General features: G+C 38.0%; 2 pseudogenes; both read right to left on the reverse strand.

Moving 5' to 3' along the window:
* Nucleotides 1-7,611: 7,611 nt before the first annotated feature.
* LOC118927636 (podoplanin-like) lies at nucleotides 7,612-8,036 on the reverse strand (annotated as a pseudogene).
* A 1,973-nt stretch (nucleotides 8,037-10,009) lies between these two features.
* LOC118927637 (epithelial splicing regulatory protein 1-like) lies at nucleotides 10,010-11,890 on the reverse strand (annotated as a pseudogene).
* Nucleotides 11,891-72,089: the final 60,199 nt, after the last annotated feature.

Genomic DNA, 72,089 nt, shown 5'->3' on the forward strand with positions numbered 1-72,089 from the left:
AATGATGCTCTTGATGTCCTGCTTGCTCCCAGGTATTTGTTCCCCCATCCTTGGGCTTCCATCCCCTTGAAGTGACCTCACACTTACAAGATGACCAATAGGATCCTCACCATCCCATTTGCTTTTCAGGAAGTAAGAAAGAGAAAAAGACAAACTGACATATGCCAATTGACTTAAACCTTCTCTTCTTTTGAGTTCCTAATTGTCATGAAAAAAATCTACTGTAAAAGGTCAATGATCAGGACGTAGTTACAGGCACGCCCTCTTTGAATAGAGGACTACTAGAAAATGCAGTTTTCTTTGCCAAGTTCATTCCACTCCCAACAAAATCAGCTTTCTGTTGGTGAGGAATAAGATGAGAATGTGAATCAATATAAGAATAGGCAAATGGCAGATTCCACCACAAGACTATGGATAATAATTAAACAACTTAGAGTAGATAGTAAGGGAAAAAGCTCATGTGATGGAGTATGGCAGATCGGGTAACTTGGCATGGAATGCAAGCCTCTAAATGCCAGGAGATGTGCGGGCAGGCAATGGCAGAGACTGGGCAGGTCTGCCAGTTTGTTGATATGATCCAAGCAAACAGGACATTTTGGCAGAGGGAATACTGGCTCTAAAAAAAATCATGTCTGTAGTGCTAACTGTGAGTTCAATTTGGAATGTTAAGAATCTGGTCACAGAATCTGACTGCCTGTACTGTACAGCTAGTAATTTACCCAAGTCATAAGTGTGTTTCCAACTTGTTTTCCTTTGCTTTTAATTTTCCCTCTAGTGAAAATTACTTAAAACATAAAAACTGAACTTTTAATTCAAGAGTCCTATTAACAAATGATCTATTAAGTTTTCCAGCATTATGAAAGAAAATAAATAACATTTTCCTAAAAAAAACTTTATCATCTACCCATATGGAACCTTGCACAATTTCAGACATCCTAGTAATAGAGCAAGAAATCAAATTCATTTCAGTGTCAGGCCAACTTTCATGTATTTAATCCTATACTAAAAAGTGAACTCTAGCATTTTGCTGAATGCATAAATGGATATAAAATGACTGGATGATAAAAAGGAATCAAACTGCACTATTCATGTCTCAAAGCACATGGAAAATTGTTTAAACCTGAGCAAACATTGTAATGAGTGTCATCAGCAAATTATTAGAAAACTAAGATGAAAAGGGACTTAACCCAGAAATATGAGGACACATTGAATGTAGGAGATTACTTGGAAAAGCGATATAGGAGGACTACCTGTGGAAAAGTGATTAGAATTACTAGGGCTCGTCCCAAAAGACAGAACTAGTTTAAATAAATATATATAAAATATATATTTATATATTTTACCTATATATATATATACATATAGGAAAAATATATAAATTGACTTGACCTATAAAAATCATCAAAGATACTCTTAAGACATCAAAGATACCTATACCTGGGGTTGCATAAACAATCTGAATAATTATCTGTATGAGATATATTTTATTTGTTTGTTTATAGTAAGAATTCATATAAATATTATAGATATTGAGTTAACCCCTCACATTTCCACTAGTTCTGATATCATTCCAATGATCTTTTCTAGTTGGTTGACATCTTCAGGGCTCTGGGGAAAACAAAGTTTGTTAAAAAGAACATCTCTTTCAAAATATGACTATCATTTCACTGTCATCCAACTCATATGGGTGCTTGAAAGACATGATGATTAAGGAACCTTATCCCAAACCTACTAAATAATCTCTGGAGTGGACACCAGCAATCTAAAATTTTTTTTGAGCTACTGAAATGATTCTTAGTACACTAAAGATGGAGAAAGTTTGGTACTGAGTTGCTGACATTCCTCTATTACTTTTGTGTTGTCTTTAGAGGGTGGCACACAGGTGGCATTCAAGTCTCTTTCTCACTCTTCATGCCAACAGACTGCATCACTAATTCACATGGCACCCTTGACTACTAAACCCAGAATAAGCCTTAGAATCCTTCTCACCAGTATAGTTAGCAAGACTTATCAACTGGTGTGAAGCTTACTTGTCAACTCAATGGTAATTTTCAATAAATACTGACAGAATTTGATTTAATAAAATTACTACTGCATACTTACATTCCCTTGGTCAAGAGTACAAATCTGAGCTCCTTAATAGTCTCTAAACTGAAGGAAATGGATAAAGGCCTCAACTTGTTTTTTTTTCTCAGGAATAAAGGAACATTTACCCCTAGCCTGAATGTTGAAACTTAGCTAATTGAAATAGCCATAGTCTGTTATGTACTAAATTGTCTTTACTCTTAATTAAAAACAAACCTCTGAATCTGTGAAAGGTAGACAGTGTTGGACACTGGAGGTCTAGAGTTACAATAAATTAGGACCAAGATAAGGAATTTGATAAGCCAGGATCATGTACAACCCAGAGTTAAGGGCAGTAGATATGAAGAATATTGTAAGCAGAAACAAATCTCAAAAATGTGGAGATACCTAAAATCATAAAAACATGAGTTACAAACCTGGTTATACTTCATATTACACTTTATTTCTTGTATGTGGGTGCCCATAAGGTCATCTGTTTTATTCATTGTTGAAAATATTTTTTTTAGAAGCTAATTCAGGTAGGTTTTCTTCTTGCTATCAAACAAGATATGAAGATGACAAAATTTCACATTTATTGAAGTAAACTGACCCATATAAATGTAAAATGAACTTAAATTTAAAAGGAAGCAATTTTTTTGCCACTGACATGTAAATATAACATATATATTATTATTTTATGCTTTGGGGAGCTATGACTATAAAAGTAAATCATATGATTTTGACATCTAGATGTCAGTTACATTAATTCAGAGCACTTTAAGAGCTTGGAATAGATTAATATAATTCTTCTTAACAGACTTTTAAGCATGAAAGCTTCACTGACTGCTTTAACCAAGTCAAGGTCAGCCACTGATGTGAATTACCTGTTGCTGTCTACACTCAGTAGAAAGAAAAATCATATTGGTCAACTTCTCTTTACACTAACTGCATTTAGATTTTAAAAATTATCATTATTTAGCAAGTAAAATTTAGGAAACTTTTAAGCCTAACAAGTACATAATAAAATACAGGAGAATAATATTCTTTGTGAAGTGTAATTTTGTTTAATAACTCAAAAATACCTTACTTTAAAAACTGATAACACTATTGTCTGCAATTCTTGTGAATACTAATAAGAATTTGCTTTCTTACTTAAATGTTAATTCCATTGAAAAGGAAAAATCCGTGTCTATCTGTAACAGTTATATGGTTATAGTTGATTTTTTTCCCAACAATCCAGCATATTTTGGAACACTATCTTTAGTTAACACACAATGACTACCATTGCTTTAAGTGTAAAGTAGTATTATTCACTCTGTGCAATATTGTAAAGTAGAAGCATGGGGCAAAAGTGCACATCTCAGCTATCCAGATATTTTCCTCATACCTCTTAGCTATGTCAGAACTAGATTACCAAATACACACAATTTCTTAGGAGAATGCCAGTGTTGCCATAATAAAAGAGTACCACATTTGAGCAATTAGAGGAAGAATGTTAGTTTCAAAAGCCCTATATCTTTAACATTCTACTGGACAAACACTTTTAGCCCTGTGATCTCACACACCTTTTAAGTAACATTCTTAAAAATAAATTAATTCATAGTAAAGCTCCCATTTCCTGTTGAGTCTTGCTTACTCTTCACCCTACCTTTTCTGTCTCTGCTAGCCACAATTTACCTCACCTTCTATATCCAGGCCACTATAACTCCTATTTATTCTATATCCAAAGCTTATTCCAAGTTATTTTTCTACAACTTCCAGTGCAAGGCCTCAGTCCAGGCAAGTATTATCTATTACCTGAATTTTGATAAGAAACTCCTGGAAGTCTTCACCCTCCTGTCCCCTCTAATTCAAATTTTACTTCCCTGCTTACAACAATTCGGTGACTTCACATTTTGCTCAAGATGTAAAAATGCAAACACATTTTCACTACCTTTTGGGTTCTGCATGTTTGACCACTCCCCACCCCTCTGTGTTTATCACATTCTACATTTAAAGCACCTAACATGTCTCTCAGTGCTTCAAGGATATCACAGCCTTTGCTGTTTGAGGACTGTCATACATTTTGTTTTGGCATTCTTCCCTTCCTGGAATTTTTTTCTCCCTCTTTTCTTCTCAAGGCCAGCTTTTCCTCACTGTCCAGATCTCAGCATATATGTTACTAGCTCCCAGAGCCATTGCTAACCATCCTTTCTATAGCAGGTCTTGGCTTATCTCTATCTCTATCTTGTTCATATTGTTGTTTCCTTTATGACATTTATTTTAGTTACTAAACACTTATTATATTATGTGATTATTTTAACCTGTCTCCCCAAACAGAATATAAGTTTCTTAAAGGTAAAGATTGTTTCTGTTTTGTTTACTTATTCTTTTGTAGAGGCTATCACGGTACCTAGCACATAGTAGATGCTCACTAGTTTTTGCAGATACGGTTGAAAAATGACTACTGTGTATTCATTCTGGCTTTTTTACTTGCTTATTTTTAAATAGCTTTGTGACCATAAATGTCATAAGATATATCCAACACAAACTTCTGAGTTACATAAGTGTAAATAAATTTAAATTATAGTGTAAAATATTGGTTGTACTATCAGGTTTCAGTAAATTATTTTTAGTTTATTTTCCCATTATATCTCCTAGCCATATTTAATTTTTAAATAATTTTAGAATTACAGAATATTTGCAATAGTAAGGGAATTTTATATACCCTTACCCACACTCTCCTAATATTAATATATTACATAACCACAGTGCAATTAACATTCATACAATAATGCTAAAAAAAAACCTACAGACTTTATTCTAATTTCACCAGCTTTTCCCCTAATGTCCTTTTTCTATTTCTGGATCTACTAAGGATCCAACATGGCATTTAATTGCTGTGTCTCTTGGTTTCTTACAATGTTTGACACTCAGTCTTCGTCTTTCAAAATCCTATAACTTCTGAAAAAATTAAGTCAGATATTTTGTACAATGTCCCTCAATTTGTGTTTGTCTGTTTTCCTCAAACTTAGATTGAAATTTTATATTTTGGGCAAAAATACCATAGAGATGATGTGACCTTATCAGAGAGCACATAATATCAACAATTCATTTTTTTCCTTGTGATAAGAAATTTTAAGATTTATTACCTTGGCAACTTTTAAATATGCACCACTTTGTTACTGACTATGGTCACCAGCCTGTACATTACATTCCCATGACTTATTTTATAACTGGAAGATTGTATCCCTTGATCCCCTACCTCTAAGCCCTCTCCTGTCTGGCAACCACCAGTCTGTTGTCTGTATCTATGAGTTTTGTTTTTAAGATTCCACATATAATGAAGTCATATTGCATTTGTCTTTCTTTGACTTATTTCACTTAGTGTAATTACCTCATAGTCTTTCCATGTCGTAAATGAGAACATTTCATTCTTTTTTGTGGCTGAGTAATATTCCATTATCTTGGCTACCGTGCACAATACTGTAATGAACATGAGCAAGCATTAATCTTTTCAAATAGTGTTCAATTTCTTTGAACAAATACCCAGAAGTGGAATCGCTGAATCACATGGCAGTTCTGTTTTTAATTTTTTGAGGAATCTCCATACCGTTTACCATAGTAGCTGCATCAATTTATATTCCCACCAATAGTGCACAAGGGTTCCCTTTTTTCCACATCCTCAGTAACATTCGTTTTTCCTTTTTTTTTTAATACTAGCCATGGTCACAGGTGTGAGGTCATATCTCACTGTGGTTTGACTTGCATTTCCCTTATGATTAGTGATGTTGAGCATCTTTTCATGTGCCTACTGGCCATCTGTGCTTTCTTTGAAAAAAATATCTATTAAATATCTTCTGCCCTCTTTGTAACAGGACTTTTTTTTTTTTTTTGCTATTGAGTCATATGCGTTTTTAATATATTTTGTATATTAAACCCTTATCAGACATATGATTTCCAAAAGTTTTCCCTTTCAGTAGATTGCATTTTCATTTTGATGATGGTTTCCTTTGCTGTGCAGAAGCTTTTTAGCTTGATGTCATCCCATGTGTTTATTTATTATTTTGCTGTCTTTGCTTTTGAAATAAGATCCAAAAAATCATCAAGATTGATGTCAAGCAGCACACTGCCTATGGCTTATTCTAGTTTTATAGTTTGAGGTCTGACATTTAAGCATTTAATCCATTTTGAATTAATTTTTGTGTATGGTGTAAGATAGTAGTCTACTTTCATTCTTTTGCAAGTGTCCAGTTTTCACAACCATTTACTGAAGAGACTGACCTTTACCACTGTATATTCTTATCTTCTTTGTTATTAATTAATTGACAATATTTGCACAGGTTTATTTCTGGGCTCTCTATTCTTCTCCATTGACCTATGTGCCTGTTTTTACATCAATACCAGTACCACAGCATTTTGATTACTATAGCTTTATAATATAGTTTGAAATCAGGGAACATGATGCCTTCACTTTTGTTTTCTTTTCTCAAGACTGTCTTAGCTATTCAGGGTCTTCTGTGATATTATAAACATTTTAGGATTATTTGTTCTAGTTCTGTGAAAAATATCATTGGAATTTTTAAAGGAATTACACTGAACCTGTAGATTGTTTTGGGTAATATGGACATTTTAGCAATATTAAACCTTCCAATTCATGAGCATGGACTATCTTTACATATATTTTTGTCTTTTTAGATTTCTTTCATCAATGTCTTATATTTTTCAGTGAATAGGTCTTTCACCTACTTAAATTTATTCCTAGATATTTCATTCTTTTTGATTTAATAGTAATGGGACTATTTTCTAAATTTCTCTTTGTGATAGTTTGTTGCTAGTTTATAGAAATACAACAGATTTTTCCATATTGATTTTGTACCCTGCAACTTCACTGAATTTGTTTATTAGTGCTAATAGTTTTTCTGTGGAGTCTTTAAGGGCTTTTTATGTATAAAAGCATGTCATCCACAAATAGAGACAATTTACTTCTTCCTTCCTAATTTGGATGCCTTTTATTTATTTTTCCTTCCCGACTTCTCTGGCTAGGACTTCCAATACTATGTTGTATAAAATTGGTGAGACTGGGTATCCTCTTGCTCCTGATCCTTAAGAAAATGTTTTCACCTTTTTAATCATTGAAAAATGATGGGCTTGTCATACATAACAGCTGTGGGCTTGTCATATATGGATTTTATTATGTTGAGGTACATGCCCTCTATACCCACTTTGTTGAGAGTTTTTATCATAAACAGATGTTGAATTTTGTCAAATGCCTTTACTACATCTATTGAGATAATCATATGATTTTTATCCTTTATTTTGTTAATGTGGTGTATCATATTGGTCGATTTGCAGATATTGAACCATCCTTGCATCCCTGGAATAAATACCTCTTGATCACATATATGATTCTTGTAATGTATTACTGAATTCAGTTTGCTAATATTTTGTTCAGGATTTTTGCATCTATGTTCATCAGGGATATTAGCTTATAATTTTCTTTCTTTTTTTTTTGTGTGTGTGTGTGCAGTGTTCTTGTCTGGTTTTTGTATCAGGGTAATGCTAGTCTCATAAAATGAGGAATTCCTTTCTAAACATGTTGACAGAAAGGCACAATTCTCCAACTTTCCAGAGTGAGTACCTTCCCAACATTTTTCACACAACCACAATGATGATCCCACCAATGAATCCAATGGCTAGTAAGATACTGTGATTCCAACTAAGGTCAATGCCATCAAGCCATCTTTTTCAACTGCTGCCTGTGTCTCTCCACCTAGTTTCTCTATTGAGTGAACAGATGCCATATTGGGGGTTGTGGTGCTCTGGATTTTGTCTTGGGCATAGTCTTTGCTTTCTGTAGCTGGCAGATCCTTTGTGTGAATGTCTGTTATACTCTCTGTACTTGTTGACATGAGAGCTGTCAAGCCAGCAGACTTATAGGGCTCTTCACTGGCACCTGGGGTCACCATGCCATCTTCCAAACCTGTAATCATAATGTCATACTGTGTTGGCTCCTTCTGCCCAGACTGAGCAATGTGCTCTCCAAAATGATGAGCAGAACTAGCTCCTTCCACATCTTAGTTGACCTGTTCTTTTTGAGGTCAAGCAGCTAGTTTCTATGCTATGGAAGATTAAAAAGCTCTATAGCCTCAAGGCCCTTTCCTGGTGGAACACAAGAGTAGAGATGGAATATAGGAAGCAAAATCCCCAGTGCCAGAGGAGTCCCCAAGCTTTCTGTACCTGCAACTCTGGAGAAGCGAACTGTGCAGTCAAGAACTTTCTGAGCACAGTCATAAATTATCTCTCCCAAAGAGGGCAGGGAGCAGTCTGCTGTAAGTTGGTCTTAGTTCAGGGCTTACTAGGCCCACCCTCTAGCTCTTTAGTCGGTGTGAAAATATAACTTCAGGCAAGGTATGGGTTCATACTGGATAGGGCTGCCAGGACATGTGGAGGGCCCTGAGCAGCAGTAAAATTGGCTTTATTCTGTTCCCCAGCAAGTAGGTAAAGGGGGCATATGAAACAAGTGTTTTGTTTTTAATTTATAAATTATATGTATTATCCTGTTTTTTAAGAGTAAGGCATAAAGCTAGATTTTTCTTGTTATGAGAAGTAAACTGCCTCTTGTTAGACAGAAATTTTAGAACCAAGTATGGGATTGTTTATGTAAATATTGGTTGGACCTGATGGTTTAGGAAAAAAAAAGTGGTCATCCTCAGCAGGATGGGTCAAAAGTAGCTCACACTGGTAAACTGTGCCCTTGTTCAGGAAACCAGAGCACACGGGCCCCTGGGGGCTGCCTGAACCTGGTGGGCAGCTTTGTGGACTCAGTGGCTTTGGCTCCTGACTTTGGATATACAACCGAGATGCTGGGGACTACAGATGTACATAAATGGATGTCCACCTGCCATTTTTGGCTTGAAGATGGAGTAGGCCATGGGAAAAGACAAGAGTGGTCTCTGAGAACTGAGAGTGATCCTTAGCTGAGGGCCAGCCAGCCTCAGGCCTACAACCACACAGAACTGAATTCTGCCAAATTCTTGAATAAACCTGGAAATAGATTCTTCTCAGGAATCTCCAGATAAGAACCCAGCCTGGCCAATACTTTGATTTTTACCTCATGAACACAATCAATCCTGCCTGGATTCTGACCTATAGAACTGAGAACTACTAAGTGAATGCTCTTTAAACCACTGAGTAGGTGGTAACTTGTTATGCTGCAACTGAAAACTAATACAGGCATCTTGGCACGACCTCTGTATGAGAGCTCTGTCTTCATCTAAGAAAACCTCAACAGCCTAGGATTTAAAACAGTTAAATCACATGGTAGGAGAAGGAATGAAGGTGAGATGCAAGGGGACAAAAATAGACTCAGCTTCCCATCGTTTGAAATAATATGATATATATATGTATTGGTCTCTACCCTCATTTCTTGAGGCAGAGCTCCAAAGACCACTTGCAAATAAGGATGCAAGGAGAATCTTTTTTTCTGACATTTAATCTTCGATCCCAGTTGCCAACAGAGAGCTCCTAAAACCTGTGTAATGTCCTGAATGATAGGAGCATCTAATGCGGAACTCCTCAATCAATTAGAATACCCTGAAGTGTCTTTTGTTTTAATAAGGTGACTCTTGGTGGGCTCTTAGATGGGGGCTGATCACCAAAAAAACCAACTCATGGTTAGAAGTTTGGGATTTTCAGCCCATCCCACATTCCCCAAAGAGAAGAGAGGAGCTGAGAATGCAGTTATTTAGCAATCATGCCTATATGATGAAGCCTCCATAGAAATCCCAACAGTATGAAATTCAGAGAGCTTCACATCAGTGTGCTGGGAGGGTGGCACACCAACCAAAGGGACAAGAGCTCCTGTGCTCTGGATGCTTCTGGGCCTTGTCCTATGTACCTCTTCATCTGGCTGTTCATATGTACCCTTTATCATATCCTTTATTATATAATAAATTGGTAAATGTTAAAAAAAAGTGCCCCCCATTAACACAAACATCATCTCCTCAGCCAGATACTGAAAGACTTCAATACATCTGCTGTTCGTGGGGTTTTGTTTGTAATGAGACTTCTGTGCAGCTTTTGAAAAGAAGTCTGCAGACTTCATCTGGATGAAGGCATTTCCTGATGGGCATCCCTGGTGATTCGATACCATGTGAGCCTTGTGAGTTGGAATATCTGTGGGAAACTCCCAGAATGCCCAGCATGTCCTCAACTGTGTTCACATAGGGAAGATCTTGAAAGCATATACAGTGTCTAACATTTGCAGGGGCACAAACTGCTGAGGTGGTACTGGAATAATGTAAAGGGCTGGAAATGGAGTGAGAGGGGCCAAGGAAAACTGATTCAGAACCTGATGAACTCTAACTGCTATGCTTCTGATGAGTTAAAAGGTACGTTATACCTAACAAGTTCTTATCCTTCCTCAGCGCACTCTGGTCATATTCTTCCCAAGACAAGGAGACGAAGGCATCCCTTGTTGCCCTACCCCCCTGGGTAGGTAACAAATAGGAGGTCTTACTTCCTCCCAGTAATGGGACAATCCTGTTTAAAGAAGGCCAGCATTTCATCACCTGTGGCCATGAATGGGAGCCTCTGCATACAAACTGGCCTACCTCACTGGATATACCTCCAGCACTATTAAGAAAATCTTCACTTACTGTTTTGTAAACCTCAGCATATGGGGTCTCCGTGTGATGTCTGTGCCTCTGTAGTCCTAGGTCACTGTGCTCCTCAGTTAACCTAACCAGGGCTTCACTATTCCTTCCACCCTGGCCATTCAGACAAAGCGCTGCACCTCCCTCGGCCACACTGAGTCTTTTGAAGAATCTTGCAATGTTTTCCTCTGAACACCGCCATCATAAACCTCCAGCCCTGACTACAGTGTTTATCATCAGTAAGTTCCATCCTGCTGCCAGTGCCACTTTGGTATTTGTAATTTACTCTCTCTGGATCTCTAAACCTGTTATTATAAGACTCTGAAATCATTGCTAAAATTATATTCCCCACATCTTCAACTTGCGAGGCTCCATACTGGGAGACTGGACTATTCTTCTCAAAACTTAAACACGTTGTCATTGCTGCACCATCCAGTCAACATCAGGTGAACCGGGGCAACGCTTCCTGAATGATTTTCAAAGATCAAAAAGGAATAGAAGCATTCAGGCAAAGTACATTTTTCCTGAAAGCCTCAGGATGCAGGTTCTCCCTGACAGGAAGCTACCCATCAGTACAGAGACAGAAGGCGGTCTGTGCCCCAACTTTCAGTTCATTGCTCACTGACTGGTTTACTGTCCCAGGGCTTGGTCCAGCTGCTGTATGGAAGACGGGCTTTTGGAATAGATTTGGCTTCCTTTTTGCAGTTCTCTGTCAGGTCCACCTGATCCAGGTCCTGCAGGACCCAGCAGTGATCCCCAAAAGCACAACTAAGTAACCCAGAAACAGCCTCACGACAAAAGATGAAGAGAAAAGGAGAGTAGGAGAGTGGTGGAGAGGGGAGTAAAGGAGAAGGGAAAACCTATGCTAAAATGCCTTCTAAGATAAAAAGAAGGAGCGCCCACTCTCCACTTCTAGCTGCCCTGGTACAAAAAGGGCTAACAAACCACCCAAGGCCACACCTGACTGCGCTCGTTCCCTGGGCAGGAAGCGCGCAGCTGCTGGCCTCCGAGGGCCCATGAGGGTTCTCAGTTTTCCCTGCAGCCGCTCTGGCCCCACAGGGGCCTCCGTGGGCCTCCCCAGGCACCCCCCGATCTTTCTGCTATATCTCCCCGGGCCGCCTCCGTGACGCCGCACTCTTTGCCCTCAATTGGTTCAGGCTGCTGTTGGTCACCTGCGGCTCTAACGCCATGTCAAGCACCTGGAGGCCGGGGAGGCACGTGGGCAGGTGGATGCCACGCCGGTGGCACACGAGGGCTCCACAATTTCTCCAGCCTCAACGTCCCGCAGTGGCGCCGGCCGGTGGGCGTGAGGCGGCCCTGCGGGGGCTCATTTAGCCGAACTGGCCGTCGCGTCCCTGCACGCATGCGCAGCCACCCGCGGCGGCGCCCCGCAGGCAAGCCCGGAGGGGGGGGGGGTGTTGAGCGGTGGTCAGTGTGAAGGGGACACGCAGCCCCGCGGCAGGAGCAGCCCTCCCGGCGCCAGGGTCCCGCGTGGAGCGGCTCGCGACTCCCCGGCCGACGGAGGTGGCGCCCGGCCTGGAGGGACGCCTGGTGCGGGGGCTGAGCCGGCCTGGGCAGAGAGCTCTCCGGGCCTGCCGAGAGCGCCGGGGGGCTGTCGCCGAGGCCTCTGCACGGTGCTCAGGGCCGGCCGCCTCCCCCCAGTCCGTCCCTCGGGAAGGAGCCACCCAGCCGCCACCGCGAGCGAGGCCGGTGCAGCCTCCCGGTGTCCCACCCGAGGGCGCGGAGCTCGGTCTCCGGGCTCTGCCGGCGCCGTGCCCGGGGTCGCCCTGGGCGTCCAAACAGCGCACGGCCATGCCCGTGGGCCCGGGCCGGTGGGCCCTTAAGCTGCCCCGCGCTGCCCACCGCGCGCAGCACCTGCCCGGCGCACCCACACGCTGCCCTGCGCGGCCCAGCGAACACACGGCCCTGACCTTCGGGAGGGCCCCCGGCGCCCTCGCCGCCACCCCCAGAGCCACCCGGGACTGCTGCCTGCCTAGGGGCTGCCGCCGGGGACCAGGCCTGTGGGGCGCTCAGGCCCCAGCCCGCCACGCGAGGCCCGTCCCGGGGAGCCCTGCCCGGCCCCGCGAGCACTCGGCCTACCTGCCACCGGGACAGCGCTGGCCCGGAGCACGAGGACCTCCGCCCTGGGTGCCGCGAGCGCCGAGACAGCGCCCGCGGGAGGGCCCTCGCGTCCCGGAGGCGCTGCAGGCGGGCGAGCACAGCGGGACCGCGACCTCCAGGGGATCCCGCCCCGCCCCTTCCGTCACGTGGCCACGCGCGAACGGTACGAGGTCGCGCGCCCCACGCCCAGTGTCAGGAGCCCGGCAGCAGCGGCGCCCGCCTCCCCGCAGGCCGAGGCTTCCCCGCGTGCACGGTGAGCTCAGCTGGACCCACCGACGCCCCGCGTCTCGTCCCAGGCCCGCCGCTGTGCTGAGATTCACCTGCGCCAGGAATGAACCAGGAACTCCCCTCAAAAAAAAAGAAGAATGTCCTCCCCAAAATGTCCACAGATGCTGTGAGTAGGTTACCGTACACGACGAGGACTTTGAAGGCAGAATTAAGGTTCAGGACCTTGATGTACGGAGATTATCCTGCAATGTCAGAACGGGCCTCGTCTAATAAAAAGGGAGAAACTCTACATGTACAGTCAGAACTGTGACGCTACAGAAAAGTCAAAAGCTTCGCTGCCTTTGAAGGATTCTCCCTGAGAGCTTCCGGAAGGGAACGCAAGCCTGCCACCACCTTGATTTTAGCTCAGCGAGACCCATGCCACACTTCAGACATAGAGATCTGGAAAATTATAAACTTCAGTTGTTTTAAATCATTAAGTTTGTGGTAGTTGATTACAGTAGCAATGGATATTCTTTAGCCATGGTCCTTAAGGTGTAGAGCACAGGTGAATTTTAAATCTAATGCAGTGGATGTACTTGAAAAACGTTGAATTGTACCTCATCCATTTTAGAAAGTAAAGATGTGACTAACCTTGCACAGAAAAGAGGAAGATGTATCATGGGCGTGTTTTTTTTTTTTTTTTACTATGACCATATGAATATTTCAGATGAATCCACAAAAACTTCGATATGGCCCTAGAAGATGGATTTTATAGGGGAATTAAGAAGCAGCAAAGATTTTGACCATCTTAGGGTGCTGCCATCACAGAATGGAAACGAGTGATGCATCTCTCTGAAACAAAATCACTTTGAAATAATTATAAAACATGAAATGAGGATGACAATATGCCGCTTCTCAGAATCAGCATTTTGGAATTAATAGGAACATAGGACGCTACAGGGAAGCAGTGTGGGGTGAGTGCTCCTTAATGTCAAGATCCTGTGACATGGACACAGATTTCTAGTAGGTAGAATCATTCTTAGCCAATTCTTGCATTTATGGTGTTTCTTTCCTTTAATGTGTTCCCCATTCCATTTCTATAACTGGTTATCTAGATAATATATTCCGTGGGCCCTCTGATAGCTGTCTGATAATGTTTTAGCAGAAATTATTTTATATTGTTTGGTATTAAGAATACTAACTGGCACCTTTCCCCCCACACCCTAACAGTACCCCAAAATTGTTCAAGATTGTCCTGCCCCCAAATTCAGGAGTGAACTTTAACTAGCACACTGGCTCACTGGCTCTCTACCAGTTTCTAAGTCCAGGATGTCCTATGGTGGTGGTCAGCTTATGTGTGTATGGTCTACTCTGAACCAGAGAGAAGTGTGGCAGTGTTTTCTGGAGGCATCTGTTTGCTTTAGTTATGATGTCTTTGCTACCTAGTTCCATAATACTATGAAATGCTGAAAATTAGGAAAAATATAAAATATCCATCATTCAAGACAAAAAATAGAATGTCTAGAACTTTATTTTGAAGTCAGAAAAAGCATGGATTCTATACCGATCAGTATTCTGGGTATTATAAGAAACTGAACAAAAAATTGTGTGTGAGTATGTTTTGTTCTAAGGACAGATGCAATGGAAAAATTAAGCTGGAAATGGGTATAGAGAGCTAAGCAGGTATCTACCATTAAATGAGACGGAGGCAGGATGCATTCTGTCTTGGCAAGTCAATAATCTCACTGTGGTAACTAGAAAAGGAAAGAATAAATTGCAAAGGAAATGTATTTTTAAAGACATCAGAGACCCATGGAAACAACAAGGACCAGATGCACTGTAATTCCAGGGAGAGCAAAGCCCTTTGAAATAAGCTAAGGATTGCCAGCAATTTTATTCCCTCTGGGTATTTTCCAGATCTCAGCACAGTTGTGTTTCTGTTGGTCCTCCAAAATTTAGGCTTAAATTTAGACTTAAAACAAGAACCATTCAGCTTTCTCTTATAGTTTCTGTGGGACAAGAATTTAGGAAGATATCAGGTGGTTGATTCTAGCCTAGAGTCTCTCAAGTGATTGCAGTCAAATGTGACTGAAGCTGAAATAACCGAGGGATGCAACTGTCCAGGACTAGATGCATGGGCCTCTCTCTCTCCTCTCTCTCTCTCTCTGTGCTCCCAGGGCTTATCCATGTAATCGTCATGACATAGATAGGTTTCCTCACAGCTTGCTGACCTCAGGGCAGTTGAATGTTTACATGGCAGTTGAAAGCTTTAAGAGTGAAAGAATTCCAGCAAAAGGTAGTCTCCCCCTGACCCAGAGAAAAGGTAATTTCAGTATGAGGCATTTTGACGTTGAGAATGGCCAGGGACCCGGCCAGAGAGGTGGAGTGGATTCCCCCATAGTTTCACAGTGCTGAAAACAATGTCCAGCTAGAAGGAAAGGGCCTGCAACAGAGCCCAGGCTGGTCTCCCGTCAAGTCATTGAACAGATTGTTAAATGGCTTGGAGTGAAGCTGAAAATTAAGTTCAGAACTTCTGGAAGACAGAACTCTCAAGGCTGAGGAAAGAGAATCTCTAGGCTTAATTAAAAGTCTCCTGGAAGGAGCCTGTCTTAATCTATTCTGGTTGCTGTAACAAATTACCACAGCCTGGATGGCTTGTAAACATCAAAAATGTATTCCTCACGGTTCTGGAGGCTGAAAGTCCAGGATCCGAGTGCCACATGGTCAGGTTTTGGGGAGGGCCCTCTTCCAGACTGTAGACTGCTGTCCTCTTGTGTCTTTACATAGTGGAAGGAGCAACCCACTCTCTCAGGTCTCTTCCAAGGTCACTAATCTCATTCACGATAGGTCAGCTCTCAGGACCTAATCACCGTCTGAAGGCCTCACCTTCTAATACGTATCATCACCTTGGCATTAGGTTTTTAACATCGGAATGTGAGGGGGCCCATGAACGTTCAGACCATAGCAGAACACATCTGTTGAATTCGGGAGAAGCAGAAGTGCCTCGAATCTAACCACAACTATAAGTCCACCCCTAACTCATCTCAATTCTGTATTTTATTGAGGCTCCTTACTCTATCTGCCCAATGAACGAGAGTATGTGCTCTTATTCATGGAACATATAATCTGAAGTCTCTACATTGCTTTTTTTCCTTCTGCATCTGAATATATAGTCAGAATCCGTGCATTAAATGCTTCTACTCTCTCTTCCTTTAAGTATCAGCAGGGATTTCCTAATGAGAAAAAGCCACATGTGGAGAAGTACTAGGTACTTCAGGGTCTAACCACTATAATAATCCTTTGAACAATGAATCTGTGTGGCTGATGATTTTGACAATTGGAACCTCTGGCAATGGGAAGCAGCCTCCTCCTTGAGGATTTGGACTCATTTATCTCCCTGGCATAGCTACCAGACACATTTATTTTCAAAAGGAGCTCTTAGCTTTTTATTGGAGATCTTATGACTGCTGAACTAGATATTCCTATTTTGGGAATAGATCAACTCAGATTCAATGATTAACAGAGGACAAAGGGTCCAGAAACCTAGCTAATCAAACCTAGCTAGAAAAATTATACTCAAAAGCAGAGTTGACTTGGCCACAGTGGTCTTGTCAATTTTCTATGAACAAGTGTAAACTATCTCAGAAGTGAAAACTTCATCCCCCATTGCATTGACTGAAGCCAGGCTTCTGGCTCAACTGTGCCCTTGCTTCACAGCTTCTTGATTCAGAGCTTGGTTTAGAGCTTCCCCTAAATACCTGGCCTGGTTCGCTGATGGTTTGGCCGAGGTGAAAGCTGCTGGCATAGTAGGCTGCCGCAGCTACTCAGCCTCAGCATCAGCTGCGCAGGCTGGAAACATCATGGTCTCTGTTCAGTGGGCTGAAGCCAAAGCTGTTCTCCTTCATCTGGCCATAATCCCCTTAATTAACCTTGTTATATTTTCACTGACTTGAGCTATTATTTGGTCTCCTCCTTCCTTGGAAAACTGGACTTGTAAATTAATGACACCACTCCTGGGGGATGCACGTGGTAGAAACATATCACGGCTGCTAATAAGACTCTCTGGATCATTCACATAGATGTCCACAGGAAGGGCCCTTTATCTGAAAAGAACAAATAGAGTCAAGCTTCTCATCAAGAAACTTCAATACACAGATTGTGAGCCACAGTGTTTATATTCCTAATTGGACCAGACATGGCAGCAGAACCATCTCTCAGAGGGGGCACACAGTAAGCAAATCTACGTTTCTGAGAGAGGCCAGCGTTGCATGCCACATTTCTAACTCTTGACAAAAGCTAGTCCATTTGTCTCATGACAATATAGTGTAGATTTTGGTCCCTGCTTTTACCTGGAAAACTGACTATACCAGAACTTTGACTACTCAGAAATATTTGGTGGGGCTACACCAAAGCTGACAGTTTTTCACACTGTGGCACTACTTTTCCAATGTGATCTGCTGACTGTAGACCCTCCTCTTAGTCACTTTCTAGATAATAATCGGAATGAAAGGCATAGGGTTTTATATATACCTCATTTGAAAATTTGAAATGTTATCCTCATCATTCTTGGGTATGGTGCTTCTTTCTCGCCTCCAGCTGCCGTCTAAGGCTGGACTAGTTGGTACATTGTCCAGGTGGAAGCTCAGCTAAAAGAGGACAAATAATACTGGTTACGTTACCTGGATTCTCTTAATGCCTTGGTATGAAAATAGAGCATGAGAAAAATGAACACTTGATTACATACAGTGAATGCCAAGACTCCCTCTTCCAAGTGACTTAAAAAGTAAGGGATGAAACAGATGTCTCTACATTTTATAAAAATTCAATTTTTTACTTTTGTACTCATGCTTTCAAATGAAAGAGCTGATTTTCAGTAAGTCTGATTGAAAATAGGTGAAACTGGCTATGAGAATGGCACCTATGGATTTGGGGGCAATAAAAGAACACCAATTCTAGTGCCTGGGAGAGAGAACACTTCCTGTTGTGACAGGAGAGTGCGGGGGCATTTATGATCTTTGTCTTTTACCATCATCCCTGGAATCTTACCCATGAAAGAAAACACCCTTGTATGTCTCTCCCAAACAATTGTTAAGATCCTTAAGTGGACCTGACTTCCATATCTGCCATCTTCAAGCAGACAACTGATGAGAATCATCACTATTTCCCCTAATCTAATAGAGTTGGGCATTGGAGACAGCAAGATATGGTCCCAGATCCGACACATTCATGTGAAATACTTGTCAAACGTCCAGTTGAATTTGTCCCCCTCACTCCCGTAGCCATCTCTCGGACATTCCGAAAGGAGGAAGAATGCCGTATTACAGGGGATGTGGTCACATACGACAGGTTGAAATCAAAGTTCTCCCACCCCTAGGCACTCAGTTCAAAAACGAGCACTAGACTTGGTCATTTTAGCTGAAATGGGAGCTGTGAGGTTTACCATCTGAGTGGGGCACTGTCAGCTACCCCTGATTGACACAGGACCCTCTTGGGGGTCCCAAAAAATTGTTAGTATTTTCCTCTGAGTAGAACCATGTGTACTCTTGGAAATGTATTTTCTGTGTGGAATTAGGTATCTGCTTCCTTTCCCAACATATGATGACCTACAACTTAGGGGTTGCAAGAGACTTGCATGTATTTAAAGAAACACCAACAATAGGTCATGGATTCCTCACGAATCATGGTGTTGTCTCTGAAATTAAATTAAATTAAATTAAATTAAATTAAATTAAATTAAACTACCCTTTGTCCCTCGGGAGAACCCTGGAAGAATGTGTGTGTTTATGTGGGGAGTGGGGTGTGTGTGTGTGTAAACCTCAGTCTCTTCCTCCCATCCTCTAAAACAGAATTTTTAAAAACAAATTACTAGGAGCTTAAACCACATTTCCCATAGAAACAATGTTAGTAAAAATAACAAAATGCAAGACATGTGTCTGTTACTTTACTGGGTCAATAAACTAATTGCTGGCAACTTGGTTTTTTGGGTCAAAGAGTCCTGTGGTCCAATGTAGAGGAAGAGATGCAAAAGAACATCAGCAGCACTCTGAGTCCAACTGGCCACTGAATACCATTCAAAAAATATAAAACTGATTTTTGTCACTCAAAACCAATACTGAGGTGGAGTGAGTATGGCACTCACCTTGGGCACGTGATTTTGAGAAGGCACCAAAAACCCAGCAACCAAATACATCAATCAGTGCAATATTTTTACTTTAAAAATCTCAGATTGACAAACTAATATCAGTAGTCTGGACATTGGTTTTCATAAATAAAGTTTATTGGGGAACCCTTCAAACAATATGCATGCATTTTTTTTCTCATTTCCTGGCCACCAAATTCTCTGAATTTCAGCTTCTCACATTGCACTAATATTCTTTCTGGGCACAATTGTTTGGAGGAGGGATGGCTGAATAAGGAACTTTTTAAAGATGTGTGCGCACACTTCGGTATCTTGTGCTTTGGGTTTGGTAGTATATCATGGCACCGCACACATTGTAATGCATTGCCAAAGGGAGACTGATGACCTCTGGGTCCATGCAGTTGGGTGGGAGTATTTGGATTTAAGCACACAGGAAAGTCATCCTACCTTTGAATCTGTATCTGGCTCACTACTTCAAATTTCAGGATCTTAATACTTCCTAGCTGCTATTTCAGAACTCACATATTTTCTAAAAACTGGAGTTCATGAATGAGTTGTTTATTTTCACAGCATTTATGACAAAGGCAGCAACAATAGCTGTGACATGAGGAGTGTGGGAGAGAGAATGATGTGAATCATGGCTGGGGAAGACTGTGTAATTTAGGAGTATATTTCGGTAAGCCCGAATACAGCACCTATTTTTACTGTGGTCCCCCAGAGCTGAAGGAGTGTGAATTATTGGATGGAAATCCACATTGGTCTTATGTACGCAGACACTCTGGTGATTGTAGGTTTTCTGTATAGCATTTCCATTATAAAACTAATGTTTCCTCTACAGATAATGGCACAGGCAGGGAATCTCACAAAATGTGATTTGATAAACAAAAATGAGAGATCTAATATTTTCCTACCACTAAAGATTTGTTACCTTCAATACTAAAAGAATTGCTACATTAATATTAGTGAAATAATATTCTTATGAGTCCTTATTTCTGAAATTGCAAGGGCCCCACACATTCTTATTTGGATTGTTACATTTACATTGGATTGTAAAATAACCACCTTGAGATAAGTGGTAAAACAGTTTTTAAGGTACAGAGACTATACTGCATGTCAAATGATTACTTTCAGAGAGAAAAAATACAGTTGTATCTACTGTGCAGCAATATGGTGTTTATTTATTTATTTGTTTTATTTTAGTATCATTAATCTACAATTACGCGAGGAACATTATGTATACTAGACTCCCCCCATCACCAAGTCCCCCCCACATACCCATTAAAGTCTCTGTCTATCAGCGTAGTAAGATGCTGTAAAATCACTACTTGTCTTCTCTGTGTTGTACAGCCCTCCCCGTGTTCCACCCTCATTATACATACTAATCATAATGCCCCCTTTCTTCTCCCCCAGCCCTTATCCCTCCCTTTTCACCCATCCTCCCCAGTCCCTTTCTCTTTGGTAACTGTTAGTCCATTCTTGGGTTCTGTGAGTCTGCTGCTGTTTTGCTCCTTCAGTTTTTTCTTTGTTCTTATACTTCCCAGATGAGTGAAATCATTTGATACTTGTCTTTCTCCATCTGGCTTATTTCACGGAGCGTAATACCCTCTAGCTCCATCCATGTTGTTGCAAATGGTAGGATTTGTTTTCTTCTTATGGCTGAGTAATATTCCATTGTGTATATGTACCACATCTTTATCCATTCATATACTGATGGACACTTAGGTTGCTTCCAATTCTTGGCTATTGTAAATAGTGCTGCGATAAACGTAGAGGTGCATATGTCTTTTTCAAACCAGACTGCTGCCTTCTTAGCGTAAATTCCTAAGAGTGGGATTCCTGGGTCAAATGGTATTTCTATTTTGAGCTTTTTGAGGAACCTCCATACTGTTTTCCACAATGGTTGACTTAATTTACATTCCCACCAACAGTGTAGGAGGGTTCCCCTTTCTCCACAGCCTCACCAACATTTGTTGTTCTTAGTCTTTTTGATGCTGGCCATCCTTACTGGTGTGAGGTGATACCTCATTGTGGTTTTAATTTGCATTTCTCTGGTGACTAGCGATGTGGAGCATCTTTTCATGTGTCTCTTGGCCATCAGAATTTCTTCTTTGGAGAACTGTCTGTTCAGCTCCTCTGACTATTTTTTAATTGGATTATTTGCTTTTTGTTTGTTGAGGTGCATGAGCTCTTTATGTATTTTGGATGTCAACCCTTTATCAGATCTGTCATTTATGAATATATTCTCCCATACTGTAGGATGCCTTTTTGTTCTATTGGTGGTGTCCTTTGCTGTACAGAAGCTTTTCAGCTTGATATAGTCCCACTTGTTCATTTTTGCTTTTGTTTCCTTTGCCCTGGGAGATATGTTTATGAACAGTATGGTGTTTTATGATAATAGAAGAGACTTGCAAACAAGTCTTAATATTGTTTTTAAAATTAGTTCCCTTCTTCCAAACATCACATTTATAAATGATCCATCACTGGTTGCTGCCAACATCCTCTCTCCCCACTTACCTCATTTCCCCATCTCATTTTCTTTTAATTCTGGCAGTTTATGATGTTTATAAGAAGTAGAGATGCTGCAACTCTTAGAAGCTGACACATTTAGAGCACCAACTACACAACTGTCTAACCTCAAATCATGTTATTTTGCCCACTCTTCTCTTATGACCAGAAGAATAATTTTCCATCCATCAAATTCCTTCACAATTCTTTTAAATTAGAGCATATGTTGCAGATATATGTGAGTTCTGTGAACTGAGAGAAGGGAAGTAAGATAGATACTGTGGAAGCCAGTTGTTACTCTTAAGACCTCTTCAGTATTTAACAAAGTACAAAATTCATGAAATTTTCTTATGTGCGTGAACATGCTGTCATGAAAACTAATGATAAACAAAACTTTGGATCTTGATGACACACACACAAAATCTTGAGACAACCTGCTATGGATGCTAGAGTACACATGAGCAGGTTGCAGAACATCAGAAGGGGAAAGGTTCCATCTGCCCACATAGTAGGTGTTATCGGCATAGCACCTCTCAGCAAGAAATCACCAATGTGGTCAGATTAGGTCAGCTCTCCTTAAGTCATCCTGCCTAGATTCTTCCTGTCCCCACCGTACTATGCTCTTTGTTCAGTAATTCCTCAAATTAAAGCATTGAGAACAAAGCTTTTTCTCTCTCTTAGGATAGATATTTAAGAAGTTTTAATCATAATTTCTACTTCAATTTGTGAAAATATTATTCCTAAAGATTAAGTTTTCCCTGTGTTTTAGCCTGCTTTTCCTTATACAAATGTAGAACTTTTAAAGTACTTTTTGTTAACTAAATAGCACAGATGAGAATTTCATCTGATGGAGATAAAGACTTTTTTTTAAACAAGGCAAAGTTATGTTCAAAATTATTTATCAAAGTTATTACCTCACTTCATAAAATGTTTTAGTTTTCTTTCTTTTATTTATTGTCCCTGTTGTGAGGCTTGAATGTGGCTTTATGTTAAATGCAACTTCTCTGATTCTGTTCTCAGAAATCTGATTCTTAAAGATTAGGATTTGATCTATCAACAAGACCCCCAAGTAATTCTGGTATAGGTGGTTTAAGTAACACTCTTTAAGGTGTACTGAAATCCTAATTATTCACTGTAAGTTATGTGTAAGTATTTTGTAGTGCCATTTCTACCAGTTATATAATAGCAATCTTTCTTTTTTTTCTCCAAACCACTGAAATTAATAATCTTTGTGAAGACCCTATAAAATGATTATCATTAATCCTGCATTTTCCTACAAAATCTTGAAAATTAAAAACTGCATGTAAGCAACTCTGCAATGCTTTTATTTGTTTGTACAGATTTCTAGAAAACAGTAACAAAAACAAATTCATTTTGCTAACAAAGCTATAAATTTTTGTTCTTGACATTTCTCCATATGAAAATTTAAAATCAGGAAACTTCAATAGATCTGGGTCTATATTTACTTATTAAATTGAAAGCAAATGTTATGATTGACTCTGTTAAGTAGTGTATGGAAAATAAATGTGCCTTTAGTGAGGGAAATCTTTGACTTGGAAAGGTAGAAATAAATCTCAAATTTAATCCTAGTCTTTTCGTAGATATCATGTAGTTAAGTTAGATCTACTTTAAACACGTTTAATTCTTTAAACACATTGAATTCTTCACATAAAAGCATAGTAAATTACATAGAGGACAAAAACATGATTTTGGTAGTTCTGGAATTAACCATTGTTTACTTATTTATATTTATTATCTTTGTCAGTAGTTCTCATAAGTGATCTTAAAAGATTTCTTCCCCTATTATTGTTTATGAGTACTAGAAAGATTCCGTCAGCCCAGACAATAAGTCCTATTTTTCTCTCTTGGAGAAATGTCAAAGCTTAGGTTTTATAATCTCAAGGTTGGAAAGTACATTAGAGGGCATTTGATCTAAAGTTACTTTTGATGTTTAAATCCTCTCAATATCTGCAGAGATACTCCTCAGAGTCTTACGGATTCAAACCATAAGAGTTTTCCATTGGTAGTAACTTAAAACTTGCTGAAACTATTTTAACATCACTAAATTTTAAATTTTTCATTTTTTTAAGTTTATTTTCATTCACATTGTGCCAAGATCTGTTTAGGTTTTTTCTTTGGGCTCTGGCATTTTCCTTTGACAAATATAGAAGATGCCTTAATTATTTTCCTTGAAATGAGATCAAAGATTTGAAGAGAGAAATAATACTCTGTGTATTCTCTCTAGTTTCTCATTTCAATACTATTTCCCTTTAGTTCTTGTAAATTTTATTATATAAGATGGTTGCAACTTCTCTGAATAATAAATTTCAAATCATCTGAATCCTTTCTTGAGATGTTATTTATTTAATTCCAGCATTGTTGCTTGTTAAAACATATAAGAAATAGTATTATCTGTCAGTGATATTTTAATGTAAATTAGTTGATCATCTTTTCAAATGTGACAATTATGTGAAGTGGATTTTAATACAGAAAATATTTCTAGAGAATTCATCATTGAACTGTGAATAGGATGTAGATTTCCCTTAAATGCTTGCAACTGATATACTATATAGATAATCTAATTTTCAGAAGTATGTATGCATGACAGTGTGTGTATATGTGTGTGTGTGTGTGTATATATAAATTAGGTTTTTTTAATCCTTAAAATCATTTGTTTTACAGTATTTGAAATTCTGGTTGTGTTACAGGGCCACCACATCACATAACTCCAGGGAACAATAACTTAATTGATTGATTGACAAGAGTGAGTGAGATATTAAAAAATCAGATTTCAGAAGAGATAAGGGATAGATTCAGGCTCATTGGTGTCAATGGAATGAATAGAGGCAATAAAAGAGAGACATACTTATTCTCAGAGAGAGAGGGAACAGCCAGGATAGACTTTGGAGTTAAGAGGAAGACTGTGTAGGAATTTTAGGACAAATGACTTGAGATTTCAAAATAAAATAAGAACTATACTCTACATTCTACTGTCAGGCTGCAATGGTGCAGTTAGAGATTTGAAGAAAGGAAGTGGATCTTAAGTAATAGTTGTGGTAAATGGAACAAAAAGTCTGTATCAGGTGACTACAAATGATTTAAGCAACAGTGAGACTCCAGAGAGGACACATTTGTATGGACATCTTTGGTGCTTTGATAAGTTATCCTCCAGCAAGTTACAGTGTCTTCAATGAAGGAGAGAAAGGAGGAAATTGAGATTTCCTAGAGATGGTATATAATTTTACAGGAATTGTGTGAAATTGTGAAATATTTTTCTTATGATCATGAGTTTCCTGCAATACATTTTAGGACTTCTGGTCTGCACAAGATGTTGTAGACTTGTTTCTCCATTCTCTTCCCCGTGAATTACAACAGTAAACTCTGGAAATATCAAAAAGGCAGCAATGAAAGAACTCTGAAAAGCTGCATATTAGTCTAGTTTTTCTGAAGAAACAGAACCAACAGAATATGTTTATATCCTATATATATATATATATATAAAACCTATCTATAAAAATGTATGTGTGTGTGTGTATGTATATATCTTTATATACATTTATATACATCTTCCATCAAGAGGATTTTTGGTAGAGAGTTAGCTCACACACTATTATGGAGACTGAGAAGTTCCAGGACCTGCTTGGGGACTCAGGAAAGCCAGTGGTGTCATTAAGTCTTGAGTTTGAAAGCCTGAGAACCAGGGAAGCTATTAATATAGATCCCAGTCCTGGTCCAAAGGCCTGAGAACAGGAGCACTGAAGGTAGGGAAAAAACTGATGCCCCAGCCAAACAGACAGAATTCTTTCTTCCTCCACCTTTTGTTGTATTCATGCCACCAATGGATTGGATGATGCCCAACCACAACAGGAAGGGCAAACTGCTTTACTGAGTGCACCAGTTCAAATGTTAATTTCATTCTCGCAGGCACACCCAGAAGTAATGTGTAACCAGATATCTGGGCACCCCATGATCCAGTCAAGTTGACACATAAAATTAACCAGCGTGGGTTGTAAAAGGCATTCTGGTTTAGGAACCCAGAACTGGAGGAACAACATAGCCCCAGGGTATCTTTCATCCCTCAATGGAAGAAAGTGACTCAAGCCCATTGTTTCCCAACTCCAAAATAAGCATCAGAAAGAACATGAGTTAGCCTCCTTCCTTCTTTAGGTCAAAAGAGAGTCCCTCCAGAAGACTAGCTGATCCTGGCAGCCGAGGTCGATCAAGAGCTCAGAAAAAGCAGACATGGGAGTTGCTCCATCAGGGGATGGGCTAGTGTCTCCCCTCCCTGACCAAGAAATACCAAAGCATCCAGGTACCACTGGAATGGGGAATCCTACCACAGTTAGCAGCCCAGGATAGGAAGCTTCTCTTAACCTTAGACTCAGCTGCAGCTAGAAACAGAGGTGGTTGTCAGATCAATAAGGACTTCTACTACTACAAATACTCAGCGGGGAAAACCTCTTTCCCCCTCCCGACCTGAAACTCCTCTCCCCAACCCAGAGACACAAAGTGGCCTGGGCTAAGGAAAGCCCTCTACCTCTGCAGGTGGCAGTAGCAGGGACCAGTCAGAGGCAGCCAGTGGCTACAAATAAACCAAACTGATCAAAATAACACTTTTAAAATTTTGAAATTTTAAAGGTTTCAGAAATTAAACTGTCATTGGAACCATTGCCCACAGAAGTATGCCAGGGCCTCTGTATAAACCTGAAAATAGTGACTACCTGCTAGAATATGAGAGTCAAATAAGACTCTCAGTCTGCTGACAGAATAAAACATCCAGGATACAAAACAACAACAACAACAACAATAACAACAAAATCACCCTTCATACTAAGAACTAGGAAAATCATACCTTCAACAGCAAATGACAATAAATCAACACCAAGTAGTGTCATCTGGTGGAATTATAAGACAAGGATATTAAAGCAGCTATCAAAATACTTCAACAATCAACTACAATTATTTTGAAAATATTGAACACTTAGAAAATCTTAGTAAAGAAATAGAAATTATAAAAAACGAACCAAATAGAAATTTCAAAACTGAAAAGTACAGTAACATAAAAAAAAGATAAAACTCATTAAGTAGACTTAATAATAAACTGGAGATGACAGAGGATAGAATCAACCAATTTGAGGAGAGATCTGTAGGATTTGTCCAATATGAATGGAAAGAACATAGGTTGGGAAAAAAATTGAACCTCAGGAATTTGTGGGGCAATAACTGAAGATCCAACATTTATATAATCAAAGTCCTATAAGTAGAGGAAAGAGTGGACTTAAAAATAGTCAGAGAAATAGTGGCTAATAACTTTTTAAATTTGAGGAAAAACATAACCCTATAGATTCAAGAAGCTCACTGAAACCTAAATGAGACAAAATAAAGGAAATCTACACTGAGACACATCATAATTGAACTTTTGGAAGTTAGAAGTTAAAAACTGTCAACTACATATGTTTAGTATATAACTATAGGCTGCTTACAAATAAGTTGAATGACATGAGTAAATTGAAAGACTGAAGAGAGATATATTATGCAAAAATTAATCAGAAAGGAAACAGGAGTGGCTACATTAATATTTGGGAAAGTAGACCAGAAAAAATAATATTAGAGAAAAAAGAGATTATATAATTAATAAAGGATTAATCCCTGTGTTAAAGAGTCAATCTCAAAGGAAGTTTTTAAAAATCACAAAAAATAGAATAAAAATGAAAATATAATATATCAAAATATGTGTGATGCAGCTAAAATAGTTCTGAGAGGGAAATGTATAGTACTAAATGCTTACATTAGACATGAGGAAAGGTTTCGAATAAATAGCTCACCTCAGGAAACTAGAAGCAAGGTAAAGTAAACCCAAAGCAAGAAAGGAAATAAAAGAGCCGAAATCATTGAAATTGAAAATGGGAAAACATTAAAGTGAATAAAACAAAAGCTGGTTCTTTAAAAAATCAACAAAATTGATAAACCTGTAGAAAGACTTAAAACAATTTTTACACCCCTAAAAGCAATGGGCTTCCAAAATCCTTTGCATTACATTAACCAAATTCAGATATAGAAATACATTTGACAAGGAACGTGAGCAGCTGTACCTTCTCTGGGCCTTTGGAGAGGCACTGGATTAGTCTTCTAAAACATCTTTATAGGACAGGCACCCAGAAGGTGTTATATGACTTAAATTTTGTGCTATCCACATTAGAAATTGAAAACATATGGTAAAATCTGTAGAAACTTACACTTGTCTCTGAAAGACCTGAATACAGTCTATGATCCAAAATGTTGAACTATAAAAAAATCAGAGGCATATGTGCTGAAATGATTGAAAATTTCTTTTATAAATGTTTCTTTGGTTAGCTCATCTCATTTATCTATAATGGATATACTTCAGTCTTTTAGGAAGGGATTTCTTACAAAATGCATGTTCCATTTGAATTCTAAAATATTCAATTACATTTATAATGACAGTTACCATTATTATACACAAATCATTTTGAAACCTTAAATTGTTTTCCCTAACCCTTCCTTTAGGATTTAATTCAAAGGACAGATAAAACTTATTTTATAATGTTAATTTACCTAATACAAATAAATACCATATATATCATCTCTCTAATAGAGCTTGTGTATCTATGAAATGTTCAAAAGTACATCTATAGTTGTACCTAATCTCAAGTAAGCTATGTAAAATAAAAAAATAATAAGAAGAAAAAAGTAGGTACAAAACTTCAAATTTTGAAACATTTAGTGTTGAGAAAAAGTGGGCTTTTTGTTCTTCTGAATAAATAAAACTTACAGGCTACTACAAACCAAATGCAACATAATCATGCAAGGCGAAGAAGACTGCAATCTGAAATCTGAACAAGTTGCCCTCTGGTCACAAAGCTTCAACCTTCTTTGAGCTTCACCGGCTTTTCAACTTCTACGATTGAGGAGACTCCACAAGAAATGCTACATGGCCACATATCCTGAAGCTCTATTTCTCTCCTTCAGTTAACAAACTGTGAGGAAATAGCTGACAGATTTTTGAAGCAGAACTTGTAGCGTGATATTTGTGCTTTCTCTCGTCCATGAATTGTATCATTTTCTGTTTCGTATTTTTTCTGTATGTGTTCTGCTGACTGATTTATAATTTATAAAAGTTACACATATCTACACTAATGTTCAGTGCCATGCAACACCTTTGTTTTCTATAAGGAATAATGCTCTAGGATGTTTCTGATACTCCTGTAATATTTTTAAAACGTGGAGTTAAAGATGTATATTCTTCAATCCACATTCAATAATTGTACTTTCTATTGAAAAATAGCTGTTTCTGAAGGGTTTTTTTAAAATTTGAACTTAGAATATGACCTTTTATTTCTCTGTGTAAAAGAAAATTAAAATCTATTAGCTTTAATTGAAAATGAAAATCCAGAATCATTCTTGATATGATCAATGATTTCTGTCTGCATCACAGTTCAAAAATGAAGCGAAAGTCATGAATATAATTTTGCTATGAACTTCAAGTAGGCAATTATTTATCTGTTTACATATCTATTTACTTTTCTGACTATTAAGATTTGGAATATTCATTCATTAAACCTAAGATTCTAATAATAATAAGATATGTGTACTACTAGGTTCAGGGCAAGGATCATAATTTTTTTTTTCTTTTTCTTTTTTTAATTGAAGTTTGGTTGATATACAATCTTGTACTAGTTTCGAGTATACAACACAGTGGTTCAACATTACCCATATTATTAAATCTTCACCCCCACTAGTGCAGCTGCTATCTGTCAACGTAGAAAGATGTTATACATTTAACTTTTTAAGAAACTTCCAACTGTTCTCTAGAGTGGCTGTGCCATTTTACTTTCCCACTAGCAATGTATAAGAGGTCCAGTTTCTTTGAATCCTCACCAACATCTGGTTCAATCCATACTATTATTATTACTGGGCATCTAATAGGTGTGTAGTGGTATTTCATCATGATTTTTTTTTTACAGTGGTAATTTTTTTTTTTAGTTTTATTATTTTTTGCATTATTTTTTCCCCATGCTATATATTTTTTTATTTTGATATCGTTAATGTACAATTACTTGAACAACATTATGGTTACTAGACTCCCCCTATTATCAAGTCTCCCCGCATATCCATTACAGTCACTGGCTATCAGCGTAGTAAGATGCTATAGAATCATTACTTGTCGTCTCTGTATATACTGACTTTCCCATGTCCCCTTCCCCCACATTATGTGTGCTAACTGTTCTGCCCCGTTTTCCCCCATCCCCTCCCACCCATCTTCCCCAGTCCCTTTCCCTTTGGTACCTGTTAGTCCATTCTTGGGTTCCGTGATTCTGCTGCTGTCTTGTTCCTTCAGTTTTTTCTTTGTTCTTATACTCCACAGATGAGTGAAATCATTTGGTACTTGTCTTTCTTCGCCTTGTTTATTTCAGTGAACATAATATTTTTTATAGTCCAAATACCCCTTCTCATTTTTTTCTAAATTTAGTAAGCAAAAGAGTGATATGAAAAAAAAATTAGCAGCTTTCTGTTAAATGTTTTTGAACATTAGATTATCTAAGACAAGCTTTAGAAAGATTTCAGTATAGGAAAGGGGAACTAGGCATGGGATATTACATATCAAAATACTACATTTGTTATCAATTAATTAATGTTTTCAATGCAATGCTGATTAAGTAAAGATCATCTGCTCCCACTTTAACACTCTTACCCCAGTAGAAGCTTCCTTCCTTCCTTTCTTCAACACTTCTGAGAAGAAGCTGAAAGAGTTAACAGCTTACTGAATGATAGGTAAATAAACAGCAAATATGTTGTGGAAGACATGAATACTTGATAAACAGTACATAACTTGATATTTACATCTCAGAAGTTCTCCTTCATCCTGTGGGACACCAGAATGTGTCCAAACTATAGTAGAGAAGAGTAACTTTTTCTATGATGTAGAGTTGTGCTGGGAAGTTGCTGCTGAACATGGACTATATTTTCAAGCTTTGAATCAACATAGGAACATTTGATTGAGGTTGGCCAAAGGTGACTGAGCAGAAAGTATATGTACCACTTCTAGTCCTGAGCCCACAGACATCTTCCATCTATCTTCTATCATCTCCTATCCAATACCTCCATTGGTCCATCCATACTTTTTCTAGTTATACCCAGGATGCTCTATTTGCATGCCCTGCCTTTACACAGCCAGTATTTCACTGTGTAATTGGATCATTCTAATAGGGTGGGAGGTTTGGTGTCCTCATTTAACTGGCTTAGATATTATTCAGTCCTTGAATATCAACACAAAACCAAGGTAAACAAATGATATCAAGCATCTGTGATAAAAACTGTATACTAAGAACCCAATCTTCACTTATATTTTAATATGAAGATACAGTTATTAAAACACCCCTGTTTCACTGCCCTTGTACTTGTACCTGAGTGCGTGTGTGTATGTGTTTGTGCATACACGTGAGCAGATAGTTTTGCCAATTGCTTGCTTTCTCTCCATCCCTGTTACACACCTACTCTCCTGCTCTACCCACCTCTCTCACACACTCTACCTTTCTTCATGTCTCTCTCTCCCTCTACATATATATATGCATATACACATGTGTATATATGTGTATGTATATCTACCTATATACATATATCATGTACTTTAGTATAATCATTGTATGTATTTTAATGTAATCATTCTAATAACACTGTTCTCAATTACAGCATTAGTAATTTTACTTTCCTAACCACACACCAATTCCTTGTCTTTAGAATCTGTCCTCTAAGGTAAAGGAAAATGATTCCATCAGGTTCAATATAGATAGTCTAAGTCTTGATTTTTGAAGACTATGAGCAAGCATAACCTAGAAATAACTCATTCTAATAGACTCTCTCTCTCTCTCTGTCACACACACACACACACACACACACACACACACACACACACACAAATGTTTCAACATATAGACACCAACACTTACTCATGTCAAATGGGACTATTTACATAAAGACTGTTGGGAAAAGCATCATGCGCATGCAGTCTTTATATCCCCCTGAGACACGTAAGAATTCACCTTAGGTCTATACTTCCTTATCAAGAGAGAAGGATCCACATGACTTGGCCTGGGCTTATCATTTTGTGTGGGAATATCTTTACCATTTCAGGGTCCATGTGTGCTCCTTTGTCCTGCCCAGGCATGTGCATTGTATGACATCTTGCCACTCCACTACTACATCTGCTTCCAGAGGGAAGAGCTGATCTTGCTCTACCTTTTCTCTACATGAGTAAAGAATTGTTTCATCCAATGTCTGTGTGAGTTGCATCTTTCTTGGTACCCTGAACTGTACTGTAGGTTGACTATTGCTCCTGGTAGAGTGGGACTCTTTCTCTAGAGGTGGTAACAGGTAAAACATGCTCAACAAGAAGTCATCTCCCTGTTCTTGGGTATAGGCATTGCCATTTCCAATGTTCTTGGTAATGTCAGTGGAACTTTAACTTTCCCCAGAAAGCTAGATAGTCTCCATTATTTGGAAAAATTCTGTACTTTCATGGATGCCATTTGTAGTATCCAGTTTTTTCAGCTCTTATTTATATGTCAGTATCCCAGTTAATAACACCATAATAATTCCTAGGACAAAATACAAACAAAACCCCCCAAGCAAGAAACTAGCAATGCCACCAATAGAATAAAACACATACACACAAAGTGTTTTCACTTCACACCCCAAAAAAATGCTCTGTTTAAATACAAAAGGACAAGAGACCACAAGAAAATTGTTTAACTTATTTGAGGCTCTATGATATCACAAAAAACAGGTGGAATAGGTGATAGATTGGGTATTCCATTTGTAATATGCAACTAAAGGGTCCCTGCAAGGGGTTTTCACAGAATAAGGGAAGTTTTTTTCAACAAAACAGTAAGTCCTCACATATTTTATATAATCAGAAGACAGGCTAGCCATATTGAAAACAAAACAAAAACAAAGGTTGTTTGGGTTTTGCAATTCCTGTGAAAGCTTCTGATTTCTATACATGCTTAATTTGGGGTAGGAGGTTATACTTCTATGAAATCAAAGTCACCATGGTAATTCACCTTACTCTAAACAGTTTCTGCTGTGATTAAGCAGCTACTGTGTGAGGCACAGGACGTTTGTTGGGGAGTGTTTCCTTGAAGTTTGAAGTAGCTTCATTTCTTCTTCACTTCCCTCTTTTGTACTATGTTGGAAATGATCTAACCTTTTCCTTATTTCGTTTTGGTGTGTGTTATGGACTCAATGTTTGTGTTCCCCATATGTTGAAAACCTATCCCTTGATGTGATAGTATTAGGAAGTGGGATCTTCCAGAGGTATTTAGGGTTAGATGAGGTCATGAGGATGAAGCTCTCATGAATGGGATTAGTGCCTTTCTAAAAGCCTCAAGGGAGACTGCTTCCTCTCTCTGCTTTCCACCATGTGAGGATAAAATGAGAAATCTCCAGCCTGGAAAAGGGCCCTCACTAGAACTTGGCTCTGCTGGCGTCCTGATGTTGGACTTTTAGAATCCAGAACTACGAGAAATAAATCTCTGTTGTTTATAAGCCACCCAGTCTATAGTGTTTGTTATAGCAGCCTGACCAGACTAAGACAATGTGTAAATGACTGTTTGACAAAGTTGTACTTAGCCCATTGTGAACAAATACCTGCCTAGCATATTCTGGTACTTCTGTCACTCCTCAAGGGAGTATCCTCAACTTATTTTGCATCAGATGTTATAGTTCCTTCCTAGTGCAAACTGAGGCGCTGCTTGACTCCCACAGACTTACCTCTTACCACAAAGCCTGTTTGCTTTTCTTAGGTCATCTTTTCTGTTTCTGCTAGAACATAGTTTTTACTGGAATTTATTCCTGAAGCCAGATTCTTGCAATGACACTTCTTAGGTGTATGTGCTCAGTATAACTGGTTTCCCATTGAAGACCTGTTGCTTTAACTCTTTGGGACAAACCTGGTGCTTTTTGGTGAATTACTATTGTATCAAATTCTCAGAGACAATAAAACCTCAGGGACAGGAATCTCTAGTCTTCCTCCTCAGGGTAACTCCCTACCAAATTGTGACTCTCCAATTACAATTAGATTATATGTGAATGATTGTATTAATATGGGGAAAATTGTAGAAGGAAAAGTTTGATTGTACTGAGTCCACTCTTGATGAATTGGTTTCTTGTTGCTTCTGTGACAAATTACCAAAAACTAAGTGACTTAAAGGAGGAAAAGTATGAAATAGTCTTTGAAGAGAACAGGAAAATAAATTGTCTATGGTTGTGTAGTCCAGTAATGAAGCATTGCTGAGAACTCAGTTTAAGTTGTGATCATAAATGTAAAGTTAAGGTACTTGGCAATGTTGACTGTTTTTTCAGACAAATTCAGTTTCAAAGTTCAGGCATAGAATAGATGGAGAATGGGGCTTTGCCATGGTTGGGATATTTAAATGCATTAAAAATAAAAATGGAAAGAAAGGACAAAAGGATTAAGGATACGTCTAAGACAGAAATTATGACATGCTCTGGACTGAGAGATAAGTAAGGAGGTAAGTAATATTAGGTGAGAGATGTTTAGTGAAAAAGTAGTAAGGTCAAGGGTTTATAATTTTGATGTGTTTTGGATAGTCCTTGTAGTCTACAATCTCTAAGAATGTTGGTGGAACTCTCCCTTGACTCACTGCCTAACTGTTCCCCGATCCTTCTGGCTGGCTGGTCACTTTGATAATGCTAACAGTATCAGGGAATCATCTCTGAATGTGATTTTGTGCAAAGCTTATATATTGCAGTTTCACTAGATTTTGTGGTTATTTAATTAGCTTCCAAAACCTCCTCAAAGACTAAACAAAAATCTGTTTAACAGACATATTGCTGCCTTTGTTTTTTCCTCTCAATCCATTTTGCTGTGTTAAATTCTGATATTTTATTTTTGATCACATATGAATATGTTTGCTCTTTCCTCTCCTTGATACCGAATCATCTGTTGTACCCACTTAAGGAAACACCCCATTCTTTGATTTTTTTCATTATATTCTGACTTACTGCCACTCAACTTACAAAGTTTACTGAATCAAAATATGTTATTTTCTCCAAACCCAAAAAAACAAGATGGTTTTCCTTCTACCTGAGGGAAATCTTATTTCCTGTTTCTCTGTGAACTTCTTCCATTAGTACCTCCTTCACTCTCTTACAATGCCCTTCTTTCCATGAACTTCACTCTTCCACCCATATACCTTGATCCAGTCTTTCTCATTCCCCTCTCTGTTAAAATCCCTCTTTACTCTTTCCTTCCCATTTTTAACCAAGTTTCACAAAAGAATAATTTTATGCTATGACTTTACTCACCCTTCCCCTGGCTCTCCCCCTACTTATTTAGACATCAACCCAATACATGTCTTATACTTCTGTTGACTCATTAACACTACTGTTTCAATCCCATAAATTTCCTTCCATGTACAATCTAATGGAAAAATTTTAGTTTATTATGTTCCTTGAATCAATTGGCATACCTGACAAAGTTAATATCTATTTTAAACTAATTTCTTCCTTTTAGTCTTTGATCCTGATTCACCATGTTCTTCTCTTACCTTTCTGGCCATCAGTTCTCTTGTGGAGCTCAATTATTTTTCTGGATTCTTTGATTCTGGCTCACACCTTTCTTTCTCTTTATGCATCTTGGCAATCCTTTTCATTTTAACTTTAATTTTAACTACCATAGATTTTCAGTTACATCTCCAGACCTGACCTCCTCGTTGACCTTAAGACATATGCATACAAATGTGTTCTACACAGACCAATTTGAAGAGCTCAAAATCCATAATTTTCTTGTTATATTACATATCTCTGTTAGTGGTAGAACTACCCAACAGTATAAATCAGAAATGTTAAGGATATTCATGTGATCTTGTATCCTTTCTTCATGTATCCAACACCTATTACATCCTGGTAGAAATGTTTTCTGGATATTTATATTATTTATCCATGCTTAATTATTTTTCTTTCTATGCCTATTCCCATCACTCTTATTTCTATCTTATTAAATCTCTTCCAGATCATTCCAATTACTGTTTTGGATAAATATAAAATAAACCAACAAATCTTCCATAAAGAGAGTAAAACGAAGCTATTTAACAGGGAAGTCAGTGCTTCTATAACCTGGCCTGTATTTCTGTCTCTGTGCACATTTCTTACGATTTCTGCTCAAATGATACTGAACTATCTGTGGTTCACGCACACACTATTTTTCACCCACTATATATCTTAAGTTATGTCTTCCAGTTTCTGGAAGAATCTCCCTAACTTGCTTTACTTGGACAACTTTCACTCTTCATTACTTAATAATGCCTCCTTCAGGAAACCCTTCCTAAAAACCCAGATAATGGTAAATAATCTACGAATCTCAAATAAAAATTTCTATTTATGTACGTCCTCTCCCTTCTCACAGTGATTATACCTTTCTGGGAATACTATGTCATTCCTATTTGCATTGTCAGTGTTTTGTATAGTACCTGACATGGTTTATGAACTCAGAATCATGTTATGTTAGCTGAGTATGCCTATTTTTCTAAGACATCTTTGTCTGTAGATCTGTGATCATCAGGCAATTTCATTATTTCTGATTATGGTAATAGTTAATATTGCCTGAATATCTACTATGTGCCTAACACTCAGTTCTAAATTTTTCACTTGAATTACCCCTTGGATGAGTTTATTATTATTATCCTTATTATCCCCATTCTCTCAGCTGAGAGAGCTAGAGCACAGAGAATTTGAGGTACTTAACCATGATCATAAAGTTAGTGGTGAAGACTGATTTCAAAACCTGAGTGTCATGTTACAGTACGGTGTTTTGAATCTTTATCATATTCTTATATGGCCAGATTTCAATTTTCTGGAAAGAGATTAAAATAATTTATATTAATTTTATTTACCTAGAGGTCAAAGTCAGGTTGAGTGGTAGGTCTATATTTAGCTATACATAACTATATATCAAAATTGATACTAAAAAATTAGAGCTGTATCTCTGCATATGGATAGAATGATATTGATCTTTCACCACCTGAATTTGAAATACATAATACTAAGTAATGAATGTCTAAGAACAAGCACTTTGGCTGCATAGGGTGATTCAGAGGTAGCATCAGAGTCAGAAATCCAATAATGCTCTTTCATTTCATTGTTGTTAAATGCAGTGTGTCATCTAGCAGGAGCTGGCACAAAATCTGCATTAGAACAATCCAAGACAATAGGATCCAAAAATGAAAAGTTTCGTGACAATAAAAAAGATAGAAAAAGAAAAGGAAGGGGATGGGAAAACAGGTTCAAGGGAATTTACAAGGAGGTCTCAAAAAGCTCAGGCATAGAAGGCCAAGCTTACGTTATGCATCAGCGCATGTGGGAACGTGCATTACAATGCCTTAAGTCCAGTATAATCTTTTCATTATAAAGTTACTTTGGTCTTAAATCAATTTCATATGGGGATTCCTTTTGAGCTTCTAGGAAATTTGGGCCATTCAAACTTAATTTCCCTTAGGGAAAAAAATTACTTTCCCCTCTCCAAGCAGATATCTTCTAGCTACCTGATACACTTAATACTTTGAATTCCTGTGGGCCAAAAGGCAAGCTAAAGAGGTCAAAAAATACAGATTTAGTTAAGAGTTTAAAAAATTTAAAAAAAAATGGTGAGATTCTAATATGTGTCAGATAAGCCTTATATTCATCCAAAGAGCATTTTATTGAGGTCAAAGTCTGATACCATCCATGAATCCTGTTCCTTAAGCAGAAGTTTGAAAAATTACCTGTGGATAATTTTTAACTCTAAAAACAGAAGACTAAGAATGCTTTGGAGAACTGAAAGGCCATTGCCACCTCATGAGTCACCCTTCAAGCTGAAGATCCCTAGCATAGTAGACCTGGCGAAGTGATATTGGCATCACCGCATGTCAGTGCCACAGCATATCCCATTCAGCTCCTGAGGCTCTTACCTCTCTCTCCTCTATGCAGTATCATTAAACTCAAAGAACAAGAGAAGCCCTTCCGAATGATTTTTGGAACTTAGATATTAAGAGAAGTATCCTTTTGTTCATTCAGTCTGACTCTGTGAAATGTGAAGCCCGTAAGGTCTGAATATTAATTTTCTCCATTTAAAAAACTGGAACTTGTAGAAACTCAAATTATTCCTTAATTCAAAGTTTTGTTTACTGAAAATACTGGCTAGAGTGGGACAGTGCTATTTTTTGTTTTGTTTGTTTTTGTTTTATTTTTTTGTTTTTGTTTTCTTCTTCTTAGGACAATGCTTTAGCTTTTTAACAAGTGAGCATGTAGCCAGTAATGATCATCTTCAGCCATATTCAAGTCCTGGTCCATCACTCCTCTATGGCAAGGGATAAGACAGAGAACAATTATGAATGTCTGTATAATTTCATTGCTGTGTTGTTTAACACAACACCCTATGCACTTTTTTTTTTTTGAATACTCTATATCACTTTATAGAGGTATTCTTAACAAAAGTTTCCCCAAGTAGTCTGTACACTATTTGTTTACTCCTTACATGCTTATTGAATACCTGGAATGTAATACCTTCAGACTTTACATGAGTGGCAAATGCAGTGCCCCTAGTCACCTTTTGGAACAAAAAATAACACTGATAATGATAAGATTGCTGAGGAGCATGAAGAAGCACCAAATAACCTACTAAGTGCTTGGCATGTGTTTATATGTGTTGCTATCAATCTGAGGAATACATTATAATATTACTAGCATGAGCACACTGCACCTTAACAGACATGAAGTATCTTGCCAGAGTCATAAAGCTAGTTAACCACAGAGTCAAAATCCGAGCTGAAGCTGTTTGACTGCACATCTAAGCCTTTAATTCCTATGAAACTGCATCTATAAATTTAAAAGTCTTACATGTCCTGTCAGAGCACCTGCATCGCTTGATCCTGTTATGTTTATCTAATTTTTTCCACCCCTGCTCCTAATGACATGAATATAACACACACTCACTTTTTTTGAATTACAAAATTTGCCATTGTCTATGCTACGTCTTCTATTCTTCTTGCCTTTTGCTCCCTTAAATCTTACCTCTTCCAAGAAGTCTTCAGTTTTTTCCAGGCTCTGATTATTCTCAAAATCACAGACACTTGGCTTATGGTTGTATAACAAAAGATTTAATGGCGGGGGGAACAATTCCTTTAAATTTGCCAAACTCCCTTAGGGAACCACTCAGAAGTAGGAATGGGTAGGAAGGCAGGCTTCCAGCAGGCAGGGTGCTAACCCTGGCCTGATCCTCTTTCCTCCTCTCACTCAGCTTCACTGTATTGGAAACAAAAGTGAGAGGAACAATTTCCTTCCTGTCAATCCCCCAGAGCTAAAAGAAGGAAAACCAAAGGTTTTACAAAAACAACCTTGGGCTGCAGTAAGATGTCTGGCCTGAATTATTAAACTGGTCAGTTAGGTTTTCTGCATGGCCAGGGTACAAAAGGAATTAAAGCAGCTGCCTGTTTCACTGTCAAAGGTTGGGGAGCTGGGGCGCCGAAGCAGCATATGAACTGGGCATAAAGCATTGCCCCTCTGGGACAGCACAGGAAGTACCAATAGATAAAGACAGCAACAGTGGATCAATAGCCTTAGATATAACAGCTGCCCTGGAGAAATTAGCCTGGCAGTAAGAGCCTCCACTTGTCCTTGGTAGTCACGGCACCAGAGAGAGGAGGCCTCCGGATGCTTTGAGGCTGCTGCCCTCTACCTAGACGCCCTAAGAGACCAGGGGGTGCAGAGGAATCTGAATTTACCTCCTTCACTGTCACTGTTTTGGAAGTAAATTTGAACTAGACTAAGTCTAGCGGATACTATGCTATAGTAGAAAAGATGTATCACTCTGTTCTACTTCTGACTTCAGCCTGATGTAGCCTGACAGAAAACAGCAAAACCTGTTACAGCTGCTGGTAAGTTTATACACATTTTGTTAGGTTATTTATGCATCTGGTTACATATGTTTTCATAAAGCTTGTTGGAATCTTAACCATATTTCATTTATTTACTCAATAAACATTTATTGGAGTTCTATTGTGCTAATAACCAGGTATACGTTAGTGATATGTTCCTTGCATTGCTCTTAAAGTCTAGAGAAGAATAGGGGAGCAAATAAATAAATAAAAAAACAAGTATGTATTGAGGAAGTATGATAACTTGAATGAAAGGAATGAATAGGGAATGGAGAGTAGCGATGAGTCTGGTAAGGAGGAACTTAAACGAGGACGTAAGGGGAGGAACCTGTATCTGAGAGTTGATGAAGAAGGGGCCACAAGCCATGCAAGGGAGGGAGGGGAATGGTGGCTGCAAGGGGGAAAGCCTTCTAGGCAGACAGGTTAGGTTAAGGGAAGGGCCTGAGGCAGGAAAGGGCTGGGTGTGCTTGAACACAATAGGCATCTGGTGGAACAGAAGGATACTAGATGGGGAAGAGAGCCCAGTAAGATGAAAAGGGAACTGGTGCCGAGCCCTGTAGGCCAAGATGATGCAGTAGTTTGGGTACTAGTCAAGTGCATAGACAGCAGCTGTGCTTTGTGACTAGGATCTAGCTTCTAGCCCATAGTAGCTGTGTGATTTGGGGGAAGTTACTTAACTTTTCTGTACTTCAGATTTTTTCTCCTGTAAAAATAGGGATAGTAATAGCACCTGCTTAACAGTGTTGTTTGGGGGAATATTTGTGTTAATATCTGTAACTTACTTAGAACTTAGTGAAGTGCTTTGACATTAGATATTATGCCCTAGTTCTGCAACAAAATCTAATCTGTACTATCCTATTTCCTGTTACTCTTCTCACTTTGAATACCTTTCACTTGCTTGAGTATTTAGTATGAAGTCCATGAATTTATAGTAATAATGTAGTGGTAAAATTTATTTGAATAGCCATGTCATCTCTAGCAGAAGAATTGTAAAGACTAGCATTTATTTTACTAAAATTAAAATATTAGGAATAAAATTGTTCCTAATTAGTTCATTTGTTTAGCAGACATCTGTTAAAAACTATATGTAGGGCATTTTTCTAGGTCAACTAGTGATCTGACATAGTTGAAAATTCTATACCTTGAGAGAGAGATGCGCAAAAGTATAAAACAGATGTCAATTTCATTTAGTGTATTAACATTTCCCTTAGCTTTCATTGAACTTAAAATGGGCTTCTTTCCAACTCTAGACCCTGACCTCTCTTTTGTTAGAGCACTCTTTTTAGGAAACTTGCAATTTTAAATTATTTCCCTGTCCCTTTTAGGTGTAAATATTTTGCTAATTTTCTGGCATACAAATGTCTTTCTCAAGGACCTAAGGAGATTCTTTGGGAACATAAGCATCAGGGAAGATTGTTGCCCCTATCTCCCGATCTGTTTGGGAGTTCAAGAGTCCAGTGTCTGATGGCACCAATTGGCAAGACAGATGGCCTTGTCCTGGGGCAACCTTTTGCAGACTCAGGAAAAACTCAGTGTGCACCACACATCCCTTTGATCAGTGTCTCCTCTGACATCCTCCAGTATTTTCCCACTAGCCTCCGCCACTAAAAACTGCCATGCCTTTTACTTCTACAGACTGGATTTTAGATGGCGTTCTGGTCTTCTGTATTGCTGTGGTCTGAAGTCTTTCTTACCAGTTTAAATTTCTCTGGTACAATTTTTGCTTTGACATAGCTACCAAAAGCTATAGCAAAATTTATAGATAATGAGGAAACACAATTTTGTTGTGGACTGTAATGTAACTACATAAAGAACAGGGGGAAAGTGAGTGTCTGTGTGTGTATGGGTGTGTGAATGTGTAGAATGTGTTCAAAGCAGTATAGATGGGGCAATATTGGAAATAAGTCAATATCTGAAATTTATGGATAAAAAGTAAAAGTTCAGGACTCTTAATGTCTGCAATAAGATGAAAAGTTTCCCAATAATCATTAAAAACTGAACTTAATAATGTCTGACAAAAATGAAAACAAAGAAAAAAATTGACCTAAGAAGAGAAGGATCTTGACAGTGGACTGCACATATGCAGTTTATGAAGGGAAAAAAAAAACTTTAAAAATGATTTCTCTAGATATATACTGGAAGTGTGCCATGTAAATTATGTTAGTCTGGGAATAAAGTAGCTCCAAGAAATGTGAGTAATTTTAAATCAGTGCATTTGTCTAACAAGTAGCCAATGGGGGAATTTAATTGTGAAATTCACTCTTATTATCGTAACCTAAAATGAATTCTATCAACTAGTTTGAGCCAAATTACCATATATATTAGACCCTATTCACACAGTAGACAAAAGTACATTAATATGTGTTTAGGGCGATACAGGATCTAACTTTTCAAGCTCAAGAAAGAAAAAAATGCACATCTATAACTCATAGCCTAAGAGATAATGGGTAAATAAATTTCAGTGTTTTACAAGAGTCCACCCTCAGAATAGCATCCATCATCTTGCATATCCAGTCAGTTGGAATTCAGCTGACATTAGTTAAAGAAACAAAAACACACAGAGTCAGGCATCAAGGTTCCTCCTTTTGAGTTAAGCAAGATGACATGGCAGCTGACACCAGTGAATTAAAATCTAACAGATATTTCTGTAGTTCCAGTGATTTATATCATATGCCACTGAAGAGTGGAAAAATAAACATATGTTATATCTGCATGACAGTGAAAACCACAATTCAGTTTCTGCATATATGGTGAGATTAGAAAGATCTGGTGAAAACTAAAATGAGACATTTATTTAGGCTAATGTGCCTGCAGATGTGGTGTGTCCATTTAACTGCCTTTTCCTGAGGACTTCTTTGAATTAAATTGTAAGGGAAAAACTTTTTTCCAATGTTTATACCTTAAATAGTTTGTATTCTGGTGTTTAAACAGTATTTCAACATGCAGCAAAATCAGATTGGGTATGCCTGTTAAAGGGAAGAAAGTATCCATGATATCCAAAAGAAATTATCTAAGCAAACTAAAAGTAAGTTTTAATGTATCTTCCCTTGGCAAGATGAAACTAAATATAAAGAAATGTATAGATGAGAAACTAGGAGAATAACTTTTTAGTACTCTTCTGTTACCCCTATTAAATCTCTCAAGGCTGCTATCTTGCTCAGTTGGGGCAATTTGTTGAATGTTTACTTTAAATTAAAATGTACTAAGAAGCAGCAAAATCATAAAGATCCCCTTATGCATTGTCTGCAGTACATTTTAAAACTTTCAGTAATTCGTGAAATGCTAAGCTATAATCACAAAACTGGCTCTGACTTGCATATTTTAAAAATAAGCAAAGGAAAAAAAAACCAAACTAAATGTAATTAGTTGCACCCCAGCTAAGTATTGACAGATAATACAATGTTTATCATACTAGTTTTAATGTAGAAGAGGGAAGGAGAGATTAGAGACTGGAGAACTGCTGTGGGTGCATGTGCCTCAGTAGGCAAACGGATATCAAGGAGCAATGCAAAGGTGACCCAAGGACAAGAGGGAGGCCATGGTTGGCAAGACTGAAACAGTCCACCAGACGCGTGAAGGGGAGCTTCCCAGATGAACATGACACACTTAAAAGGCTTCATCATTTTCCCAAGATTATTGTCTAATTAAGTCATTTTTAACTGACTGATTTATTTGTCTATTCTTCAGAGAGAATATGTAGCTTATCAAACAGATTAAGAGAACTGGTTGTGTAATTTATGCCTTCCTGACAACAGTGCGAAAATATAAGTTCCATAATCATTAACGCAAAGGATAGACGTTGCCTCTGGTTTTGATAGAAGGAAGTGTTCAGAGAAAAAGATTCTCCCCAGGAGCTTGTAAATACTATGATTGGTATTTGCATGGTTGGGAAACCACAGATGGATGCATTCTGGATAGATTTCAAGTGGGAATAAAATTACATATTATAAACAGTTCCCATTGGAAATATATAAGCTGTTTTAATGAAAACAGTTAAACATTTAACTCTGATTATTTTCCTTATATTGTATTACTAAGAATACGATTGGAAAAATGATTCCTTTTGTGGGTCATATATTTATTTCGGTTTTTAAAAATGTGTACCACATTATGGTTAAATATATGTATACATTGCAAAATGCTTACCACAAAGTTAATTAGTGCATCAATAACCTGATATGGTTATCTTTTAATTTTTTTATGAGTAGCAGAACACTTAAGATCTACTCTCTTAGCAAATTTCAAGTACACACTATAGTATTATTAACTATAATCACTATGCTCTGTGTTAGACCCTATGAACTATTCATCTTATAATTGAAAGTTTATAAACTTTGACTCACATCTCCCTATTCACCCCAGCCCCAACCCACCCTAGCCCTAGAGAACCACCATTCTACTCTCTGTTACTGTGAGTCTCAACTTTTTAGATTCCACATGTAGATGAGATCATGCAGTATTTGTCTTTCTCTGGTTTATTTCAATTAGCATAATGTCCTTCAGATTCATTCCTGCTGTTGCAAATAGCAGGATTTCCATATTTTTTATAGCTGAATTATATTCCATCATCTCTAGCTCTAGCTTTGCATCTATATCGATAGCTATGACATTTTCTATATCTGTTCATCCATTTACAGACACTAAGGTTCTTTCCATATCTTGGCTGTTATGAATAAGACTGCAGTGAACATGTGAGTGCAGTTATCTTTTCAAGATAGTGATTTCATTTCCTTTGGCTATATACCCAGAAGTGGGATTGTTGGATCATGTGGTAGTTCTATTTTTGTTTTCAATAAACTTCCGTACTATTTCAGTTGTGGCTGTACCAACTTATACTCCCAAAAACAGTACACAAGTGTTCTTTTTCTCCATAGTCTTAGTACATCTGTTATCCCTTGTTTTTTTGATAATAGTCATACTACAAGGTGTGAAGTGATATCTCATTGTGGTTTGGATTTGCATTTCTATTATTATTAACAATGTTGACCACCTTTTCATGTAATTATTGGCCATTTGTATGTCATCTTTGGATATATGGCTTGGAAATATTTTCTCTCATTCCATAGGTAGCCTTTACATTTTATTGGTTGCTTCATTTGCCATACAGAAGCTTTTTAGTTCAATGTAGTCTCATTTTTTTGTTGTTGTTTTGTTGCTTGTGCTTTTCATGTTATATAGAAATAATCATGGCCAAGACTAATGATAAGGATTTTTTTCTCTGTATTTACTTCTAGAAGTTCTATGTCTTCAAGTCCATCAGTTTAGGTCTTTAATTAATTTCAAGCTGATTTTTGTGTATGGTATAAGATAATGGTCCAGTTTCACTCTCTTGCCTGTGAATATTTAGTTTTCCCAGCACTGTTTATAGAAGAGAATATTCTTTCCCCATTATGTGCCCATGGTACCCTTGTCAAAGATTAGTTCACTGTGTATGTTTGGGTTTATTTCTGGGTTCTCTGTTCTGTTCAGTTGGTTTTTGTATCTCTTTCTACTAGTACCATCATGATTTGATTATCTTAGCTTTGTGATATAATTTAAGTTAGGAAGTGTGATGCCTCCAGTTGTTCTTTCCCAAGATTGCTTAGGCTTTTTGGGAACTTTTGTGGATCTATACTAATTTTGGGATTGCTTTTTTCTATCTCTGTGAAAGATGCCATTCGAATTTTTAGAGGGATTGCATTAAATCTATAGATCACTCTGGGTAGTATTTATATTTTAACAATATTAATTCTTCCAATCCATGAGGATCTTTTCTTGTATGTATCTTCAGTTTCTTTCATCAATATCTTATAGTTTTCAATGTACAGATCTTTCACCTCTTTGGTTAAATTTTTTCTTAAATATTTTATTCTCTTGATGCTATTGTAAATGGGATGCTTTCCTGAATTTCTTTTTTTGAATCATTAGTGTATAGAAACAAAACTCTTATGTATTGATTTTATGTCCTGCAACTTTTAGTGAACTTTTTTATTAGTTCTAGCAGTCTTCTGGTAGAGTCTTTATAGACTTTTCTCTGTATAAGATCATGTTATCTACAAACAGATAATTTAGCATCTTCCTTCTGATTTGGATGCCTTTTTTTTTCTTACTTAATTTCTTGGGCTAGGATTTCTAGTACTATGTTGAAAAGAAGTGGTGAGGGTGGGCATTCTTATCTTGTTCTTGACGTTAGCAGGAGAGATTTCAGCATTTCCTCTTTGAGTATAATGTTAGCTATATGCTTGTCATATATAACATTATTATGTTGAACTACATTCCTTCTATAATCAATCTGTTGAAATTTTTTATTACAAAAGATTATTGAAACTTGTCAAATGATTATTCTGTATCTGCTGAGATGACCACATGGTTTTCATCCTTCATTCTGTTAATGTGGCATACCATGCACATGTTGAAACATCTTTGCATCATAGGAATAAATCCCACTGATCCTGGTGGATGATCCTATTAGTGTGTTGTTGAATTCAGTTTGCTAATTTTTTTTTTTTTTTTGAGAACTTTGGCATCTATTTTCATTAGGGATACTGGCCTGGAGTTTTTCTTTTCTTGCAATGTCTTTGTTTGACATTGGCATCAGAGTATTGCTGGTCCCATAAGATGAGTTCAGAAGTATTATCTCTTCAATTTTTTGTAAAAGTTTGAGAAGTACTAGAATTATTTTTTATTAAAATGTTTCATAGAATTCACCTCTGAAACCATCTTTGAGCACATACTGTTGAATGCAGTGCATTATGATTTCTATGATCTTTACAGTACAATGAGATACAATAAATCCTAATATTATTCAATCATTTTTAAATACATGCTTTTTTCTTTGATGGAAGAATACATTGTCCAATTTACTTTTTTTGCCATTTTTGAAGCAGTTCACTTTATTTCATAATTTGATTACAAAATATTCAGTGTGTTTTATACATGTAATCTTACTGTATAATATTATATAATATTCTTTAATTATCATATCAATAAAACTCATTGTATTAACTTCACTTTTGTCTTATTTTCCATGGCCTGAATAAGAAAACATATGATTATTAAGTTAAGTAATTTTCTGAACTTTTGGGAATCTAGGTTAATTAAGATAAAATATTAAATATTATTGTCTTGAATTCTAGCTCTTTAAAATATATACCTAGAAAGGCTCTTTCATTCATAATGAAGTGCATTTTAAAAAGCACTGAAAGATTTTATCATAAATATATATTTTTTCATATTATCTAGGAAAGTTGTATAATCAGGCTATGGGAGAAATGAATTTTTTCTAATTAATAAGAAAAGGCCTATTTGTCAATGAATTTAGAAGATCTAAAGGCCTTAATCTAGATAAGACTTAAAAAAATAAGAATTGTTTTTCATAGTTTACAAGAAAAATCTGGCAATTGGAAAAAGGAGGTGAATGGATAGAACATGAAACTTGAGCAATTACTTCAAATTCAGGCTGTAAAGGAGGAGGCAATAAGAAATATTTCAAGTTGACAAATGGTCAATAAATGTAGTTTAATAAGGGCTAATATTCAGCTCTTAGTTGCTGCTTATACAATATTAATTTTTATTAGTTTTCATCATTTTCTTCATATCTTTAATAAAATATTGATGCACATTTTATTAAATGGTATTTTGAAAGTTGGAAATTGAGTGACATCCACTGGTGAACCGTGTGGTTTTGAAAAGCTTACACCAACAAGAATCAATAACAGAGATGAAAAGGTAAAGAAATGAAGATGAGATTAAATGAAAAAACAAAAAAGCTCACAGCTATGCCCACATGCAACAATCCCAGAAAAATACAGAATATGCTTGTTTTCCCATGCATGAAGGTTCAAGCAGTTATAGCTGGCTATTAAACAAGAGGATTTAAGCACAAAGTTGAAAAAATTTGGTACCTAAAGGACACTGGCATCAGGATTCCAACTGGATATATGTAACCTATTACACTAGGAATAATGAGTGATTGTTCAACAACTAGTTCCAAGAATAATATTTTATGATTGTTAAAGTTCAGCCATTGTCTTATGCCTACTAGCTATAATTCCTAAGCTAGTATAGGTAGAAGGCTATAGAAAAACTCTATTCTTAAAGAAAGAAATAATTTTCTACAGAAGAAAAACACATGTCTTTCTACAATTTTATTAATTAAAAAGTATCAAAAGAATAAAACTTCAAAATTATTGAATATATTTATCCAAGTAAAATTTTATAGGAGCTTCTCAAATATCAATCGTTTATTAAAAAAAAAACTTTATCAAATGATTTCACTTGAAATGTTTATTCAGTTGTCTGCTCAATACTCATTTTTATGCCAATATCTGTATTACATGCTGTGAGGAAATTTTCTAAACCTTTTTTTACTATTCCCATAAGTAAACAATTGATTCACAGTTTCAAATAAAAAATGCAAATAACCTTGATTTTGGCATTTGGTTTTTAAATTAAAAAATACTTCAAAAGCTTACTCTAAATTTACATATTAAAAGAGCAGGTGAATTTCTGCAAAAATATTCAGTTACGATTTTTTATTATTCATAGAGTAATAAAATTGGAGATAATAAATAATAAAATTGGAGGTTGTTAAATAATACAGAGATTATTAAAAATAACATAGGATTTTTAAAATTAGTTTTTGGTGTTTCAAGTACATAGCAATTGTTTTCCTATGCACAAAGCAATGTTAATGCAACAATATTTAAATTAGTAATACTCATTTTCAATATCACAATCACCTTAATCATAGATCACCTGTTAAAAGATAGAGACACCACCATACACTTTGCCTAAACATAATAAAATATGTTCTTAACATGTTTGGGGACATGATTACAATCAACTATCAGCTTCTTTTTAAAAATGATGTTAGGATGTGGGTGCGGAGCTCTGCAGTGGCGTACAGTAGTAATATAAAATTAGGGTGGCAATTTGTAATTATTATTATTTTTTTTTTAATAATTATTTTTTATTGAAGGGTAGTTGACGCACAGTATTACATTACATTAGTTTCAAGTGTACAACACAGTGGTAGAACATTTATATACATAATTCTAGGTTCCAGCTATCACCCTACCAAGCTGTTACAATATCTTGACTATATTCCTTATGCTATACATTACATCCCGGTTACTTATTTATTTTACCATTGGAAGTCTGTCCTTTTTTTTTTTTTTTTTTTTTTTGTGAGGGCATCTCTCATATTTATTGATCAAATGGTTGTTAACGACAATAAAATTCTGTATAGGGGAGTCAATGCTCAATGCACAATCATTAATCCACCCCAAGCCTAATTTTCGTCATTCTCCAATCTTCTGAGGCATAACAAACAAGTTCTTAGATGTAGAACAAATTCTTACATAATGAATAAGTTACATAGTGAACAGTACAAGGGGAGTCATCACAGAAACTTTCAGTTTTGCTCATGCATTATGAACTCTAAACAGTCAGTTCAAATATGAATACTCATTTGGTTTTTATACTTGATTTATATGTGGATACCACATTTCTCTCTTTATTATTATGAATTTTAATAAAATGCTGAAGTGGTAGGTAGATACAAGATAAAGGTAGAAAACATAGTTTAGTGTTGTAAGAGAGCAAATGTAGATGATCAGGTGCGTGCCTGTAGACTATGTATTAATCCAAGCTAGACCAGGGCAATAAAACATCCACGTATGCAGAAGATTTCTCTCAGAACGGGGGGGTGAGGTTCTAAGCCTCACCTCTGTTGATCCCCAATTTCTCACCTGATGGCCCCCCTGCGACTGTGCCTGTCTTAGGTTGTTCCTCCCTTGAGGAATCTTACCCGTCTCTGGCTAACCAGTCATCTTCCGGGACCATACAGGGAAATGTGAAGTTGGTAAGTGAGAGGGAAGCCTTATTGTTTGAAAAGGTTAGCTTTTTACTTCTTTGCATATTTATGCCCTGTGGCTTCTATGCCCAGCGTTTGTCTTGAGGTATCTTTACCACTTGGAGGAGTTATGATACTCGGTAAATTTTATATGAGGCACGAATTCTATTTAAGGGTTGTAATTAGGAAGGAAGAAGAAAAGCTATAGAAGTAGCAGGCGGAAGAAAACATGGGAAGATTGATTATTTCTTTGACATATCTTCTTGTAGAGTAACTTCAGCATATATAGGTTTTAAGCTACTACTTAAATTGCGCACACACATTAACATAATAGGAGTATAGTTACATAACCAAAGCATATCTGTAATTACCAGCCATCTCCAGTGAAACCAAGAAAACCATTAAGGCACGTTAGGCATTTATGAAAACTTATCTATGATATGGTGGATATTGTCCAACTGAACTTGAACAGTCTGAGAGAAATCAGGCAAATTAAAACAACCCATTCCTGGGGACTGTTCACATGCCATATGTTCTTTTAACAGTAAATAGTCTGTAGTTGTAAGAGTTTGGAGCGCTACAATTTGCACTTCTCCAAATTCTTGGTTGAGTTCCAACAGTATAGATCCAGTCAAATTTGTTGTTTTACTGTATGCACAGGCCAGCTTAGATATCTCCTTCCTCATTCCCATGGCAAGTCCAGGAGCTGGTGGGATGAGTGCATCTACAGCTGTAGCAGTGCGTGGATCTTTGTTGGGGTTTTTTGATGATCATCTTCTGGCATGAGTCTTCCAGAGAGTGCTGATATTGGAAGTTCTTTTTCATACCGTATATTAGTTCATTTTCGGGGTAGCCCAATTAGGCTTTGATCCTCTGTATAGACACAAACAGACCCTTTGCCTACACTTTTATATGCCCTTTATACCCTTGTGTAGAACTCGTTGGAGGTTACCACACAGGAACTGCCCTTTTTTTTTTTTTTTTTTTTTGCTTTGTTTTTCGTATCACTAATCTAAACTTACATGACGAATATTATGTTTACTAGGCTCTCCCCTATACCAGGTCTCCCCTATAAACCCCTTTACAGTCACTGTCCATCAGCATAGCAAAATGTTGTAGAATCACTACTTGCCTTCTCTGTGTTGTATAGCCCTCCCTTTTCTCCTACCCCCCCATGTATGTTAATCTTAATACCCCCCTACTTCTCCCCCCCTTATCCCTCCCTACCCACCCATCCTCCCCAGTCCCTTTCCCTTTGGTACCTGTTAGTCCATTCTTGAGTTCTGTGATTCTGCTGCTGTTTTGTTCCTTCAGTTTTTCCTTTGTTCTTATATTCCACAGATAAGTGAAATCATTTGGTATTTCTCTTTCTCCGCTTGGCTTGTTTCACTGAGCATAATACCCTCCAGCTCCATCAATGTTGCTGCAAATGATTGGAGTTGCCCTTTTCTTATGGCTGAGTAGTATTCCATTGTGTATATGTACCACATCTTCTTTATCCATTCATCTATTGATGGACATTTAGGTTGCTTCCAATTCTTGGCTATTGTAAATAGTGCTGCAATAAACATAGGGGTGCATTGGTCTTTCTCAAACTTGATTGCTGCGTTCTTAGGGTAAATTCCTAGGAGTGCAATTCCTGGGTCAAATGGTAAGTCTGTTTTGAGCATTTTGATATACCTCCATACTGCTTTCCACAATGGTTGAACTAGTTTACATTCCCACCAGCAGTGTAGGAGGGTTCCCCTTTCTCCACAGCCTCGCCAACATTTGTTGTTGTTTGTCTTTTGGATGGCAGCCATCCTTACTGGTGTGAGGTGATACCTCATTATAGTTTTAATTTGCATTTCTCTGATAATTAGCGATGTGGAGCATCTTTTCATGTGTCTGTTGGCCATCTGTATTTCTTTTTTGGAGAACTGTCTGTTCAGTTCCTCTGCCCATTTTTTAATTGGGTTATTTGTTTTTTGTTTGTTGAGGCGTGTGAGCTCCTTATATATTCTGGACGTCAAGCCTTTATCGGATGTGTCATTTTCAAATATATTCTCCCATACTGTAGGGATCCTTCTTGTTCTATTGATGGTGTCTTTTGCTGTACAGAAGCTTTTCAGCTTAATATAGTCCCACTTACTCATTTTTGCTGTTGTTTTCCTTGCCCGGGGAGATATGTTCAAGAAGAGGTCACTCATGTTTATGTCTAAGAGGTTTTCGCCTATGTTTTCTTCCAAGGGTTTAATGGTTTCATGGCTTACATTCAGGTCTTTGATCCATTTTGAGTTTACTTTTGTATATGGGGTTAGACAATGGTCCAGTTTCATTCTCCGACATGTAGCTGTCCAGTTTTGCCAGCACCAACTGTTGAAGAGACTGTTATTTCGCCATTGTATGTCCATGGCTCCTTTATCAAATATTAATTGACCATATATGTCTGGGTTAATGTCTGGATTCTCTAGTCTGTTCCATTGGTCTGTGGCTCTGCTCTTGTGCCAGTACCAAATTGTCTTGATTACTATGGCTTTATAGTAGAGCTTGAAGTTGGGGAGTGAGATCCCCCCTACTTTATTCTTCTTTCTCAGGATTGCTTTGGCTATTCGGGGTCTTTGGTGTTTCCATATGAATTTTTGAATTATTTGCTCCAGTTCATTGAAGAATGTTGCTGGTAGTTTCATAGGGATTGCATCAAATCTGTATATTGCTTTGGGCAGGATGGCCATTTTAACGATATTAATTCTTCCTAGCCACGAGCATGGGATGAGTTTCCATTTGTTAGTGTCCCCTTTAATTTCTCTTAAGAGTGACTTGTAGTTTTCAGAGTATAAGTCTTTCACTTCTTTGGTTAGGTTTATTCCTAGGTATTTTATTTTTGTTGATGCAATTGTGAATGGAGTTTGTTTTCCTGATTTCTCTTTCTGTTGGTTCATTGTTAGTATATAGGAAAGCCACAGATTTCTGTGTGTTGATTTTGTATCCTGCAACTTTGCTGTATTCCGATATCAGTTCTAGTAGTTTTGGGGTGGAGTCTTTAGGGTTTTTTATGTACAGTATCATGTCATCTGCAAATAGTGACAGTTTTACTTCTTCTTTACCAATCTGGATTCCTTGTATTTCTTTGTTTTGTCTGATTGCCGTGGCTAGGACCTCCAGTACTATGTTAAATAACAGTGGAGAGAGTGGGCATCCCTGTCTAGTTCCCGATCTCAGAGGAAATGCTTTCAGCTTCTCTCTGTTCAATATAATGTTGGCTGTGGGTTTATCATAGATGGCCTTTATTATGTTGAGGTACTTGCCCTCTATTCCCATTTTGCTGAGAGTTTTTAACATGAATGGATGTTGAACTTTGTCAAATGCTTTTTCAGCATCAATGGAGATGATCATGTGGTTTTTGTCTTTCTTTTTGTTGATGTGGTGGATGATGTTGATGGACTTTCGAATGTTGTACCATCCTTGCATCCCTGGGATGAATCCCACTTGGTCATGGTGTATGATCCTTTTGATGTATTTTTGAATTCGGTTTGCTAATATTTTGTTGAGTATTTTTGCATCTACGTTCATCAGGGATATTGGTCTGTAGTTTTCTTTTTTGGTGGGGTCTTTGCCTGGTTTTGGTATTAGGGTGATGTTAGCTTCATAGAATGAGTTTGGGAGTATCCCCTCCTCCTCTATTTTTTTGGAAAACTCTAAGGAGAATGGGTATTATGTCTTCCCTGTATGTCTGATAAAATTCCGAGGTAAATCCATCTGGCCCGGGAGTTTTGTTCTTTGGTAGTTTTTTGATTACCGCTTCAATTTCGTTGCTGGTAATTGGTCTGTTTAGATTTTCTGTTTCTTCCTGGGTCAATCTTGGAAGGTTATATTTTTCTAGGAAGTTGTCCATTTCTCCTAGGTTTCCCAGCTTGTTAGCATATAGGTTTTCATAGTATTTTCCAATAATTCTTTGCATTTCTGTGGGGTCCGTCATGATTTTTCCTTTCTCGTTTCTGATACTGTTGATTTGTGTTGACTCTCTTTTCTTCTTAATAAGTCTGGCTAGAGGCTTATCTATTTTGTTTATTTTCTCAAAGAACCAGCTCTTGGTTTCATTGATTTTTGCTATTGTTTTATTCTTCTCAATTTTATTTATTTCTTCTCTGATCTTTATTATGCCCCTCCTTCTGCTGACCTTAGGCCTCATCTGTTCTTCTTTTTCCAATTTCGATAATTGTGACATTAGACCATTCATTTGGGATTGCTCTTCCTTTTTTTTTTTTTATATGCTTGGATTGCTATATACTTTCCTCTTAAGACTGCTTTTGCTGCGTCCCACAGAAGTTGGGGCTTAGTGTTGTTGTTGTCATTTGTTTCCATATATTGCTGGATCTCCATTTTGATTTGGTCATTGATCCATTGATTATTTAGGAGCGTGTTGTTAAGCCTCCATGTGTTTGTGAGCCTCTTTGCTTTCTTTGTACAGTTTATTTCTAGTTTTATGCCTTTGTGGTCTGAAAAGTTGGTTGGTAGGATTTCAATCTTTTGGAATTTTCTGAGGCTCTTTTTGTGGCCTAGTATGTGGTCTATTCTGGAGGTGTTCCATGTGCACTTGAGAAGAATGTATATCCCGCTGCTTTTGGATGTAGAGTTCTATAGATGTCTATTAGGTCCATCTGCTCTACTGTGTTGTTCACTGCTTCCGTGTCCTTACTTATTTTCTGCCCAGTGGATCTATCCTTTGGGGTGAGTGGTGTGTTGAAGTCTCCTAGAATGAATGCATTGCAGTCTATATCCCCCTTTAGTTCTGTTAGTATTTGTTTCACATATGCTGGTGCTCCTGTGTTGGGTGCATATATATTTAGAATGGTTATATCCTCTTGTTTGACTGAGCCCTTTATCATTATGTAGTGTCCTTCTTTATCTCTTGTTACTTTCTTTGTTTTGAAGTCTATTTTGTCTGATATTAGTACTGCAACCCCTGCTTTCTTCTCACTGTTGTTTGCTTGAAATATGTTTTTCCATCCCTTGACTTTTAGTCTGTACATGTCTTTGGTTTTGAGGTGAGTTTCTTGTAAGCAGCATATAGATGGGTCTTGCTTTTTTATCCATTCTGTTACTCTGTGTCTTTTGATTGGTGCATTCAACCCATTAACATTTAGGGTGACTATTGAAAGATATGTACTTATTGCCATTGCAGGCTTTAAATTCGTGGTTACCAAAGGTTCAAGGTTAGCCTCTTTAGTATCTTACTGCCTAACTTAGCTCGCTTATTGAGCTGTTATATACACTGTCTGGAGATTCTTTTCTTCTCTCCCTTCTTGTTCCTCCTCCTCGATTCTTCATATGTTGGGTGTTTTGTGCTGTTCTCTTTCTAGGAGTGCTCCCATCTAGAGCAGTCCCTGTAAGATGTTCTGTAGTGGTGGTTTGTGGAAAGCAAATTCCCTCAGCTTTTGTTTGTCTGGGAATTGTTTAATCCCACCGTCATATTTGAATGATAGTCGTGCTGGATACAGTATCCTTGGTTCAAGGCCCTTCTGTTTCATTGTATTAAATATATCATGCCATTCTCTTCTGGCATGTAAAGTTTCTTTTGAGAAATCTGACGTTAACCTGATGGGTTTCCCTTTATAGGTGACCTTTTTCTCTCTTGCTGCCTTTAACACTCTTTCCTTGTCCTTGATCTTTGCCATTTTAATTATTATGTGTCTTGGTGTTGCCCTTCTTGGATCCTTTCTGTTGGGGGTTCTGTGTATTTCCGTGGTCTGTTCGATTACTTCCTCCCCCAGTGTGGGGAAGTTTTCAGCAATTATTTCTTCTAAGATACTTTCCATCTCTTTTCCTCTCTCTTCTTCTTCTGGGACCCCTATAATACGGATATTGTTCCTTTTGGATTGATCACACAGTTCTCTTAATATTGTTTCATTCCTGGAGATCCTTTTGTCTCTCTTTATGTCAGCTTCTATGCTTTCCTGTTCTCTGATTTCAATTCCATCAATGGCCTCTTGCATTCTATCCATTCTGCTTATAAACCCTTCCAGACTTTGTTTCATTTCTGCGATCTCCTTTCTGGCATCTGTGATCTCCTTCCGGACTTCATCCCATTTCTCTTGCGTATTTCTCTGCATCTCTGTCAGCATGTTGATGATTCTTATTTTGAATTCTTTTTCAGGGAGACTGGTTAGGTCTGTCTCCTTCTCTGGTGTTGTCTCTGTGATCTTTGTCTGCCTGTAGCTTTGCCTTTTCATGGTGATAGGAATAGTCTGCAGAACTGGGACGAGTGACGGCTGGAAGGACTTCCTTTCTTGTTGGTTTGTGGCCCTCCTCTCCTGGGAGAACAGCGGCCTCTAGTGGCTTGTGCTGCGCAGCTGCGCGCAGACAGGGTTTCTGCTTCCTGCCCGGCTGCTATGGAGTTAATCTCCGCTGTTGCTGTGGGCGTGGCCTGGCTCGGGCAGCTGCTCCAAAATGGTGGAGTCGCGTTGGAGCAGGAGCAGCTGGGAGGCTATTTATCTCCGTAAGGGGCCTCCCTGCTCCCTGCAGCCCAGGGGTTAGGGTGCCCAGAGATCCCCGGATTTCCTACCTTTGGATTAAGTGTTCCACCCTGCCCCTTTAAGACTTCCAGAAAGCACCCACCATAACAAAACAAAGACCACAAAAAAAAAAAAAATTTTAATAAAAAAAAAAAGGGTGGCCACTCATTTTTCTTTATTCTCCAGCGCTAGCCTCAGGCATCTGCTCACCGCTCTTGCTGCCCTGTTTCCCTAGTATTGGGGTCCCTATCCCTTTAAGACTTCCAAAAAGCGCTCGCCAAAACAAAACAGCAAAAAAGCAAAAAAAAATGGTCGCGCGCTTTTCTTATGCCCTCTGTCGCCCAGCCTCCAGTGCCTGCTCACTGTTCTTGCTGCCCTGTTTTCCTAGTAACAAGCGCCCTGCACTCTCGCCTGGATGGCTGGGGCTGGGTGCTCGGCAGTCCTGGGCTCCGTCTCCCTCCCGCTCTGCCTGCTCTTCTCCCGCCGGGAGCTGGGGGGAGGGGCGCTCGGCTCCCGCGGGGCCGGGGCTTGTATCTTACCCCCTTCGCGATGCGCTGGGTTCTCTCAGGTGCGGATGTGGTCTGGATATTGTCCTGTGTCCTCTGGTCTTTATTCTAGGAAGGGTTGTCTTTGTTATATTTTCATAGATATATGTTGTTTTGGGAGGAGATTTCTGCTGCTCTACTCACGCCGCCATCTTCTGCCCCTCCCAATTTGTAATTATTAAATCTTGATCAACCAGTTTTTTTAGAGTATGTTTGTTATTCCTTCAACTCAGGGAATCAGATAATTGCTCTATTCTTATTTATGCATGTACATATAAATATATATATTTGTGTATACTTATATGTATTTGTAAGTGCATATATATATGTGTGTGTGAATATATATATATACATAGCTATATGTATTCTTATTTATACATATTCTTTTACAATTTCTTTCCAATGAATTGATCTTCAAAGTCTTCCTTAAACCGTTTCCGTATTAGGACCCTCTAGCTCTCTCTTCGCAAACAAAACAGGTACTGTACTTGGCAGCATGAAGCTGTAGTTACAGGTTTCTCATGTGTCTTACCCTGGCATTCACTTTCCATGGAAGGATACTCAGGTTATCAAGATATCATAATCTTTTTACTGAATATGCACAAAATGCATAATTACCATTGTAGTCCCCATATAAAAATGTTTTAAAGTGTGTTCTCTAAAGATTACCCACTTATTCCATAGGCAATTTCCAACTGAATTATATTTACCTCTAAACCACAGTGCACAGGCATGTGTGTTATTGGTGTTACCAACAACTCCTAAAAACGATGTGAATAGTGTAGTACTCTGACAACTGTGGTCATAATAACCTAAAATTATGAGAAAACATATGTTAGAATATGGGAAATAATATCAGTGAATCTTAGATATAACTTTAAACCTTTCCCAAGTAACATTACTATTACCAACAAAAGAGTAATACCCAAGTAAAACCCCTACTGTAAAGCAGGGTTATGATTACCCAGTCAGTACTTATCTTGAAATATAGCAAATGATTTAGGGTCTATGTGCCTTGATTATTCATTTATAATCTTATTACTAATACTTTTTAAGATGTTGTTTGATGATACAGTGGTATAGATTGTAAAAAGGCAAGTTTGAAGCATGACAAAAACAAATTATTCATTTATTTTCCTTCTCTCCTCCTCCTGGACATTTGATTATTTTTTAATTTTTAAAATGCATGTAAGTTTTCAAACTGTTCTGATACTAATGAGACTGTTTCAAATAATCATATGATTTTTATTGATTTTTATCTTCCTGCTAAATGTCATGATTATTAATATAGGTAAGTAATTTATTTTCATATGTTGAAGTCAGTAATTCTGAAACTGGGTATTAAAATGTAGGATTTAATTCAGCATAAAAGAAAGTCACTTTCCAAGTAATGCAAAATTATGAATGAGCAAGTGGTAAGAAACATGACCCAATAAGCAGTGTAGCAATAGGAGCAACAGACATCAGATGGATTGAAACAATGCAGTTAATTTAAGTATGCTATGAAGCAAAGTATGACAGGTATAGTGGCACAAATAGTGAGAGGTAGGATGTTTCATAAATAAGGTTATAAATATGAATGGTTGTGATAGTTAACTTTATATGTCATGGAATTGGGCCATGGGATGCCCATACATCTAATCAAACATTCTCGATGTTTGGGGATGAGACTAATGTTTAAATTTGAGGACTGAATGAAGCAGATTGCATTCCTTAATGTGGGTGGGACTAATCCAATCAGGTGATGACCTGAATAGAACATAAAGACAGACCCTCTCAAAGTAAGAGAATTCTCCTGCCTGAGTGCCTTCCAAGTGGTACTAGGCTTTTTCCTGCCTTTGGACTCAAACTGAAACTGGCTTTTCTTGGGTCTTGAGCCTGCCAGTCTTTAGACTGGAACAACGCCATCAGCTGTCCTGATTCTCAGGCCTTTGGACTCCTAATGGAAACACACCCTCAGCATTCTTGGTTTTCAGCTTGCTGGCTCTCCCCACGGATCTTGGAAGTAGTCAGCTTCCATAGTGAATGAACCAATTCCTTATAGTAAATCATCATCTGTAACACAATCTACTGGTTCTGTTTCTCTGGAGAACCCTGAGTGATAAAATTGTGCTTTAGGCAGATTTTAAAAGTCATAGTTATCAAGGTATAATTTATAGTCATAGTAGTTATTTATGCTTTAACAAAAAAAAATACAGTCATATAATTACCACCACGATTTAAGACCATGTCCAAGACTACAAAAGATGTCCCATGCCTATTTGTAGACAGCCCCTCTTATTTTCTGTCCCTGTAAGTTTTTCCTTTTCTAGAATGTCTTATGCATAGGCCATTTTTACTCAAGATAATGCAGTATTTGAAGATGAGTAGAAAACACTGAAACAAGACTCAAGGGTAGATGACAAAGTAGCTCCAGTTAATAGACTCTGGAAATAGATCCATATCTTGTTTGGAAATGATTTAGTCGGGTAGGAAGGGCACGGATTTTGAAGTCGGAGTTCCTGAGAATGAATCTACAGTCTTATGGTCTTATTCAGTCTGCTTAGTCTTCCTGACATTCACTTGAGAAATGGGGGGAAAACACCTACTTTATTAGGTTCTCTGGATCTATAAATATGATAGTATGTATTTTTTATTAGACCAACAGGGATTAAGCAGGTGATTAAGCAATATTACAGCTGGTATTAGGTTACACAAGCCAATGGGAGTTTTTGATGTGGGCAGTGACCTGATGAGAGCTATTCTTTAAATGTGAAATTGATTTTATGTTAAAATATTGGCAAAATAATCAGTAAAAAAACCTGCAATATTTAGCATTGATCACATGATGACCTACTTATGGTTATGCCTGGAATCATGGCAAAAAAGGGACTGAAAGGGACCTAATAAAGGCTTGTGCGGCAATAACAAAATGAATTGCTTCCTTAGCAAGGATGAAGAAGTTCATTTGAGCCATGTGGAATTTGGAATTACAAGCCTAGATTTTCATGGAGTAGGTCATGAGAGAGAGACAGGGAAGAACTGGCTAAGTCATATAGTGCTGTTAAATATGAATCCACTTCACTTTAGAACTAAAAAAACAGGGCTGGATTAGTTAAAGGCCAAGGGAGTAGGAAGAGTGTAATACTGTAGAAGCTAAGGGGACACAGATTCCGGAGAAGAGGGCCAGAGTCAAAAGATTTAATTAGGAGGAAGGAGGGCAGGACGGGGAAGGTCAGGAAGGAAAATTATATTTATTGCTGTTCTATGGTCATGGGTATTTGCAGATATGTTTTAGAATTTTCTCTTTCCACTAAATCTGAGCAGTAAAAATCTGAGATTCACAAACATTTGTTTGACCAAAGTCATACAACTAGTAAAATGTAGAGCTGAAGTTTAATCCTGGATGTTAAAGAATTATGAGGCTCTTTGAAGTGGTCATAAGGAGGTTACTGGTCATCATCAAGAAAGGTATTTCAGGAAGATTGTGGGAGCATAAGGGAGATTGAAAGAGATTAAAAAGTAAGCAGAGAGGCGGAGCCAACATGGCGGCGTGAGTAGGACAGTGGGAATCTCCTCCCAAAAACATATATACTTTTGAAAATACAACAAACACAACTAGCCCTAAAAGAGAGACCAGAAGACGCAGGACAGTGGCCAGACTGCAGCTACACCAGCGAGAACCCAGCGCCTGGTGAAAGGGGCAAGATACAAGCCCCGGCCCAGCGGGACCCGAGCGCCCCTCCCCCCAGCTCCCGGCGGGAGAACAATAGGCAGAGCGGGAGGGAGACGGAGCCCAGGACTGCCGAACACCCAGCCCCAGCCATCCGGGCCAGAGCGCAGACACAGTACATGCCCAGGGGACCCTGGATACTGGGGGAACAGGGAGTAAGACCTCTGAGCGGGTGCTGAAGCTGATGCCCCTGCGACAAAGAAAAGCGGGGGCTTTTTGAAAGCCTTAAAGGGACAGGGACTTAACAGCTTGACGGAAACAACCCAGGTCACAGTACAGCAGCTGGAAATTACAGGGAAAACCGGGTGCACTAACCCCCTGGGCAACAGCTCTGAGACCCCTCACGGAGGCAAACAGTCAAGCTTCCCCCCCCATCCATTACCCCACAGGGCGCTGCGAAAGCAGAGAAGCAGCCTGAGACAAATTCCGCCCACAGAAAGGGAAATTTCTCCCTTCCGGCCAGGCAAGACACAAAGACCCACTCTACACGCAATTACCCAACACAAGCCACTAGGGGTCGCAGTTGTCCCAGTAAAGAAAGGCCAGTAGCAAGTGAAAATTTTGGCCCTCCCAGCTGACAGTCAATAGCACCTGTCAACATGAAAAGGCAAAAAAATATGATCCAGACAAGACTAACCCAGACAGCTTCAGCATCTGATACATCTTCCCCTGAGAAGGAATCTGGGGAGATAGATTTAGCCAGTCTACCTGAAAAAGAATTCAAAACAAAAGTCATAACCATGCTGATGGACTTGCAGAGAAATATGCAAGAACTAAGGAAGGAGAATTCAGAAATAAAACAAGCTCTGGAAGGACTTCAAAACAGAATGGACGAGATGCAAGAGACCATTAATGGACTAGAAAACAGAGAACAGGAACACAGAGAAGCTGATGCAGAGAGAGATAAAAGGATCTCCAGGAATGAAAGAATTTTAAGAGAGCTGAGTGATCAATCTAAAAGGAATAATATAAGAATCATAGGCATTCCAGAAGAAGTAGAGAGAGAAAAGGGGATAGAAAATGTCTTTGAAGAAATAATTGCTGAAAATTTCCCCAAACTAGGGGAAGAAATGGCCTCTCAGACCACAGAGGTACACAGAACTCCCATGACAAGGGATCCAAGGAGGGCAACACCAAGACACATAATAATTAAAATGGCAAAGATCAAAGACAAGGACAAAGTATTACAAGCAGCCAGAGAGAAAAAAAAGGTTACCTACAAAGGAAAACCCATCAGGCTATCATCAGACTTCTCAACAGAAACCCTACAGGCCAGAAGAGAATGGCATGATATACTTAATGCAATGAAACAGAAGGGCCTCGAACCAAGACTACTGTATCCAGCACGATTATCATTTAAATATGAAGGAGGAATTAAACAATTCCCAGACAAGCAAAAGTTGAGGGAATTTGCCTCCCACAAACCACCTCTACAGGGCATCCTACAGGGACTGCTCTAGAGGGGAGCACTCCTAAAAAGAGCACACAACAAAACACCCAACATATGAAGAAGGGAGGAGGAGGAAGAAGAAGGGAGAGAAATAAAGAATCATCAGATTGTGTTTATAATAGCTCAACAAGCGAGTTAAGTTAGACAGTAAGACAGTAAAGAAGCTAACCCTAAACCTTTGGTAACCACAAAATTAAAGCCTGCAATGGCAATAAATTCATACCTTTCAATAATCACCCTAAATGTAAATGGACTGAATGCACCAATCAAAAGACACAGAGTAATAGAATGGATAAAAAGCAAGATCCATCCATATGCTGCTTACAAGAGACTCACCTCAAACCCAAAGACGCGCACAGACTTAAAGTCAAGGGATGGAAAAAGATATTTCAAGCAAACAACAGAGAGAAGAAAGCAGGTGTTGCAATTCTGGTATCAGACAAAACAGACTTCAAAATAAAGAAAGTAACAAAAGACAAAGAAGGACAATACATAATGATAAAGGGCTCAGTCCATCAAGAGGATATAACCATTATAAATATATATGCACCCAATACAGGAGCACCAACATACCTGAAACAAATATTAACAGAACTAAAGGAGGAAATAGAATGCAATGCATTCATTCTAGGAAACTTCAACACACCACTCACTCCAAAGGACAGATCCACCAGACAGAAAATAAGTAAGGACACAGAGGCACTGAACAACACACTAGAACAGATGGACCTAATAGACATCTACAGAACTCTACATCCAAAAGCAACAGGATACACGTTCTTCTCAAGTGCACATGGAACATTCTCCAGAATAGACCACATACTAGGACAGAAAAAGAGCCTCAGTAAATTCCAAAAGATTGAAATCCTGCCAACCAACTTTTCAGACCACAAAGGCATAAAACTAGAAATAAACTGTACAAAGAAAGCAAAGAGGCTCACAAACAGATGGAGCCTTAACAACACGCTCCTAAATAATCAATGGATCCATGACCAAATCAAAATGGAGATCCAGCAATATATGGAAACAAATGACAACAACAACACTAAGCCCCAACTTCTGTGGGACACAGCAAAAGCAGTCTTCAGAGGAAAGTATATAGCAATCCAAGCATATTTAAAAAAGGAAGAGCAATCCCAAATGAATGGTCTAATGTCACAATTACCGAAATTGGAAAAAGAATAACAGATGAGGCCTAAGGTCAGCAGAAGGAGGGACATAATAAAGATCAGAGAAGAAATAAATAAAATTGAGAAGAATAAAACAATAGCAAAAATCAATGAAACCAAGAGCTGGTTCTTCGAGAAAATAAACAAAATAGATAAGCCTCTAGCCAGACTTATTAAGAGGAAAAGAGAGTCAACACAAATCAACAGTATCAGAAATGAGAAAGGAAAAATCACGACGGACCCCACAGAAATACAAAGAATTATTAGAGAATACTATGAAAACCTATATTCTAACAAGCTAGGAAACCTAGGAGAAATGGACAACTTCCTAGAAAAATACAACCTTCCAAGACTGACCCAAAAAGAAACAGAAAATCTAAACAGACCAATTACCAGCAACGAAATTGAAGCGGTAATCAAAAAACTACCAAAGAACAAAACCCCCGGGCCAGATGGATTTACCTCGAAATTTTATCAGACATACAGGGAAGACATAATACCCATTCTCCTTAAAGTTTTCCAAGAAATAGAAGAGGAGGGGATACTCCCAAACTCATTCTATGAAGCTAACATCACCCTAATACCAAAACCAGGCAAAGACACCACCAAAAAAGAAAACTACAGACCAATATCCCTGATGAACGTAGACGCAAAAATACTCAAAAAATTTTAGCAAACCGAATTCAAAAATACATCAAAACCATCGTACACCATGACCAAGTGTGATTCATCCCAGGGATGCAAGGATGGCACAACATTCGAAAGTCCATCAATATCATCCACCACATCAACAAAAAGAAAGACAAAAACCACATGATCATCTCCATAGATGCTGAAAAAGCATTTGACAAAGTTCAACATCCATTCATGATAAAAACTCTCAGCAAAATGGGAATAGAGGGCAAGTACCTCAACATAATAAAGGCCATCTATGAAAAACCCACAGCCAACATTATATTGAATAGCGAGAAGCTGAAAGCATTTCCGCTGAGATCAGGAAGTAGACAGGGATGCCCACTCTGCCCACTGTTATTTCACATAGTACTGGAGGTCCTAGCCACGGCAATCAGACAAAACAAAAAAATACAAGGAACCCAGATTGGCAAAGAAGAAGTCAAACTGTCACTATTTGCAGATGACATGATACTGTACATAAAAAACCCTAAAGACTCCACCCCAGAACTACTAGAACTGATATCGGAATACAGCAAAGTTGCAGGATACAAAATCAACACACAGAAATCTGTGGCTTTCCTATATACCAACAATGAACCAACAGAAAGAGAAATCAGGAAAACAACTCCATTCACAATTGCATCAAAAAAAATAAAATAACTAGGAATAAACCTAACCAAAGAAGTGAAAGACTTATATTCTGAAAACTACAAGTCACTCTTAAAAGAAATTAAAGGGGACACTAACAGATGGAAACGCATCCCATGCTCATGGCTAGGAAGAATCAATATCGTCAAAATGGCCATCCTGCCCAAAGCAATATACAGATTTGATGCAATCCCTATGAAACTACCAGTAACATTCTTCAATGAACTGGAACAAATAATTCAAAAATTCATATGGAACCACCAAAGACCCCGAATAGCCAAAGCAATCCTGAGAAAGAAGAATGAAGTAGGGGGGATCTCACTCCCCAACTTCAAGCTCTATTATAAAGCCATAGTAATCAAGACAATTTGGTACTGGCACAAGAACAGAGCCACAGACCAATGGAACAGACTAGACAATCCAGACATTAACTCAGACATATATGGTCAATTAATATTTGATAAAGGAGCCATGGACATACAATGGCGAAAGGACAGTCTCTTCAACAGATGGTGCTGGCAAAACTGGACAGCTACATGTAGGAGAATGAAACTGGACCATCGTCTAACCCCATATACAAAAGTAAACTCAAAATGGATCAAAGACCTGAATGTAAGTCATGAAACCATTAAACTCTTGGAAGAAAACATAGGCACAAACCTCTTAGACATAAACATGAGTGACCTCTTCTTGAACATATCTCCCCGGGCAAGGAAAACAACAGCAAAAATGAACAAGTGGAACTATATTAAGCTGAAAATCTTCTGTACAGCAAAAGACACCATCAATAGAACAAAAAGGAACCCTACAGTATGGGAGAATATCTTTGAAAATGACACATCCGATAAAGGCTTGACGTCCAGAATATATAAAGAGCTCACACGCCTCAACAAACAAAAAACAAATAACCCAATTAAAAAATGGGCAAAGGAACTGAACAGACGGTTCTCCAAAAAAGAAATACAGATGGCCAACAGACACATGAAAAGATGCTCCACATCGCTAATTATCAGAGAAATGCAAATTAAAACTACAATGAGGTATCACCTCACACCAGTAAGGATGGCTGCCATCCAAAAGACAAACAACAACAAATGTTTGCGAGGTTGTGGAGAAAGGGGAACCCTCCTACACTGGTGGTGGGAATGTAAACTAGTTCAACCATTGTGGAAAGCAGTATGGAGGTACATCAAAATGCTCAAAACAGACTTACCATTTGACCCAGGAATTGCACTCCTAGGAATTTACCCTAAGAATGCAGCAATCAAGTATGAGAAAGATCAGTGCACCCCTATGTTTATCGCAGCACTATTTACAATAGCCAAGAATTGGAAGCAACCTAAATGTCCATCAATAGATGAATGGATAAAGAAGATGTGGTACATATACACAATGGAATACTACTCAGTCATAAGAAAAGGGCAAATCCAACCATTTGCAGCAACATGGATGGAGCTGGAGGGTATTTTGCTCAGTGAAACAAGCCAAGCAGAGAAAGAGAAATACCAAATGATTTCACTCATCTGTGGAATATAAGAACAAAGGAAAAACTGAAGGAACAAAACAGCAGCAGAATCACAGAAATCAAGAATGGACTAACAGGTACCAAAGGGAAAGGGACTGGGTGGATGGGGGGGTAGGGAGGGATAAGGGGGGGAGAAGTAGGGAGGTATTAAGATTAGCATCCATAGCGGGGTGGGAGAAAGGGGAGGGCTGTACAACACAGAGAAGACAAGTAGTGATTCTACAACAGGTTGCTACGCTGATGGACAGTGACTGTAAAGGAGTATATAGGGGGGACCTGGTATAGGGGAGAGCCTAGTAAACAAAGTATTCGTCATGTAAGTGTAGATTAATGATTAAAAAAAAAAAATGCAGTTCCTTTGTGGTGACCTCTAATGAGTTCTACACAATGATATAAAGGACATATAAAAGTGTAGGCAAAGGGTCTGTTTGTGTTTATACACAGGATCAAAGCCTAATTTGGCTACCCCGAAAATGAACTAAGATACGATATGAAAAAGAACTTCCAACATCAGCACTCTCGGGAAGACTCATGACAGAAGATGATCAGAAAAAAAAAAAAAAACTTCAACAAAGATCCACACACTGTCACAGGTGTAGATGCACTCATCCCACCAGTTCCTGGACTTGCCATGGGAAAGATGAAGGAGATATCTAAGCTGGCCTGTGCATGCAGTAAAACAAAAATTGGACTGGATCTATACTGTTGGAACTCATCCAAGAATTAGGAGAAGTGCAAATTGTAGCACTCCAAAATCTTACAACCACAGACTATTTATCGTTAAAAGAACATATGGGATATGAACAGTCCCCAGGAATGGGGTGTTCTAGTTTATCTGAATTCTCTCAGACTGTTTAAGTTCAGTTGGACAATATCCACCATATCATAGATAAGTTTTCACAAATGCCTAAGGTGCCTAACTGGTTTTCTTGGTTTCACTGGAGATGGCTGGTAATTACAGGTATGCTTTGGTTAGGTAACTATATTCCTATTATGTTAATGTGTGTGCACAATTTAATTAGTCGTTTAAAACCTATCCATGCTGAAGTTACTCTACAAGAAGATATGTCAAAGAAATATTCAATCTTCCCAGGTTTTCTTCTGCCTGCTACTTCTGTAGCTTTTCTTCTTCCTACCTAATCACAACCTTTAAATAGAACTCGTGCCACATGTCGAATTTACCGAGTATCATAATTCTTCCAAGTGGTAAAGACACCTCAAGACAAATGCTGGGCATAGAAGCCACAGGGCATAAATCTGCAAAGAAGTAAAAAGCTAACCTTTTCAAACGATAAGGCTTCTCTCTCACTTACCAACTTCACATTTCCCTGTATGGCCCCGGAAGATGACTGGTTAGCCAGAGACAGGTAAGATTCCTCAAGGGAGGAACAACCTAAGACAGGCACAGTCGCAGGGGGCCATCTGGTGAGAAAATGGGGAGCAGCAGAGGTGAGGCTTAGAACCTCCCCCCTCATGTTCTGAGAGAAATCTTCTGCATACATGGATGTTTATTGCCCTCGTCTAGCGCGGATTAACACATAGTCTACAGGCACACACCTGATCATCTACATTTGCTCTCTTACAACACTAAACTCTGTTTCCTACCTTTATCTCGTATCTACCTACCACTTCAGCATTTTATTAAAAATAATAATAATAGAGAAATGTGGTATCCACATATAAATCAGGTTTAAAAATCAAATGAGTATTCATATTTGAACTGACTGTGTATAGTTCATAAGGCATTAACAAAACCGAAAGCTTCTGTGATGACTGCCCTTGCACTGTTCACCATGTAACTTTTTCACTATGTAAGAATTTGTTCTCCATGTAAGAATTTGTTCGTTATGCATCAGAAGATTGGAGACTGACGAAAATTGGGCTTGGGGTGGATTAATGATTGTGCATTGAGTATTGACCCCCCTATACAGAGATTTGTTGTGGTTAACAACTATTTGATCAATAAATATGAGAGATGCCCTCACAATATATATATATATATATATATATATATATATATATATATAAACACACTTCCAATTGTAAAATAAATAAGTAACCGGGATGTAATGTATAGCATAAGGAATATAGTCAAAATATTGTAACAACTTGGTATGGTGATACCTGGTACCTAGAAATATCATGTATATAAATGTTGAGTTGCTGTGTTGTACACCTGAAACTAATGTAATGCAATGCTGTTGTCAACTACCCTTCAATAAAAAAAAAAAAAAAAAAATCCATTTATCACTTACAAAAAAAAATAAAATAAAATAAAATAAAATAAAAAAAAATAAAAAGTAAGCAGATACTGAGAAAATGAGGCACTCATCTTTCTTCAAAAAGAGGAGACGAAGATAACTAACTCAAGCGATTAACAGTGTTAAAGGGCAAATTTCCAGGGATGGAAGGAATTAAAATTGCTGGTAGGAAGGTTGCTGGGAATAAAGTTACAGGAGCAAACATTGTCACTCTGCAGTGCATTTCATAGCTGAGAATTTAACTTAACATAAATGTTTGTGAGAGCTTTAAAAGTGGGGGGTGGCATCTATTATTTTAGTTCTTTGTATTTTGTGTTACATTTATTTTTATTTCTTTTCAGAACCTGAATTCTTTTCTCAAACCAAAGGTATCCTTTATTGTGAAGAAAATTGTTTGACTATGTAGGCAACAGTTCCAGCCTATAATAGTAAAGTATGGGACACCTAAGAAACAAGTGGGAACACTACTGTTGTAAAATGCTTATTTTATTGTGGATGGAGTCATATTCCTGAATTTCCCACATGTGTCTGGCAAGTGTTTGCTCTCTGTAGTGTGTGTTTGTGTGTGTGTGTGTGTGTATGTCTGCAGGCCCATGCCTTTGCTTTTGTTCAAGTCATAACTGCAGAAACACTCAGGCAAAGAGTAAATGAAGACATAAATATATGAGATATATCTTCATCTCACACTCCCAAGGAACCGTAAAAGCATCTGACTTAGTTATGTATAAGTCCTAGACATGGACTTTTAACAATACCAGTTAATATATATTGAATGCTAGCCATGTGCTAAGTGCCCTTTCTTTCTTTAATTTTGTATGAGGATGCTATGTATATTACCGCACTTAATCCTCTTAACAGTCCTCAAATTGCAGTATTACTATGATTCAACTTTACAGAAATGAAAATCTGTAATTTGTTTAAGGTCACAAGACTGGTAACTGGAATAGTGAGGCTGGATTCCACGGTTTATGACACCAGAGCCCAAGATCATAACTACTCTCCTTTCTAGCCTCTGTAAAGTGCAGACACTGGGAAGAAAACTCATGGCCTAAAGATTATTGTCCTGGGACACATGGGATAAGAAAACTCCTTATGAGTGAAAGATTTTCCAGATGTGAGCAACCTTTCTGAATGATCTGGAAGGAGGATAATATTGAGGTAGAAAATTAGATTTGGAGTCTGCCTTCTAAGTGACAGACCTGTGGACCATATGATGGTGGCAGGATACTCTTATTTTCCCAAATATTATATTTACAAAATGTAATACTGTGACTTTCCCTATTCCTGATCTGTCTTATGTGGAATTTACATGGGATTTCCAGGATAGTAATCACAGAGGTAAACTAAGTACTAATTTTTTTTTTGGCTTTTGAGTTCAAAAGACTCTCAATACATGAATAAGAATATTTGGAAAGAAATTCTGCAGTATATTCTACAAATTCTCATTCCCTCCTTTGTGAAATGCTTCCTTCACCTGCTGTCTCAGATTCCATTCTTGCTTTCTTCCCACCTCCTCGCTTATCATCCCTCTGCATTTTCAATTTTGATCCTCCTTCATTTCCAACATCTCAAAATGTTTCAGTGACCCGTAAATGAAGATCTTATCTAGTCCTGTAGTTTTACAGACAATCTGTATGCTAATAACTCCTAAATTTACATGTCTAGCTTAGATCTCTCTGACATCCAAACATGGATAGTCAATTGTTTCCACAGCTTCTTCATTTGCATGTGCAACAGTCTTTCACACATAAAGAGTCAGGAATAATGCTAAAACCCTCTCCTGCCCCACCCCAAGCCTGCTTTTTTCATATTCTTTCCCCACAGGTAAATACAACTCATTTTCTCCATTATTTCAGGTCATAAAACTGGCAGTGATTATTCTTCCATGTACCTATTAAGCGAAAAATTTATTGAGTGTCTGTTCTGTCACACACAGCTGTGCTGTGCAATTGTACAATGATGAAAAAGCCCACAAAGATCCCTATCTTCTTACGATTGCAATCGAGAAGAATATAGACAATCAGCAATAAACATACTAATAGACGATATGGTATCTTAAAAGGTGACAAGTATTGGGGAAAAAAAGAGGAAAATGGAGCAGGGCTAGGTATACTGGGAACAAGAAAGGGGGTGCAATATTAAATAGGAAGTTTAAGACAGGCCTCTCTAGAAGGTAAGGGCAACTCAAACACTGGTGGTAAGACAGTTCCCAGGAGGGAATTAGGAGAGTCCGGGGGTGGGGGGGCGGGTGTTCTCTCATATTAGGGGCAGAGAAAGGACTTAATGAGCTAAGGTGCTTGCATCTTTGAGCAACAGCAAGGAAATCAGTGTGTCTGACAAGGGGTCCTCAGGAGAAGAAAACTGAAGAAGTAACGGAAAGACAGATGCTGAAGGGCCTTTTAGGGCCATTGTAAAAACCGGGGCCTTTTCCACTGTGAAATGGGAAGTAACGGGGGGTTTGATTAAATGTTTGACATGAACGTCTTAAGTTTTAAAGGGATAACTGGCTACTCTGCTGAGAAGAAACACGGGGTGAGGCAGGCGGGCAGGAGGAGCCGCGAAGGGGCCTGCGGGAGGGCTTCTGCATCAGCCCTTGAGGTCAGTGTGGGGATCCGGACCAGGGTGATAGCGGCGGAAGTGATGTGAAGTGCTGAGGTTTATGATATATTTTTCTCACGGCCCACAGTAAGTCCATTCAATCCCGTCAATTCTATATTAAAATTATACCCAGAGTCTGACTGCTTTTGTTACCTTCTCTTGTACCATTTTGATCCAAGCCACTTTTAGCCTGTGCCTAAACTAATACGTAGACTTCTATCTGGTTCACTACTTCCCACTCCCACCCCTGTCCTCACTTCAGTCATTGTTCATTCATCAGAATGATTCCAAAACACCTAAGTCATGTCTTTCTGTCTTCTAGATTTCCAGGAGATTTTCATCATGTTTAGAGTAAAACCTCAAGTCCATAGAATGACCTACAGAGACATATATGGTCTAACTCATCATTTACCTCATAGCCTCTCCTGCATCTCTCCCAGTTGTTCTATTGTATTCTTCTCTATCCCATTCTAGGGTATTTGTACTTACTGTTCTACCTAGGTATCTCTTCAACAGGTGTCTGCATGGTTGAATTCTTCCCATAGTTCCCTTAATTTTTTATTAAGGTCACATTATCAGAGATTCCCATAATAATTTAAAATGTAGATGGTGGGAGGGAGGGAGGGAGGATGGAAGGAAGGAAGGAAGGAAGGAAGGAAGGAAGGAAGGAAGGAAGGAAGGAAGGAAGGAAGGAAGGAGAGAGAGAGAGAGAAAGCAGGGAAGAAGGAAAATAGATAAGTCAAAGGCATATTCTTTGAGAATATCAAAGGGAATTCAAACTAATTTTCCACTAGTCTTATGAATAGGAAAATATAACAGGTGACTTTTTTTCTAGATATTAATGAATATTTGCATCATAATATGTTATATTTGTACATGGCCCAATATCTAGGGATTAAGTTATGGGTAGCTCATTTCCTTGAGTCAACACCCAACATTTCCCTTCTTAGGATTATAAAATTTTAATAGCATCTTAATTCATCAAAATATGCAAATGTAATTATAACCTATATATAATAAATAATAAAAACGTATGCATTTAAACACAGAGAAGACAAGTAGTGATTTTACAGCATTTTACTACACAGATGGACAGTGACTGTGAAAGGGTATGTGGGGAGGACTTGGTGAAAGGGGGAGCCTAGTAAACATAATGTTCTTCATGTAATTGTAGATTAATGATACCAAAAAACAAACAAAAAAAACGTATGCATTTCTTTCATTTATTGCTACAGAAATTAACTTTTGTTTATAGTTTTACCATTTAAATAGTACTACTTTCTTTCATTAGAAGATTAATAAAATATATTTCTCACATAATGCAGTATCAAATATAACACAAATGATTTTTGCTCAATTCAGTAATTTTAAAATATAAAGATAAAAGTATAAAAATATAAAGATGAAAGGCAAGTATTCAAATAGAACTGCAGGATCAAGATATACTAATCTTAATTTGACAAAAATTCTAAAGCATCTGATAATTCCTCTCCTCTCTATAAACTCACAAATGGAGGTGAGATTTCATTTATTCTACCTTTCAATGATATA

The sequence above is a fragment of the Manis pentadactyla genome, chromosome 16 (genome assembly GCF_030020395.1).
Source record: "Manis pentadactyla isolate mManPen7 chromosome 16, mManPen7.hap1, whole genome shotgun sequence".
NCBI lineage: Eukaryota > Metazoa > Chordata > Mammalia > Pholidota > Manidae > Manis > Manis pentadactyla.